General features: G+C 45.6%; 2 protein-coding genes across 2 annotated transcripts; both read right to left on the reverse strand.

Moving 5' to 3' along the window:
* On the reverse strand, window positions 31,784–35,526 carry LOC8078657 (WD repeat-containing protein 76). The gene is made up of 4 exons (XM_021455654.1): window positions 34,722–35,526; window positions 33,655–34,058; window positions 32,382–32,480; window positions 31,784–32,290 (listed from the first exon to the last, which is right to left on the reverse strand). Exons 1-4 carry the CDS (start codon window positions 35,385–35,387, stop codon window positions 32,059–32,061), a joined length of 1,401 nt encoding a protein of 466 aa, XP_021311329.1. The 5' UTR covers window positions 35,388–35,526; the 3' UTR covers window positions 31,784–32,058.
* LOC8082451 (protein QUIRKY) lies at window positions 51,112–55,218 on the reverse strand. Its single transcript, XM_002458016.2, has one exon. It carries the CDS (start codon window positions 54,567–54,569, stop codon window positions 51,324–51,326), a length of 3,246 nt encoding a protein of 1,081 aa, XP_002458061.1. The 5' UTR covers window positions 54,570–55,218; the 3' UTR covers window positions 51,112–51,323.

Below are 70,586 nucleotides of genomic sequence, written 5' to 3' on the forward strand. Positions count from 1 at the left end.
CGACGACGCAGAAAAACTCATCCGGGACGATGCGAGAGGACCCGACCAGCCTCCTCGGCGAGATGATAGTCGTGGTCGCTTCGACAACAGGAACCATCGTCGCCCCGACAACCGCGATCACAGGGAAGGTTGGGACAGGCGACGCGTCAACCGCGACGATTTCAGAGGAAAGCGCCCCCGCGACCACGACCACGAAGTGAATACAGTCAAGCGCCCTAATGGGCGGCGAGACTACAAAGAAGACTACAACAAGATGTTAAAGGGACCATGCCAACTGCATCCAAAGTCCAACCACACCATGGAAGAATGCCGCGTCCTCAAAAGCATCTACACGCGGCGGGCTGCTCAAGACGACCCCTCCAAGAAAAATGGGAAACAAGACGGGCGCGATCACAAGACGAGGACGAGGACCATGATAGGGACCCACGACACCAGTATGTCAGTCCCACTGGCATGGTCCACTCCATCTTCGGAGGCAAGGTTTCCATCGAGTCTAAACGAGAAAGAAAGCTCTTAAAGAGAGCCTGCCTCAACATAGACAGCACGGATGGTTTGATCGCCGATCCGAAATTTCCTCCCTGGTCACACAGGGAAATCTCCTTCAGCAGGAAGGATCAATGGGCCGCTATCCCGGAGCCAGGCCGTTTCCCTCTGATCTTGGACCCTTGCATCAACAGCATCAGATTCGAGCGCGTGCTCGTGGACGGAGGAAGTTCCATTGACATCCTCTTTCGAAACAGCCTGCCCGCCCTCAAGATATCTCCGGCACAGCTAAAACCCTACGACGCTCAATTCTGGGGAGTCCTGCCAGGTCAGAGTTCAGTGCCCCTTGGACAGATAACACTGCCTGTCCAGTTCGGAACATCCGACCACTTTCGAACAGAGTTCGTCAACTTCGTGGTCGCTGACTTTGACGGAACCTACCACGCAATATTGGGCCGACCATCGCTGACAAAATTCATGGCGGTCCCACACTACTCCTACTTGGTCCTTAAAATGCCCACGGAGAAGGGCGTTCTAACTGTTAGGGGCAATGTCTACACCGCATACACTTGCAAGGAGGAAAGCTTCAAGATCATCGAAGCAATTGATCTTTCAATTCGCTTGGCAGAAACGGCAAACCAAGCCACACAGCTCCCTCCCGACCAGCTCCGACTGCCCGAGCAGGCGGCTGCTAGGAAGAATTCGAAGTCCAAGGAGTACAAAGAGGTACAACTGGTCGATGGCAGCCCCGAGAAGACGGCCCTCATCGGGGCCAATCTGGACCCTAAATAGGAAGACGCGCTCGTCAGGTTTCTAAGGGACAACGTGAGCGTTTTCGCATGGAAACCCGCAGACATGCCCGGCGTCCCACGAAACCTGATCGAGCACTCCTTAAACGTCTCGAAGACTGCAAGACCCATCAAGCAAAAGCTGCGACGGTTTGCTCGTGACAAAAAGGAGGCAATTAGGATAGAAATAACACGGCTTCTAGTAGCCGGATTTATAAAAGAAGTGTATCATCCCGATTGGCTCGCCAATCCGGTTCTTGTACGCAAAAAGAATAATGAATGGAGAATGTGCGTTGATTACACTGATCTCAATAAACACTGTCCTAAAGATCCTTTCGGTCTCCCTCGCATCGACGAGGTGGTCGACTCAACAGCCGGATGCGAACTCCTCTCTTTTCTAGACTGCTACTCTAGTTATCACCAGATCTCGCTAAAGGAAGACGATCAGATCAAAACATCTTTCATTACTCCTTTTGGCACATACTGCTACACAACCATGTCCTTTGGACTCAAGAACGCCGGAGCCACCTATCAACGGGCCATCCAGCAATGCCTCCATGACGAGATTCGCGATGACCTCGTCGAGGCTTATGTAGATGACGTCGTCGTCAAAACAAGGGATGCAAGCACCCTAATCGACAACTTAGACCGAACCTTTAAGGCACTAAACAAGTATAAGTGGAAGCTTAACCCCAAAAAGTGCATCTTTGGGGTCCCTTCTGGTCTACTACTCGGCAATGTCGTCAGCCGCGATGGCATACAACTGAATCCTTCAAAAGTAAAAGCAGTACTCGACATGCGACCACCTAAGAATGTCAAGGATATTCAGAAGCTCACCGGATGTATGGCCGCTCTCAGCCGCTTCATCTCAAGGCTAGGAGAAAAAGGCCTCCCTTTCTTCAAACTCTTGATGGCGTCGGAAAAATTCTCCTAGACAGAGGAAGCTGACGCTGCGTTCACCCAGCTCAAGACTTTCCTCACCTCTCCGCCTGTCCTCACAGCGCCTCAGCCCAATGAAGATCTACTCCTTTACATTGCAGCAACCGACAGGGTGGTCTCCACGGCGATAGTGGTCGAGCGAGACGAGCCAGGACACGTCTACAAGGTCCAAAGACCCGTCTATTTCATAAGCGAAGTCTTAAACGAGTCCAAGGCCAGATACCCACAAATACAGAAGCTCATATACGCCATCCTAATAACATCGAGGAAGCTAAAGCACTACTTCGACGGCCATCGGGTCTTGGTAACCACCAGTTTTCCCCTTGGGGATATTCTGCGCAATAAAGACGCCATCGGCAGAATCGTAAAATGGGCAATGGAATTATGCCCATTCTTCCTGGATTTTCAGAGCCGTACCACGGTCAAGTCTCAGGCCCTGGTCGATTTCATCGCAGAGTGGACGGATCTCAACGAGCCTCCCGTTTCCGACCTCTTCGACCACTGGTCAATGTTCTTCGACGGGTCCTTGAACATCAACGGCACCGGCGCTGGGATACTTTTCGTGTCGCGAAACAAGGACAAACTGCGTTATGTCCTTAGGATCCTCTTTTCGGCATCAAACAACGTCGCCGAGTACGAAGCATGCCTGCACGGCATACGACTAGCCATTGAGTTGGGAGTCAAACGCCTCTATGTCTATGGCGACTCCGCTTTAGTTATCAACCAGCTCAACAAGGAATGGGACGCAACCCACGAGAAGATGGATCTCTACTGCAAAGAAATTCGCAAATGGGAAACCAACTTCTACGGCATAGAGTACATCCACGTGGTCCGGGATAAGAACCACGCAACGGATGCGTTGTCAAAGTTAGGGTCATCTCGGGCCCAGATCCCGCGAGGTGTTTTCGTCCAGGACCTCCATGAGCCAAGTGCGGGCACAGACCTGGTCGAAAAGCAGCCTACTGAGGCAATGCTCATAGACGATGCTACTCTGACAACCAGTAGCCGTGATTGGTGCACCCCGTTCATCAGATATATATCGGACGGGTCAGGCTTTCAGGATAAAACAGAGAACGAGCGCCTCATTCGACGATCAAAGAATTACATACTGGTGAACGGCAAACTTATGCGAAAAAATGCAAGTTCTGAAGTGCTGCTCAAATGCATATCCCAAGATGATGGCATCAAGCTCCTAGACGACATACATGCCGGATCCTGCGGCAACCATGCTGCCTCCAGAACGCTGGTCGGGAAGGCTTTCCAAGCAGGTTTTTACTGGCCAACCGCGGTCACCGACGCAGAAAAACTGGTCTGACATTGTGAGGGATGTCAGTTCTTCGCCAAAAGGACCCACGTACCTACTCATGAGATTCAAACTATCCCGTCATCCTGGCCTTTCGCCTGCTGGGGACTCGACATGATCGGGCCATTTAAACCGGCCCCGGGCAACTTCAAGTTCGTCTTCGTATTAATCGACAAGTTCTCAAAGTGGATCGAATACATGCCACTGGTCAAAGCAACCTCTGAGAAGGCTGTGGAGTTCCTTAATCAAATCATACACAGATTCGGGATCCCAAACAGTATAATCACCGACCTGGGTACTCAGTTCACTGGCACTACATTTTGGGACTTCTGCGATGACAGAGGCATAGTCATAAAATACGTGTCAGTAGCTCACCCACGAGCAAATGGTCAAGTTGAGCGTGCGAACGGAATGATCATTGACGCCCTAAAGAAAAGATTGTACACCGAGAACGACAGAGCACCTGGTCGATGGATGAAAGAGTTACCGGCTGTGGTCAGGGGTCTCCGAACACAGGCTAGTCGGAACACGGGGGTATCACCCTACTTCATGGTTTACGGCACCGAGGCAGTGCTGCCGTCTGATATAACCTTCGGGTCTCCCAGAATTGAAAACTTCGACCAGTCAACAGCCGACAACACCAGGGAGCTCGAAATCAACTGCATGGAGGAAAAGCGTCTAAATTCATGTCTTCGAACAGCAAAGTATCTTGCAGCAATCAGACGGTACCACAACAGGAACGTCAAGGACCGTTCTTTCATGGTCGGCGATCTGGTACTCAGGTGGAAAACAACCCAGGAAGGAATGCACAAGCTATCCACCCCCTGGGAAGGACCCTTTGTGGTCGCCGAAGTCACACGTCCCACATCCTACAGATTGGCGTATCCAGACGGAACACGCGTGCCTAACTCTTGGCACATAGACAAACTGTGCCATTTTTATCCATAAGTTCCAATAACTTTCGCTTGTAAGTTTCTTATAATTGGCAATAATAAAAGTTTTCCTTTTTCGCTATACTTTGTTTACACGCAGAGCTCTCGACGAGAACAACAATATCCTCTGCGACGGAGATTCTTAACGACTATCAATTAAACACAGTGATACATCACTCAGATAACTTTACAGCGCTCAAAATAATGGTCATGACAAAATCAAACTTTATTACAAACTTTACATACAAAGTTTACAATAAACACCCTAACGGGCGGTCACTAGTCTACTCCTACAGACTATCCTACTGGCCTACTGTTCGGGCTGATCACCCGCCTGGCCTTGCTGCCCGGACGAAGGGGTCGGGGCCACCGGCGCCTGGCTGGTCGAGACCGCAGGCGTCGACCGCCCATCTCCGGCAATGGACGCCCCCAACAATTCCCTGGCCGACCTGTCTGAACCCGGCTGGTCGGGGGGAGTGGCCGTCCCGCATAGGTTGATAGTCTAGCAGACCAGCCCGAAGGTCGTCCGCCTCCTGCGGGCCGACTTCCTTGGGGTACCCCCTCTGCAGCCTGGACAAGTCGACCAGGGGATAGTGGGCACGCACCATGCTGAGAACATGCATGCCGGCGAACTCCCCGGCGTCCTTCACGAACTGCTGGAGCCAATCCCACGCCCGTTGCGCCTTCTCGACTGGCGTCAGCTTCGGCGCGCGGGGCTGGTCTTCTGGAAGCTCGGGGCTGATCAAGTCCAGGACCGGGGCTACTCCTTTCCAAAGCCTAATGCAGTTAGTCTTCCAGGAGTCCCGATCCTTGATCAGCTCGTCTAAGTGCTTCTTGGTATTCACCTTCAGCACTACAAATCAAGCAAAAGGTCAGTTTAAGCACAATGAAAGGAACGTTGAGCAACCAAATAAAGGGGGCGGCACGGTTGTTACCAGACAACTCCCGGTTCCTCTGGCCTAGCTCCTCCCCTGTTCGGCGTCCGGCCTCCAGCGCCCCGGCAAGCTCTCGGTCGAGCTGCTCTTTCTCTTGTCGGAGGCACGCAACCTCTTCCTCCAATTCTACAAGAACACTTTCCTGGTCAGCAGATCTAATCACACGGCTATATGCAGCCGCTCGGTGAGTGCAACTGACCTGTCCTCTGCCGATACTGATCGGCTAAACGCCGAGTAAGCTCGAGACGGCGCTCTTCCTGAGCACTCATCTCGGCCACCTTCTCACCAACTTCTGACCGCAACCGGTCCACCTCTGTGGACAAGGCCTTGTTCTCGGCCACAATGCCCTCGATTTGGTCGAAGCACCGTTTCTGGTACTTCGCCGTTTTCATCGCGCCCTGCAAGGAAGAACATATGTCGAACACAGGAACACTGCACATAATTGTTGAGCAGCACACAGGACCACCTACCTTGACCTCGTCCACGAGACGCTTGGTTGCGCGTTCCACCCTCGCGGCCTCCTCCGTCTCCGCGAGCTCCTCGTGTCTAATAAAGTGGTACCCGCGTTGGCGCCACACGTAGATGTGCTGGCGGCCGTCACGGGGACGACCCTGGATCTCCTCCATGTCGTCGTCAGAGGCCACTTGGGGCTCCTCGTTTGCCACACTACCTCCGGCCGCGGTCGTGGGCATCACTGGCCCCTGGTCCAGGCCAGGGGAGCCTACGGGCGAAGAGGCCCCTGCTCGGGGCGGCGTTGGGACCCCCCCTTCTCCGGCTGGAGGAGTCGGGACTCTGCCTTCATCCTCCGCAACAGTACTCGGGGGAGGGGTCCTCGCTGCCTCTTCATCCCTCGGTGGAGTGCTCGCCGTGGTACTCGCCGGGGCAGATTGTTCCTCGGCGCCTGTAGCAGCGGCCGCCGCCGCAGGCTCTTCCGTGACCTATGGCGCGGCGTCTCCAACGGCGGCAATAGGCTCGGCCGTCCCCTGTTCAGCGACTTGGTCGGGGTTGACGTCCGACGCCGCGCTAAAAAATGAAAACGACAGTTAAACAATGTCAGAGAAAAAAAAATAAGGGAACGTTGCAGTACGAAAGCTAAACACTTACAGGTCAGATCGTCGATGTGTTGCGGTGAACCTCCTGGTCCTACCGGTTGGCGCCCGCGCTCCCGTCTCTGCGACGCGCGGTACAGGAGGGTCGCTGGCCACCCGATCAGTGGTGGCCGGCGCTACGTCCGGTCGACTGCGCGGTCTCCGGACCAGAGAAGGCGCAGCCTCCTCCTCCTCGTCGTCGTCATCGGCGATCCGGACGAGTCGACGGCGCTTCGGCGCCTGACTGCTCTCCGTCGGCAGCGCCTCTGCGGGGGAGGGGTCTGCCGCCATCGGCCTTTTCCCCGCCACCCTGTCCTCGGTGGTCGGGGCGGGGCGGGCCTGCTCCTCCTCACTACTGGTGTACCGAGCACACCGAGCAGCGTCGTCCTCTGGCGGATCTTCCACCGCAGGATTCTCCATCCCAGGTGCCAGTGACACGTACAGTGTGCACCGGTCAACGTCTTCGATCTGCAAAAGTAACAAAGACAAGTCAGCAGCTGGAAAGAACAAAAACTAAGGCGGCACAATCAGTAAGTAACGTTACCTTAGGAGCCGGTCGCCCCAGCTTGAAGGCCTGCACCCGATCACTACCACGGATGAAGCTCCCGTCTGCAAAGTTGAACAGCTCGTTCAACAGCTGCTGCACCTCCGCCTTCTCCAAGATTTCAGGCGTCATCCTGGTCGGGTCCTGGCTTCCGGCGTACTCGTACGCCGAGTGCACCCTCTTCTGGCAGGGCATCACCCGACGACAAACGAAGTTGCCGACCACTCCTAGCCCGTCCAAACGCTTCCAGTCGATCAGCTTCATCATGTCCGCCACTTGTCCGGTGAACTCTGGGCGGTCGGTCCAACTAACCCTCTTCTCGGGGATGTACCCCACGTCGCAGAACGTGGAGCTGCCCGGCTCTTCCCTGACATAGAACTGTAAGTGCAATCAAGCCTATTGTGGGTTTTGGTGTTGATGACCACCGAATTAGGGAACTAATGAGATTTGCTGAGATGACAAGCAGGGAATATAGCAAAGAGGTTGTTGAATACCATGGAGGATCCCCCATTTCTAAAGGATGGTTTTCCTAGCTCCAAAGGAGGTTTAATTCGTTTTCGGTTTGAATTTGAGTATAGGAAAAGCCGTACTATAAAGAGGGACTCCAAGGTTGTGGATCAAATTGTGAACCAAAGGCTCAAAAGCTCATCAACATCCTCAGACCCAAGCCTAGCCAGCATATCTTTCTCTCTACACTTTGGTGTTTTCAGGCTGGTTCAGGCAAGGGCGGCACTGCCGCCCTACCCTGTGACAGTTGAGGAGCTGGGTATAAATACCCTTTCAGACCGTCTCAAACGGTAACCTGCTCATCTTCCTCGCTCCCAACCGTTGCAAACAGACCAGAGCTCACTTCTCTCTCCCTCCATTGTTGCTCCTCAAGCCCCTAAGCCAATCCTTGTTTCCAACCATCAAAACCTGAGGGAAAAGGCAGCAAACTTTGTTTGGAGAGCAGATCCATTGATTCCCACTGTCAAAAAGAGCTTTTGGTTCACGTTTGGCCGGCAGCCTTGAGTTTGTTACTCTTGGAGCTTGCTCCTAGCCGGCTAGGCGTCGCCCTAGAGCTTGCCAACGTGTGTGGCAGCCAAGGGAAGGTTTGTAAGGTTACCCTTGCAGCTAATACATTCTTCACTCTTTGCAAGGGGTAAAATCCTTGCTTTGAGAACGAGGAGAAGGTAAGCCTGTGTGGCTAAGCCGGTCCTAGTGTGGGCGCCTCAACAACGTGGAGTAGGCCAAGCCTTGTTGTGGCAACAGCTGAACCACGGTAAAAATCGTGTGTCATGTGTGCTTTCACTTGTGTATAAGTTTGTGTTAGGATTTGAGGCCGATCTACTTGGTGGGGAGGCTCCAGCACATTCTAGCCACATACTTGTGCTCTAACATCTTGCAGGAAGCTTGGAAATTTAGTCGATCTAAATTTCCTTGGGTAAACTTTGAATCAATTCAGTTAAGCTTCTGCCTGTTTTTCTGTAGAGGCCGGCAGTGCCGCCCTGGGAGGGCCTCACTGCCGCCCTTGCCTGTGTGACTGATAAACTTTGCTGAAAAAGTTTGAACAGGCCTATTCACCCCCCTCTAGGCCACTTCCTATACGTTCAGAGATCCTACAAGTGGTATCGGAGCCAAGTTGCTTCGTATTCGCTTCACCGCGTGAAGTATGGAAGTTGCGGGAAGCTCGGGGGCGAAGGATAAGTCCATTCCAGCTGCACCAGCTGAGGATGTGCTGGTTGAGAGTGATAGCAGTGAGCTATCAGTCTCAACAGCCAGCAACTCCACCCTCAAGCCTGATGGTGGTATGACTACCGACCCCGAGAGAAGGCAAAGGAGGCAAGCAAGAAGAGAAGCTAAAGCAAAAAGAAAAGAAGATGAAAAGCTAGCTGCCAAGAAGAAGAGAAAAGAAGAAAGAAAAGCCAAAAGAGAATAGCGAGCCAAAAGAAGGGCAGCAAAGAAAGAAGAAGAGAAGAAGAAAGAAAAGGAGGTGTATGATGCATCATCTAGTGAGCTATCATCTAGTACGGATGATGGTGATGATGATGAATCATATAACCACTCCAAGAAGGACAAGAAGGGCAAATCAACAAAGGAGGACAACAGCAACAAAAATAAATACTCCGCTGTATCCTTTAACTATTCTTATTTGTCTAACCGAGACAAGAAGTGTCTTGTCAACGTGCCCGCTGGCAAGTTGCCTCATTTTGATGGGACCGACTTTGCTAAGTGGAAGCATTTGATGAGTCGCTATCTTGGAGCTCTTCACCCCGGTCTTTGGGATGTTGTTTGTGATGGATTTTAGGAACCTGTAGATCCAGAGAATCTAACAAATGAAGAAATGATTGCTGTCCACTTCAATAATCAAGCCACAAGCATTCTCCTTAGTGCTCTCAATGGAAATGAGTACAACCGGGTGATGAATGTGAATGTGGCCAAGCAAATTTGGGATACTTTGGTTTTAGCTCATGAAGGTGTTGACAAAGTGAGGAAGGCCAAAATTGATTTGATGATGGCCAAGCTCAATAGGTTTGTGATTGTTGGTGATGAAGGGCCACAAGAGATGTTTGATAGGTTGATGGTGCTAGTCGGAAAAATTAGAGGCTATGGTGGTGACCTTGATGATCATAAAGTTGTGAAAGTAATGTTGGAAGCATACTCACCAAGGAATGAGACCGTGGTCACTCTCATTAGAGACAAGAAGAATTTCGAGCACTTCACCCCAAGTGATGTGCTTGGAAGATTGTTGACATTTGACATGCAAAGAGAAGAGGCTAATGAGAGAAGAAAGCTTGGCGAGCTGCAAGCCAAGTTAGAAGGCATGAAGGTCAATGATATAGCACTCAAGGCAAAGCAATCAAACAAGCAAGGTGGCTGCAGCAAATCCAAGAGCAGCAAGCAAGTATCAACAAGTCAGCCCAAGAAAGCAAAGCAAGTTCAAGAATGTGATCCATCTTCATCCTCTAGTGATAGTGATGGTGATGATGGTGATTATGAGAAGATAGATGATATTGCCCTCTTCATAAGCAAGCATAGACGGGGGCTGAAGCAACATGGTTTCAAGTTCACTCCAAGGAAGTTCCAAAACAAGAAAAAGAGATTGTGCTTTAACTGTGGCAGCACCGAGCATCTTGTTGCAGAATGTCTAGAGACAAAGAAAAAGAAGGAACAAAGGCATGACAACAAGAGAAATTACAAGAGGGTTGGAGAAGCACACATCGGGCATGAATGGGACTCAACTCAAGAGACCTCAAGTGGAGATGAGAAGGTGGCTACCATGGCTGTCCTCAAATCAACATCTTCACCAAGGCTCTTCGACAACATGACCGATGATGAGCAAGATGGCAGCTCCCACATTTGTCTTATGGCAAAGGGTGGGAAGGTACAAACCAAATCCAAACCTTCTCCAACCCCAAAGAAATCTCTAGTAGTGAACTAAGTGACTCCTCTAGTGATGATGACTCTAGTGATGATGAATTTAATGAAATGACTAAAAAGTGTGATCATAAAACTAAAGTCTACATCTCTAGGCTAATGAAGGAAGTACTAGATCTCAATAATGAAATTGATTTAAGAAATGATGACATCAAGGAGCAAGCTAAGAAAAATCTGGCTCAAATTAAAGAAATTGACTCATTGGAGAGTGAGGTGGCTGCACTAAAGAAAAGTATAAAGAAAGAAAAAGAAAGTCACACTCTCACAAAGAAGGAAGTAGATGCACTCAAGCAAAAGTATTATGGCTTAGATGAAAAGCATAAAGGTCTTGAGCAGCAATACAATCTTCTTTGGGAGAGTACATCACAGTCCTCTAAGTCAAATGAGACTAGTACTCCCTCCACTAGTGAAAGTTGTGGAAAATGCAATAATCTTGACTTAAACACATATTCCACAAATCTTGCAAACATGGAGGCTATGAAAAAGGAGATCACGAGGCTCACACATCTGTTGGACACCAAGTGTGAGAACAAACCACAAGGTAAAGAAGTTCAGCAAAATAAGCCAAACTACAAGGATGGGAGAAATCCCAAAGTCAAGGATGGACTTGGCCACACAAAAGGAGGAAAGACCAATGGAAGAGACCTGGTGAATGGCATTGAGTGTGTTAAATTCACGAGCAAAGGTAAGGTTGGTGCAGAACAGCCTGCACAGAAGGGGGCACAAAAGCAGCCCCGAGCCCACTGGCCAGCCAAGGGCGGCAGTGAGGCCCTGAAGGGCGGCAGTGCCGCCCTCCCCAGACAAGGGAAGGCTACCAACCTCAAACCTGAGCTTGTGAAAGCACAAAAGAAGGTATGCCAGCCTCAGGGGGAGTCCCAGCAACCCAGAAAGCAGAATAGGGGGACTCCAAAGAAAAGTTTCTATCAACCAAAGGCAAAGACACAAAGCCCAATTGTGAATACTTCCTTTGTGTTGAAAACTAACAGCAAAGGGGAAGTGATTGCGAAATATGTTGGCAAGGGCAGAAATGTGTATCTTAACACTTCCATTTGGGTTCCTAAAATTTTTGTGACTAACATGCAAGGCCCCAAGAAAGATTGGGGACCTAAACCAAGGAACTAAACTTGTTTTGCAGGCATACTCCTCCGGTGGGTCAAGTTGGGTGCTTGACAGCGGCTGTACAAATTATATGACCGGAGAGAAGAGTATGTTCTCAACATATTCCCCAACTACAAATTCAAAAGAATCTATCATATTTGGTGATAACTCCAAGGGGGAAGTTGTCGGTCTTGGTAAGGTTGCTATCACAACAAATTCTTCCATTTCGAATGTCTTGCATGTGGATCCGTTGGGATACAACTTGTTATCAGTTTCACAATTGTGTGAGGCTGGTTACAATTGTCTCTTTACGGAGAAAGGTGTGGAAGTCTTTAAGAGGGAGGATTCCTCTATTGTCTTTACGGGTCGCTTGAAGGGCAAGCTTTACCTAGTTGATTTCAACAAAGGTAAGGCCAAGCCTGAGACCTGTTTAATGGCAAAATCTAGCATGGGCTGGTTATGGCATCGCCGTCTAGCACATGTTGGCATGAGGAACTTGGCCAAACTCCAAAAGGACAACCACATTATTGGACTAACAAATGTTGAATTTGAGAAAGACAGGATATGTGGTGCTTGCCAAGCCGGGAAACAAGTAGGTGTACCACACCCACCAAAGAGTATCATGACGACCACTCAACCATTGGAATTGATACATATGGACCTCTTTGGACCGGTCGCCTACCTAAGCATCGGGGGTAACAAATATGGATTAGTTATTGTTGATGATTATTCTCGCTTCACTTGGGTATTCTTTGTCTTTGAGAAATCTCAGGTACAAGAGAAAGTAAAGATCTTTGTGAGAAGAGCACAAAGAGAGTTTGGGCTGCCCATCAAGAAAATGAGAAGTGATAATGGCAGCGAGTTCAAAAACACCCAAGTTGAAGAATTTCTTGATGATGAAGGCATCAAGCATGAGTTTTCAACTCCATACACCCCGCAGCAAAATGGTGTAGTAGAGAGGAAGAATAGAACACTTATTGACATGGCAAGAACAATGCTTGATGAGTATAAAACTTCGGACCTATTTTGGTGTGAAGCAATCAACACCGCTTGCCATGCAATCAACCGCCTCTACCTACACAAGAAACTCAAGAAGACTTCATATGAGCTGCTAACCGGTAACAAACCAAAGGTGTCATACTTTAGAGTGTTTGGGTGCAAGTGTTTCATACTCAATAAAAGGCCCAAAACCTCTAAGTTTGCACCTAAAGTTGATGAAGGCATTCTTCTTGGTTATGGATCAAATGAGCATGCCTACCGCATCTACAACAAAACCTCTGGTAGAGTTGAAGTTGTGGTAGATGTCTCATTTGATGAGTCTAACGGCTCTCAAGTAGAGCATATTGATGAAAGTGTTGCAGGAAAGGAGGATCCACCATGTGAGGCAATCAAGCAATTGGCTCTTGGTGACATAAGGCCACAAGAAGAAAAAGCCACTGCTCAGGAAGATCCCCAAGATGCTGTTGACAAGTCTTCCGCTGATGCACTCGATGCAAATGTATCAGCCACACCCGCTGCTCAGCAACAGGGCGGCAGTGAGGCTATCCAGGGCAGCAGTGCCGCCCCTCCCTCAGCAGCAGCAACTTCCTCAACACCTCAAGAGCTGGATCTTGCACCAGTTTTTGAGCTTGAAGCTGATGAAGAGTTAGATGAAGAACAAGACGGTGTTGAGCATCCAAGACTACGCCAAACAATTCAAAGAGATCATCCTGCCGACAACATCCTTGGAAGTCTTCGAAAGGGAGTGTTGACACGTTCACATTTAGCAAGTTTCTGTCAACATTTCTCTTTTGTGTCTTCCATTGAACCAGATAAGGTAGAGAAGGCATTGGCGAATGAGGACTGGGTCTTGGCCATGCAAGAAGAGCTCAACAACTTCGAGAGAAACCAAGTGTGGACTCTCGTTGAAAGGCCCAATACCAATGTGATTGGCACCAAATGGGTCTTTCGCAACAAGCAAGATGAGAATGGCATGGTGACAAGGAACAAGGCAAGATTGGTGGCTCAAGGTTACACTCAAGTAGAGGGCTTGGACTTTGAGGAGACCTTTGCACCGGTGGCAAGGCTTGAAGCAATTCAAATGCTTTTAGCCTTTGCTGCCCATCACGACTTCAAGCTGTTCCAAATGGATGTCAAGAGTGCATTCCTCAACGGCCCTATACAAGAGTTGGTGTATGTTGAGCAGCCACCAGGTTTTGAAGATCCCAAGTTTCCAAACCATGTCTATAAACTCCAAAAGGCGCTCTATGGGCTTAAGCAAGCACCAAGAGCATGGTATGAATGCCTTAAGGATTTCTTGCTCAAGAAAGGCTTTGAAATAGGCAAAGCTGATTCTACTCTTTTCACTCATAAAATTGGCAATGATATATTTGTGTGCCAAATATATGTCGATGACATAATATTTGGTAGTACTAATCAAGTGTTTTGCGAGGAATTTAGTAGGATCATGACAAAGAGATTTGAGATGTCCATGATGGGTGAGCTGAAGTATTTCCTCGGATTTCAAATCAAGCAATTGAAGGAAGGGACTTTCATAAGTCAAACCAAGTACACCCTTGATATGCTGAAGAAGTTTGACATGGAGAATGCGAAGCCTATCAATACTCCCATGCCAACTAATGGACATCTTGATCTTGATGATAAAGGGAAGGCCGTGGACATTAAGGTATACCGCTCCGTGATCGGCTCTTTACTTTATCTGTGTGCATCTAGGCCCGATATTATGCTTAGTGTGTGCATGTGTGCTAGATTTCAAGCTAATCCGAAAGAATGCCACTTAGTGGCTGTTAAGAGAATCTTGAGATATTTAGTACACACTCCTAACCTTGGCTTGTGGTATCCTAAGGGCTCCAAGTTCAATCTACTTGGCTATTCAGATTCTGATTATGCCGGTTGCAAAGTAGATAGAAAAAGCACTTCGGGGACATGTCAATTCCTTGGACGGTCCTTAGTGTCTTGGAGTTCTAAAAAGCAAAATTGTGTAGCCCTTTCCACAGCTGAGGCCGAGTATATTGCAGCCGGTGCATGCTGTGCTCAATTACTTTGGATGAGGCAAACCCTTCGTGATTTCGGATGTCACTTCACCAAAATCCCACTTTTGTGTGACAATGAAAGTGCCATAAAACTTGCAAACAACCCTGTAAGTCACTCAAGAACCAAGCACATAGACGTCCGACATCACTTCTTGAGAGACCACGAAGCCAAAGGAGATATCGAAATTCGCCATGTGAGCACCGAAAAGCAACTAGCCGATATCTTCACTAAGCCTCTAGACGAGGCAAGGTTTTGTGCTTTGCGTAGTGAACTGAATATCTTGGATTCTCGTAACGTGGTTTGAACTCCTGCACACATCTTGTTTGATAAACTAGCATGCATAGGAGAAAATTCTTGAAAAAGATTTAATTATGTCTTTCAAAACTTCTTAAAAATTTGTCTCAAATATCATGACTATAGTTTGATTGTTTCCTTGTGTCTAGTCATGGTGTTTGGGTTGTGTATGTTCATATCTAAAGCAATAGAGAAAAGTTAATTTCTCTTAAATCCCTCTACTGTCAAGGAGGGCGGCAGTGCCGCCCTAAGCGGTTCAAGCTAAAATGCCTTGGACTGGATCTCTCGGGCCCACTTCTCTTTTCCTTCTCTGGTCGTGCCCGTGATCATCCTCTCTCTTCCTCATTGCGCCGCACCTCTCCCTCTCGGTCTCTCTCTCTCCCTCACGCAAGGCTCCAGGGAACCTCTTCCCTTCGGCCACCTCTCTGCCGTGAGGAAGAAGGAGAAAGGAGGAGGCCTCCTTGGTCATCTCCAGTGGTGCATTGGGGTGGGCTACTCCCTCTCCAAGCAGGGACATTCTTCTCTCATCCCCTCAATCCAAGGAAGCAAAGCAAGGTGAAACCCTAACCTATCCCGATCTATGCAATGTCTCTTTTTGGGCAAAAGTTTCAGTTTCTAGGGGATGGATGATGAATTAGGAGGAGGTTTAGTGGATGGATTTGAATGGATTTGATTTCTCTCGACGTTTTGAAAGATGCCCTCCGGCAGTGCCGGAGCTTAACGTCGGCAGTGCCGGCCTTGGCAACTGCTTCTCTGCAGTTTCAATACATTGAAGGGAAAGTGAATCGATTAAAGTTCATAGATTAAATCTATCCTAGTTCGTTTGTTCATCCTCTTTAAGCTCATGCTCATCTAGACTTAGTCTGCTTATGAACTGTCTTAGAGATTGTATGATGGACAGTAGTGCACATGTGTATAAGTTGAATGAGTGATGAAGTGTGAAGTAGGGACTGCAGAAACTCTGCAGGGCGGCAGTGCCGCCCTCACCTGACCTGTTTGGTTAGGGGGAGTTCCCACAGTCCATATTCTACACATCTCACTTGATCAATTGACTCTACATATGCTCTACTATATGCCAGATGTACAGTTTCTGATTTGGCTCAATTTTGGCATAGATGGACCAAGGAAAGAGGAAAATAACCACCAAGCAACAAGTTCGCAGAGGCAGGGGTAGAGGGAGCAGCTCTGGAGTATTCTTTGGAGATGATAGAGCAGCAAGGCAGCAGTATATTCAGCAAGAAGAAATGTTGCAGCAGGCTGGTTTCACGATCTCTCCCATAGGCTGTCCTAGCACTCCCTTGCACATTATAGAGTTTGATGACAGCTACATGAGAGACAGCACTGATGAGTTTGAACTCAAGGCACCAAATGACACAGTGGATCATCCCTTAATCAATTATGCAGCAAGCTAGAAAGCTGTGGAGGAAGCTAGAGAGATGGATCCCTATGCTCACAGCAAGATAAGTGGTGTTGATTATCGTTTCTAGAATGTTTTTCATTCAAATTTCTATGCCACTGCTATCCTACCAGCTAGAAAGGGAAATATTTGTGAGATGCATTTCATTGATTTTGATGCTATGCAAGCAAAAGAGGAGCCTGATTTTGATGCTGCAATTAAAGTATGTGATAAGTTTGAGCTGTCCACTCTCATGTCCTTTAAATATGACTGGAATAGAGAGATACTTGCCCAGTTTCATGCTACCTACTTCTGGAACAGAGACAATGATGAGGTTCATTGGATGACAGATGGCACACATTATAGGATTGATTTCCTTACTTTCTGCAGGATATTGGGTTTTGGAAATGACCATAGAGCCTACTCTCGAATTCACAATGAGAGAAGGTTTGAGCCACATGAGGTGAGTTTTATGTGGGAAGATCCAACCCAAGTGAACAACAGGAGGACTGGGTTGAAGAGTTTCTATTATGTGATGAACAACCTTATCAAAATGACACTCAACCCAAAAGACAATGCCACGGATCTAAATGGACATATTACTAATGTGCTGTCCAGATTTCCAGAAGGGGATAAATTTAATATCCCAAGGTTCATATGGGTAGAGCTGGCATATGCTATGGATGATGGGAGGAGGTCACTTCCTTATGCTCCTTATCTGCTGTTTATGATTGAGAGAGTGACTGGAGTCAGATATCCTAAGGATTGTAGCCACACTGTGTATAACATCAAGAAAACCAAAGGTGGTAAAACAGCCCCACCTCCTACAGTAGAGAGCTCACACCATAGTGAGGGAGGCCACAGTGTGCCACAGAGGAGAGATGGAAGGAAGAAGAAGCGCTTTCAGAAGTTGGCAGAATGGGTGAAGGCTATTTTTGGCACTTGCTCTTACATGGCACAAAATCAGTATGATGACAGGATGGAGAGCAGGCATGCAATAAATGCAGCTAGAGAGGTTCAGGGTCTGCCTCCTCTTCCACCTGTTGCTCCACCTCCTCAGTTTCCAGATCTTCCTCACCTATCTGACACGGAGTCTGATGAAGATCATGGCAGCTATGATGAGCATCAGGGATATGATGATGATCCAGATCTTCAGGAGACACTAGGCAGTGTCTATCGGCAGTTCAGGGATGATGCTAGACAGCGGCGGGCTAGCACTTCAGCGGCTGCCCCTCGACGTTCCACGCGTGCCTCTCGCTTCACAGCTACTACTCATAGGGCTGGTCGTGCTGTGGTTTCCATTAACGATGATGAGTGAGTTGCTCTCTCTTCTTTCTCTCTTCTTTTCTCTTTTTGGTACTTGATGCCAAAGGGGGAGAAAATTAGAGAAATTAGAGGGGTCAATTCTTTTCGACTGGACTTCGTTACTGCAGCTGCAGATCCTCATGTTCAGATCCAATGAGAGTGTTAGTTGTTAGTTTGTGAGCTAGTTTGTGAGCATGAGTGCTTCTTCAAAAACTATTTTTAAGTTGTAATAATGCTACTTCTTTGTCTCTATTTGCTTCGGATGTGAACATGTACTTGTGAACTGCTTGTCAGGCTTAATTATTAGTTTAAATTCTGTTGGTTAACCTGTTTGTGTGGTGTAATGCTTTTTGAAATTTCTGTCAGCTTGCTGGTGTAGCAAGGGCGGCAGTGCCGCCCTACCAAGGCGGCAGTGAGGCCCTCCACTACAGCAGCATGCTGTCCTGCTTGTATAAACTGTCATATGCATACACGGTTATCTTGTGACACAGTTTGTTGTACCCCACAGAGGTCATGGACATAGGGGGATATCCTCCATCACTTGCTAAATGTATGAAGCTTGAATTTCATGTCAAGTTTGAGTATTCAAAACTCCAATCATACATTTAGGGGGAGCTCCTATGCCCATGACCATTTAAATCTCAGTTTTGATTACTATCTTTTGTAAGCTCTAATTTGGTTGTCATCAATCACCAAAAAGGGGGAGATTGTAAGTGCGATCAAGCCTATTGTGGGTTTTGGTGTTGATGACCACCGAATTAGGGAACTAATGAGATTTGCTGAGATGACAAGCAGGGAATATAGCAAAGAGGTTGTTGAATACCATGGAGGATCCCCCATTTCTAAAGGATGGTTTTCCTAGCTCCAAAGGAGGTTTAATTCGTTTTCGGTTTGAATTTGAGTATAGGAAAAGCCGTACTATAAAGAGGGACTCCAAGGTTGTGGATCAAATTGTGAACCAAAGGCTCAAAAGCTCATCAACATCCTCAGACCCAAGCCGAGCCAGCATATCTTTCTCTCTACACTTTGGTGTTTTCAGGCTGGTTCAGGCAAGGGCGGCACTGCCGCCCTACCCTGTGACAGTTGAGGAGCTGGGTATAAATACCCTTTCAGACCGTCTCAAACGGTAACCTGCTCATCTTCCTCGCTCCCAACCATTGCAAACAGACCAGAGCTCACTTCTCTCTCCCTCCATTGTTGCTCCTGAAGCCCCTAAGCCAATCCTTGTTTCCAACCATCAAAACTTGAGGGAAAAGGCAGCAAACTTCGTTTGGAGAGCAGATCCATTGATTCCCACTGTCAAAAAGAGCTTTTGGTTCACGTTTGGCTGGCAGCCTTGAGTTTGTTACTCTTGGAGTTTGCTCCTAGCCGGCTAGGCGTCGCCCTAGAGCTTGCCAACGTGTGTGGCAGCCAAGGGAAGGTTTGTAAGGTTACCCTTGCAGCTAATACATTCTTCACTCTTTGCAAGGGGTAAAATCCTTGCTTTGAGAACGAGGAGAAGGTAAGCCTGTGTGGCTAAGCCGGTCCTAGTGTGGGCGCCTCAACAACATGGAGTAGGCCAAGCCTTGTTGTGGCAACAGCTGAACCACGGTAAAAATCGTGTGTCTTGTGTGCTTTCACTTGTGTATAAGTTTGTGTTAGGATTTGAGGCCGATCTACTTGGTGGGGAGGCTCCAGCACATTCTAGCCACATACTTGTGCTCTAACATCTTGCAGGAAGCTTGGAAATTTAGTCGATCTAAATTTCCCTGGGTAAACTTTGAATCAATTCAGTTAAGCTTCTGCCTGTTTTTCTGTAGAGGCCGGCAGTGCCGCCCTGGGAGGGCCTCACTGCCGCCCTTGCCTGTGTGACTGATAAACTTTGCTGAAAAAGTTTGAACAAGCCTATTCACCCCCCCTCTAGGCCACTTCCTGTACGTTCAGAGATCCTACAAGAACCACTTCCTGTACCATTCGTTGAGGGAAGTGTTCCATGGGCAGCTTAGATACCGGTTCTTCATCCCGTCACGAAGATTGAGGTATACCCCACCTGCAATCTTGGAGCCTCCAACCGCTCCCTTCTTCCTTAAACAGAAAAGATAACGGAAAAGATCGAAGTGCGGCTCTATGCCAACATAGGCCTCGCACAGATGAATGAAAGTAGAGATGAGAAGGATTGAGTTCGGGTGCAGATTGCAGATCCCGATCTCATAGTACAAGAGAAGCCCCTGAAGAAAAGGATGGACAGGAACCCCAAAACCCCTCTTGAGAAAATCTTCGAACACTACAATCTCACCGGCGCGGGGGTCGGGGTAGCTCTCCCCCTCTGGCGCCCTCCAGCCACCGAGCTCTGGGCTGTGCAGTAGCCCCATGTCGACGAAGTCACTGAGGGACTTCACAGTGCTTCGGGACATCTTCCATTCCTTGGCCATCAGCTCGGCCCTCTTCTTGGAGTCGCTCTTCGCCATTGGCGATGCAGGAGCGAACTGCGAGCTAGGAGGAAGCAGGTGGTTGTAGAGGGCAAGAGCGGAAAGCTTGAAGGCAATGGCAGAGTTAGCAATGCGGGGGTATGGTCAGGATTTTATAAACCACAACTCCACCCCTACCACTTCCCGCATTCTTGGGAAGTGGGCGGGCCCAACGGCGGACGCGGCGCTTCGGTTTTCAATAATTATCGTCAGTTAATGTGGCGGCCTTTTCGTATAATTGATGGTTTCCTTTTCTCAAACCGCGCAAAGGGCGGCTGCACAGTTACCAGGCGCAACTTTTCACGCAACCATCTGACATTACGTCAGGAGGTCTCGTCACGTCAATCATTTACGTGGTAAGATTTTTTCAAAATAAACAGACAAAAATTGGTGGAGGGACAACATTCATGTGGACTGCACCGACCACCGAGCACTCTATGCTCGGGGACTGGTCACCCAGTCTGCTAGTTCGGTAATCCAGGGACTGCACCGACCACCGAGCACTCTATGCTCGGGGACTGGTCGCCCAGTCTGCTAGTTCGGTAATCCAGGGACTACACCGACCACCGAGCACCATATGCTCGGGGACTGGTCGCCCAGTCTGCTAGCTCAGTAATCTGCAGACTGCACTGATCACTGAGTATTGTATGCTCGGGGACTGATCGCCCAGTCCGTTAGCTCGGGAATCTGGGGGCTGTACCAATCACCGAGCATTGAACGCTCGGGGACTGGTTGACCAGCCCGCCAAATTGATAAGTCTATCCGATAGTAAGCGAGTATGAGATGCTCGGGGACTGGATAATTTTAATTTTTTAGACCTTGCTACAAGGTTCATACTTCGCCTTCCAGCAAGCTCGGGGACTACATCGGTACGATGCATCTGGCGATGCATCTCCGTTTCAAAATCTCTTTGAGGACTTTTCTTTTGACCCTGGCACCACGTGCCTACGTCACCTACTGCCAGGCTCGAGGACTAAGTGGGCACACTTCACCTTGCGGTGAATTTGCTTGTTTTATGGCACACTTTGCTATACAGAAAAGTAAAGTGGGCACACTTCATCGGAAAAGAAATATTTTTTTCTCAAGAGCACCATGCATTCTTCGAACAACTGGCTTCTTCGATGATGATGTTGATCAAATGCCTTGGTCAAAATACCGTTGCAACTATTTGGGCAACTTTCATGCTAATTGAAGACGTCAAGTTTCACTGGTCGAAGAAGTTCAAGACGGCGTGTTACTTCACAATACATGGTGCTCGGGGACTAGCTGTGGGGGTATAAACCCCTATACCCTTACGGCTAGACTTGGGCCAGGAGGCTTGGCCCATTACGAGACAAGTTCGAGGCTTGATTCGACAGCTTGGAGTTTCGTGCAAGGAAACAAGGCGTGGAGATCAAGCAGGATTCTAGTCGGTTAGAATAGAAATTGATATCGAACTATCTATGGCAATTGTAACCGACTAGGATTAGTTTCCAGATCTGTAACCCTGCCCTCCGGACTATATAAGGAGAGGCAAGGGACCCCCCTAGGACATCATTATTCTCTCAACACAAATCAATACAATAAGACGCAGGACGTAGGTATTACGCCAACTCGGCGGCCGAACCTGGATAAAAAGCTTGCCCGTGTCTTGCGTCACCATCGAGTTCGTGGTTTGCGCACCGTCTACCGATAAACTACTACCGTGGGTATACCCCAAGGTAGACTGCCGACCAGCTTTCGTCGACACTATATCATGCATTGTAGCCAATGCAGCCCAACAAAAATGCTTGCCACACTGAAGGAGAGGACACTATACAGACTATACTGAACCAGGATGGATCCACTGAAAATGACATGGACCCTGCAGGTGTGTCTTTGTGATCCTAGAACAATGTAAATCTTCCCATACCCAACATAAAACATTATTGTACTGAAGGAAATCATTTGTAGATGATCTATTTGATGAGAAGGAGTGGATTAGGGGACCTAATATTGGGAGAAAGCTAGATAAGATGACTCGCTCGAGGAAAGGCAAACTTCCTTTGGTTATTGAACCAGGGAAGAAAAGGCCAAGTTCGGTGATGACTGTTGCTAAGTTTGCAACTGAATGTAACATTGCAGTGAGAAATGGTGTGCCCATATTTCTGCACTGGAAGGAATATAAGAAAATAAGTTCAAGACCTACCATCATGGATTACATAAACAATGTTTGTGTGAGTATTTAAACTTGCCTCTTTACACTGTTTATACCTTCAACGATATTTGACTCACTGCCAACTGGTTCTTGCCAAACATTGTCATGTACTTAAGTGTTCAATTCATTGTTGGAAATGTGTAGTGCTGTGCCTCAACGACTAATTAGTGTATTAACATAAAACAGATTAAAAGATTATGAAAAATAGTGATATACAATTACCATCAAATTTTCTTAACAACATCATGTATATATGCGAAGGTTGATATTGTATAGGGAGAGCAAATGATTTTATCCAAATATGTTACACATTTGACCATTTGGAACGGAGAGAGTAGGAATCAAGTGGAGACCAGCCAGTCAACTTTTTGACCAATTTATAGTTGATTTACGATATTGTGACTTGTCTAGTTATCTGAGCTGGAAGTTTATATATTTACAGATGTCTATGTATAGCAAGTTAACGAAAGTACGGAAGTGTTGAATAAAAGAAGCTTACAGATTATGGAGGATCTGCTATTCACCACTGGACTAAAACACCACAAAACCAACCATTACGCTGCTTTCTGGACATCTATTCTATTTCTTTCTTTATGTTGTGTTGCACAACCATTAGCATTTTGACCCCCTTGTTACCGAGAAGAGGATGCCTACTAACTCCTTGTTACTGTTTTTTTAGGATTAGAGATTTTCAACCATTAAATTGTCTATTGAATATTAACTATTGATAATGTTGTTAAATGTAGTCCAAGTTTGACACGGAGAAAAATTCAATTCATGTGCAAAAGCATGTGTGGCTATGCTGAAGAAAGTTGTTCATCGGCGGCGCTATAAGCTAAAAAGACATATTTTGATGCTTTTCCACTACATCAGGTGCCCAAGAAATCTCCTATATCATTTATGAGTGATGACCAATGGGATGCACTTGTCGAATACTGGAAAAATGAGAAAAAAATGGTAAGTTCATGCCACTGAGCAAAATCTGATGTTGATCTCATATATGCCTAACTTTACAACTTTGTTGGTGCAGCTGACTTGTGAGAAAAACAAAGACAATAGAAGAAAAGTGCAGTTTCACCAGACAACTGGTTCTCGCAGCTATGAAATGGAGCTTATCAAATTGGTGAGTACAATTAACTGGAACTTGGCTAAGTCTTACTACTTGATTGGTCTGTACAACAGACTTGATTGGTTGTAAACAAACTGCTTAAAATTTGTCTAGCTGTTGCATTCCATGTCAATTAGTTTACTTTTCTACTTGTTACCTATGTTACAAATGGAATGATCTTGCTGTTGCATCCCATGTAATTAACTGGAACTTGACTAAGTCTTACTACTTGATTGGTCTGTACAGCAGACTTGATTGCTTGTAAACAAGCTGCTTAAATCTTGTTGTTTTCAATTCATTGTCAGGCAAACAAGTATCAAAATGAACCACCAAATGCACAGGATATATTTAAATACTTGCACTACAGCAAAAAGAAAGGGTTCACTCCTGCAGTTCAATTTGCCATTGTAAGTAAAGTCAAAATTAGTGCACAATGAAATGATACATTAGGTCCATATATGTTGTGATCATTTATCTATGTATTCCATCCATTGCTAGGTTGAAATAGAGGACAAGATAAATGCTTCGGTAGATGATGGGGAACCAAAGGATGTGGATGATGTTGTCTCAGAGGTTCTCGTTTAGAAGACTAAGAAGAATATTTTTTTGGTAAATGTGGGGCTGAAAACATCATCTGCTAGTGAGGATAATGCAAGTAAGTGTGAGTTACAAGCTGAACTAGTGGTGGAGAAACAAACCTCAAATGATCTTAGGGAGATTGTGAAGACCCAGCAACTGCAGATGGATGACATGATGAAGAAGTTTCAGGATGCTGAAACAGCAAGGGCTAAACAGGAGGAGGAGTTTAAGAAAAAGCAAGCTGAGACAGACATACTGATCAAGGGTCTGTTGTCTATGATTCCACCAAGGTAAACTTGTGTGTGGCGTACCGGCTACAGCACTCTCACTTGAGTTTGAATGTATGGGTTGGTCTGTTATGCAAGGCCCGGCTTGTGTGGTGCCTGAGCTTTTGTGAACTGGTATGAACTTGTGCAATGTTGGCCTCTGTAGTGATTGATTTTGTAGCAAGTAGTGTTGTAGCTACTTGAGTTTTAATGCTTTTGTTTGAACTTATGCCATTTGGTGTGGCTATCTTTAAATGTAAGTGATGTGTGATGATCTGAGATGTATATTTCTTTGTATCTGTGAGCTGGGACGTCTCTCTCTATATATAATATATATGTGTGTCGTGCTACATTTCAATATATGTGTGATGTTATTTGTGACCATTCGTTCGGTCACTCTGTGACCATCAATGACTATCTGTGATGATTTGTTTGGGTTAATTTAAATTTGAATTTGAATATTTTTTTGCAAAAATTTAAATTTAAATTTGAATTTAATGTTTATGGCAAAAATTTGAATTTAAATAATGGGCCAATATGTTGCAAGTGGTTAGCCCAATAGTATGGGCCTATTAGAAAAAATCAGCCAACATGGGCCTAATGGACAAACATTATGAAGAACAACTGGGCCTTCTCCATATTGGGCTGGTTGTATGCCTGGTGCTAGCATGGGCCTTCTTCATATTGGGCTGGTTGTATGCTTAGTGCTGACGTGGCGATGTAGCTGCCATGTCAGATCCATCATCATCGAATGATGTGGCAAATGCTGACGTGGAACAAATTCATGACGTTTGAGTTCATCACTATTGGCTTTGGCTATTGTTGATAACCTTGTATTCAATGACGATATAAAATGGCAATCGGTGACGGATTTTAGTAGGTCCAGCAAATGTATGACGTGAGATACGTGATGGATTTTTTGATCATCATGGTAAGTTAATCATGACGTGTTTTTGACTATTTATGACCAAAACGATCGTAATGTAAAGCACCATTTCTTGTAGTGTATGTGGGCAAGTTGGACTTGCAGTGGTGGCAACAGCAATAGAGGATCCTGAGTGTGTTGTGGTAGCTTAGGCGTGCTTTTGGAGGCTAGGCATATGTGTCTGTCATGTGCCATGGTAGAGGCAATAGATCCAATTTGTAGGTCTCCTTTGTTGTCTTTTCCTATTTGCTTCACTATTTTGGATCTTGCTTGAACATGAGGTATACAAGAAACATTGCAGCACTTCAGATCCGGTTAGGCCAATAATATGATGATGAAAAGAACTAGGAGGTGGCATTGGTTGGTTTTCTGCCAGCATGTGTCACTTGTAGATCTATTTAGGCAAACAAACAGACCCTTCATAGATCTATGATGAAGCCATTCGTTACAGATGGAATCGTGTTTGTCATAGATATGTAATTAGTTCAATGACAAAGCCCAATTCATCATAGATTTAAAGGAGTTCATCACAAGTGAGTCATGCCTATGATCTGTGATGAAATCCTACACTCTTCTATGATGGTTTTTGTGATGATGCTTATTTTCATCATGGAATTGGAGGGTTGTAGGTTCATCATGGCTTATCTATGACAAAATAGAAGTTTTCATCATATAAAGTTGTCATTAGCAAATTCATCATAGAAGTAAAAATTTCTACTAATATGAACATTAGGGAAGTAAGAAAGGAGCCTCAAACTGGGATCACAAAGATTCTCTAGAACTTGTCATCACAAGGAGCAACCCAAGGTCAAAATGGAAAAGGACACCTGGACGGACCCTTCGCAATCACCATCTAGAGGACTTAGCCACTTCAGCACCCAAGACAGAGACCACCAAATGACCCATCATTACATTCAGATCATCTAATGAACCTATAGCAATAATAGAATTGAGGGCTGAGATATTTTGCTACCAAATGGGTAGGACCCATATGTCAGCTTGGAGTGAGAGAAGATATTTCCTAGCGGAGTCTTCTCTCCCTCATCCATTCATTTGCAACTCTCTCTCTCTACAGCCAAGAGCAAGAGAAACCCTAGAGCTAGGAGGAGGAGGGATTAGATGGGAGATTGGAGAAGAATGGAAGGATCACATGCAACCAATGGTTCTACTAAGTGTGAGTAAGTTTAGCAATCTCTTGTGTAGCTTAAGAATCTCTAAGATTGATCCTTATTTCATTTTTGATGCATGGCAAACCACCACCCATGCTATGGAAGCTCTTATCTCTCAAAGCTAAGGATCTTCATCTCAATCACAAGGTTTATCCCCTATCTTTGAGCCTTGATTCGATTCTAACACCCATATCCATACTTAGTGAAACTAGTTTAGCTTCCAGCCATAGTGAGCCTAGTAAGCCACCCAAGCCACCCTAGGAACATTGGAAACATGCAAGAGACATAGCTCCACAAATCTAAGCTTGAACCTTGAGATCACCTAAGAGCATAGGTTTTGTCACCTAAATGATGGAGTGTGTGTCTCCTCAATGGAGTGTCCATTAGGACCCTGAGAACCACTAAGCCTAAAATAGAGTCGACTAAGATTTTCAGAGAGTCCATGTCATCATGCCAAGAGTTCGATGACCCACACAAAACCCCACGGACATAGCCAAAAGCACTTTATCGCACCACAAAGCACCCACCACCCATGACGGAACATTGTTGAATTATGGAGAGCAGCCATATAGCAATCTAAGAGCACCCAGTTACTATCAGAGTATCCATTAGTGGACTAGACCATCTGATGGGAGCAAGGAGCCTTGAGAGTACCCAGATCCTAGAACCCACAAGAGTCTCTGTTGTCATTACGAAGCATCTGCAAACCAGCATAGAGCCAGAGCGGCATCAACCCAACCCAGTATCTGGTATAGTGTAGTATTCTCATCAATATGATGGAATGTCCAACAATGTACATAGAGGGAGTAGGATCACCCAACCAGCTACCTAGGAGGCCAACCTAAGTACTAGCACCCTTCCATGTTACCTCGAGCGTCCTCAAAAACTTTTAGGCTTGGACGTCTTGTCTCATAAGGACCATGTTTGAGTTGTTGGTAGCGTGAAGTTGTCGGCAGGCAGGCACCCCACTATGTATGAACTCTCTTTTGGATACACATATGTTCGTTATGAGTGTTTGAATTGCATATATTTTGGTTAGTAAGCACCAAAGTTACACATATTAGAATAGCATGAACCTCAATAGAAGCCTCTCACCTAGTTAACAGGAAAAAATAGGGTGCTTAAGCTATTGCTTAGTGTAGGATAACGGTAGAAGTGTGAGGAGGGAACTCATACTTGAGAGAGTAGGATGTTGCACTTGGATAATTAACCACTAAAACCTATGAGGGTTCAACTTGATTATTCATCTAATCTGATGAAGGACATAGAACCCTGCATGACACTTATGATAACTTGGAAAACTTGCTCAGCGAGGGGTATGTCATTGTGAGATGGGATCTCAGGTGATGTAGCTCATGGAGCATTAAGGACCATGTATTGGGATACATGAGATCATATAGCCACCCATACATACCACGTGTCACAGATGGGGCGACAAGCCAAGTAACTAGTCAAGGTTGGTTTATCTATGAAACTAGCAAGGGGGTTGGCGTTGGTCAGGAAGTGTCGAGGACACTATTCGAGCAACTATTCAAACTTTTCATTGAATACCTATATTAGGGAACATTTGGAAGGTGTGAGGCAACCCTTACTCTAGCACAAGGGTATGGCGGCTCATCCCATCCTTCGGTGTGGATACAATGGTACACCTCTGTAGAGTTTTGAAAGCTTGGAGTCCTTTGGGACAGGACCCTTTGGTTATCTTTCTTTCTATACCCATGGTAGGTAAATGTGGAATGGTTAACATGATGATTACATAATACTTATCTTTACTATACATAGAGCATGACATTTCATACGTAACTGTATTTCACTATTTTTTTGCACTCTCACAAATACCTATTAATTCCTATATGCATCCATGAATTATACTATGTTGGGATTAAGTCCTATGAGTACAAAATGTACTCACAATGTGGCCGTTAAGTTGTTTTAAAAACTAACTCCATCGATGAGTACCGAAACAATTTTAGCATAAGAATTAGCATCTCACAAAGATTTTTCTAGGGTTTTCTCATATATCTCACCGCGTCACTAAGCGCAATGCATATGCAAGTGAGATTCATACTTAGTGGCACTAGATAACCATTGCACTTAAAGATTTCCCCTCTTTATAGTATTTTTATCTATAATAAATTTACTCACACCCTATATGGTGTCTTGAGTGGCAAAATAAAATGATCCTTTCAAATATACCTTTGACTTGAGCATATTTTGTTTTTCTCTTTCTTCTTTTCTAGGTTGTAGCATTTGATTTTAATCTTTTGGTGACCTCCATCACCATGACCATCATCTACCTCCATCACTTGGTGTGTACCAACCTATCTTTGCATTTCACTTATGACAAAGTTTAGTACACTTCCAAAACGAAACTAGGGCTTTCACTTCCAAAGGGTCCACGAGCCTAGAATGATAATTGAGTTCAACCCTCTCTTCTTCTCTTTAGGAATTCTATTGATTGCTTTCCGCCACCAAGTTACCAATGACCTCACCCTTCTTGTGGGAGTTCAGTCGTGCAGTCCCAAAGGCATGAGGATCCATGACCAGAATTCCCAAGCAAGAACACACGTAGTAAGCAAGTGTTGGATAGTCTCATCTTCCTGATCACACAAGGGGCAGCAACTCGGGTGAGGCAAACCACTCTTAGCTAATCTATCTACTGTCCAGCACCTATTCCAGATTGCTAACCATAGGAACAGCTTGCACTTTGGTGGCGCCTAACGTCGCCATGGCTCGAAGGAGATGGATCCACTGAAGAATGCTCGATAAGAAGATTTTGAAGAAAATTGGCGTGACCCATATAGTCTCCAAACATGGACATTGGCCTCCTGAGAGAGAATCACCTCATGTAGAATATTCCATAAATGAAAGATTTCAAAGACGACCACCATTGAGAGCCCCCCTCTGATATCGGCTGGCCAAACATGCTCCTGCAGGGCGTCAGCCCCTGTGCGTGGAGCTAAATCTTCTAAATAGCAGCCCATAAGCCACTTATTCTTCTAGAATAAAGTATTTCTACCATTCTTGACCTGAGATTCCAAAGCAATGTTGAAGAGAGCCACTGCATTTGGATGAATGTGCAAGCCATCAAGGCTAACCCATGATAGGTCGGGGTTTGTCTTCTTGAGCCATAACCAGCGGATTTGTATAGCCTAGCTCATAAACTCGAGGTTAAGTATCCCAAGACCTCCCAGGTCAAGGGGTCGCTGGACCTTTTCCCAAGCCACCAGACAAGCACCACCATTCACTTGCTCTCTTCCCTTCTAAACAAAAGCTCTTGTGTTATCTTATCAAGGGCACACAGAAACCATTTTGGCACCTTGATAGCTATCAAGACATAAACCAGGATAGCCAATAGAACAAATCTTACCCAGGTAATGCTTCCTGCCATGGTCATGAGTGCGGCTCGCCAACAATGGAGTTTATCGCTGATCTTTTCTATCCATCTAAGCAACTTTGCCTTTCCTATTTTTCTAGTTGAGACTGGAAGTCTCAAGTAAGTGCAAGGAAAGTCTGCTGTAGAGCATAGCAGTGTAGCGGTTACCATCTCCAATTATGCCGGCTCACATCGAATAGGTACAACACAACTTTTCTACAAATTTGTTTGTAGGCCTGATGCTTCATCAAACCTATCCAAGATGCTCATAGTGAGGTTCATTCAACTTCCTGTGGCTGATGAAGAGGACAACATCATTAGTATAAAGAGATATGCACTGATCCGGATTGCCTCGTGTTAGCAGTTTTAGCAACTCTAAATCTCTAGCCTTAGTGAATAAACTATTGAGCAACATTGGGGAGAGGAGGTCCCCTTGTCAGAGACCACACTGGTGTCTAATTTTCAAACCTGGTTCACCATTAAGAATTATCTAGGTGGAAGCTATACACAACAAGCTAGCAATTAGGTTACACCATACATGACTAAAACCCAAATGTGTGAGGACTTCCAATAGAAAGGCCCAAGACACTGAGTCAAATGCTTTAGAGATATCCAGCTTCTGAAAAAGGCTCGGGACTTGTCGGTGGTGAAGGAGGATTGTTTGTTAGACCAAAATGTAGTTATCATGAATACAATGTCCACGCACGAAGGCGCTTTGACTAGCAGACACCAAGCTACTAAAAGATGGTAATGCCAACACTGCTCTTTTTCATGAGAGGACAATTGCTCGCCTTTGGTCACCCATCCGTTTCCTGAAAGATGGTAATGCCAACACTGCTCTTTTTCATGGGCAGGCTGGATTCCGCAAGAGGAAAAATTTTGTGCCAAAGCTCATGCATGGTGATCAGGTTGTCACTAATCAAGAGGACAAGCAGGATATTATGTTTGAATATTTTGACGTTGCCCCGCACAAGCACTCTCGACCTCAATTTCTTCCACAGGGAAGGAACCGATGTATCGGCTTTGGATTTGCGAATTTGCAAGGAGGAAGTGTGGGATACAATAGGATCCTTGCTGGCATATAGAGCACCTGGCCCGGATGGATATACCGGTCGATTCTATAAACCATGCTGGCAGCTAATAAAGACACTTCATGGGTGCCATCACTGTGCCACAACAAGGGAATTCAAGGAATGCTCAACTCAGCATACCTCACTCTTATTCCAAAGAAGGCTGAGGCGCTGCATCGCAAGGATTTTCTCCCAAAGCCTCATTCATAGTTTTGCAAAACTAATAACAAAAATCTTGGCAAACTGTTTGGCTCCTCTACTGATAACAAAGTGGAAGGGACGCTTGCTGCAAATTCCATCTTTTATACCAAGTACCAAGGGGCAGTGATCCGAGATTTCAGAAGCTTGGCTTTGCAAGATACACACCAGAAAGAGAGCTTCCCAATCCACAGTCTGTAGGGACACTCCTAGCAATCAGCCATGCAGAGCTCTTCCTCTGGAGGGACCTGCTTGCCAAGGAGTTTAGCAAGTGCCCCCACATGGCCTCTAATCAGCGGCTTTCTGAAGAATTCTTCATACTTCTTTATCGCCTCCTCAGAAGGACGTTGATCATTGTCGGAGAAGCCAAGACTGCAGCACATCTGCGGCGCGGCGGCCTCGCGATCAAATTCAGGAGGAAGCTTGGCAATGCAGCGACTTCGGCGTGGAGTGTGGGTAGATACTGCAGCACGACGGCAATGACGCCTCCGAGGCTTGGGCGTGGGGAGGATCATCTGGAGATTCTTTGAAATGCCATCTAGGAACGCTCTTGTCGGAGCGTCGGGTTCTGGAGGTTGAGCATCCTGAATATCCTGAATCCTAGGGCGCCAAGAATACACTTTTCCAAAACGCCCATGAGCATTGCGTGCCAACGTCATAACACCATTATAACGCCCATGTCATCTAGTGGAACTGTGGAAGCCACGTTCTTGCACGACATTCCTAGTTTTAAATTTTTATCAGATCAAGTTGGTGGATTTGAATGCCAACTTGATTAGATGATTGATACGGTAACTTGCTAGTACCAAGCATATATCCAATGAAAATCGCCTGGTTGCTCAGAGACAATGTACTAAACTCGTTTTCGCTCAAGCTATCCAAACAACGTAATATGTAACCTCAAACCTAGCAAATTAACAACCTAAATAACACATATTTTTTCATAACAGTCCTGATCAAACATTGTTTTAGGAAAACCAATTTACAATTCTACTGATCCGAACAACCTCATGCATCACTACATCTTATGGTTCTGCAATGCAAACTATTATACATTTTGATAGCAAGATAATGCTAACAATCATTAGTACACAACTGCGAGATGAGGATCTCCACGGTGAGGAACTTGGGTAGGACACGGCCAGCAACAGGGCCGAGGACAGCCCAGTCAGTCGATGATCTTGCTGCTTCAGGCTCTCGTCCAGAGGAACACCTTACCACTAGAGCTTGCACCAGCCAGATGGCCAACTTTGCACGGGTGCAGCGTAAACCGGCATGGGATGGCTGTCATGTGTTCACTCTCAAGAAATGCCATGTATGAAGCCGAGAGGCTCTTCTGACTGCGATCAACTGAGATAACATCTATTGCTCTTTTCATGTTCCCAACAAATATATTACTATCATTCCAGCTCCAGATTGCCCTGCAAGAGTGGATTTAAGTTTCATCACTGAAAATAATGATGGGTTACTCACTAAAATAAAGAATGCGACAAGGTGTGGAAGTCATCATACTTGAATGTGGATAGCCATCTGCCTGTCCTGTTATCATGCTTAAGAATACATGAGTCATCAAAGTTATCCGTGTTGAAAATTCGGACAGTGTCATCAAGGCTGCAAATAGTAATAATAAGGTCATTCAATGTAACAATAAAAACTTGTGATTTGTGTCAATATAAATCTGCGAAAATTGCATGACAAGTTGAGGTGCTAACAGCACAGAAACTATGCTGGACCAGATTAACAGACAGGCATAAGAAAACATATGTGGCCCCTCGGTCTTTAGCAACTTCAACCACACTAATAGTTAATTGATGAGTGTTGCTTTTATGCATTCCAAAAGGTTAATAAAAGGCATAAACCTTAATAAAGCACGTTAAAGTTCTGATGTGGAACCACATATAATACCAATATCAATAGCATCTATAATCTATAATAATTTAAAAATGCTTGCTTGGCTGGGCCCCTACTTGTTAATGCTATAATATGAATTCTTGGACGTTTGGTTGCATTCCCCTTTCTATCAATGAAATATGTGCAATGCATGTTCTTGTTAATTTTGAGAAGAGCATTGATGTACTACTACTTTTATTTCAACTGATCGTAGAAGGGAAATATTTTACTAGCATCACTATGAGGGGGTCCTTCGAATAAACTGGAGAAGGGTTCTTGAGAGGAATAAAACAGAGGTTCGGCAAACAAAAAAAAGTTGTTCCTATTATTTAGTTCAAAGCAATAGATGTGCCATGTGCAGTCATTGAAGATACTAGGAATATACCTATAGTAGCTTAGCAAATGCACAGTGTCTATTGTCTATAACTGAAACGTACTACTCTTGCCGAGTACTCCTGCACCCAAGCTAGAGATCCCAGGATACATTATAGGATAAAAATCACAAAAAGAAGCTTAAAGCTCACAAATGTTAAGAAGATAAGGTCAGTGAGCTAAAAAACAAGCAGTGTATCAGCACCTGTGTTACACGGTCATGGAATGGGAGGAATGCGATATGGACTTGAGTGTTCAAGTCGAAAATTATGATTGGACATGGGAAATGCCACACAAATCTGACATGGATGACAGTCTAACTCATGCAGGTGTTTGACATGGCAAATCAGACTACATGTGTCGATAATATGTAGAATATGCATTTAGCAATGGTATACTGGCTCAATTAAGATATTGTTCATTGTTAAACCAAACATGTTGATCCTTTTTACAAAGGGACAGGAATGAATCATACTGTTGACAGCCAAAGTAGCACATATAAATGGTTAGAAAAAATGAGCACCTGGTTGTTGCAAGCATATTGCCACTGGGTGAGAAATAAGCTGACTGAACGGCTTTGTTGTATTCCAAAACTTTCAAGCTCTCAGGACCCTTCTTTTTCATCCTTCTCATGTCCCATATGCAAACTGTTCGATCTGTCGAGCTTGTGGCAAATATATATGGATTCTCTGGACGAAAATCTATTGAGTTGATTCTATGATCATGTAAACTCCATGTAGTTGGTACCTTACCCGTCCTTTCATCAAAAAGTTTTAATTCATTTCCCTCGGCAAAGTACAGAGAGCTGGGACTATTTGGTGCTTGACAAAGCGAGAAAATGGGATAGGCACACAAGTGGATCGTATTAAAGTTCTCTTTCTCAACATCCATGAAACAAATTTCACCATGATAACTAGAGCTGTAAATCTGCAAGCGCAATTTATCATAGATGGCAGAATCAGAAACCCCTAAAATAATAAAAATTACTATATAGCAAAACTGTAGTGTCCTATAAACATGTCAGCATCATTTGCCTAACCTATCATCTGTCTTGTGAGAAGCTACATATGGTGGCCAACACTCAAAATTAAACAAGCCACATATGGATTTTAGCACCAGCTTTACATCCATGTTGGACATTTTTTTGGAAAAAGGAGTTTTTACTTTAGATTACTTAATAATCCCTCTGTCAATGGTTATTAAATTTTCATGAGGCATATATCACTGGTACAATCTAAAAGGACATTCTTTCTTGCTTAACCCCCTTTCCTAGCTTTTCCTTGCCTTTCTCCCTCAGTCCACAAAGTAGAACATTGCTAGAGTGTATAGCCCCAGCATGCCCCCCTCCTCGTCAAAACTTGACGTGCCTTATTATATGATAAAACACCACTTATCCATCAGCTTAGCTATCTCAGGCAATCTAAGTTGCTGCACAATTTACTTACTCCCACAAGTACAAACTTGTATAGCCAAAGTACCAATTGTTCAAACAAATGCAGCAACGTTGGATCCACATAAACAGAAATAGAAATAACAAAATAGATAGTAATTTTAACATTATCCACAAGTGCCAAAAGAAGAAACAATCACCTTCTGCGGCGTGGCAGGGTGCATCACAATGCCCCCTACAGGCCCCCTGTGGGGAAAATACTCGAACACCCCGTCTACACCATCGCCATCCTCATCCTCCTCCACGAGACGATCTACATCCCAGAACCCAACATGCCCGTGCACGTTCCCGGCGACCACCACAGTCCGGTCGGACAGCGGCAGGATCCGCACCGACAATATCCGGCCCGGCACCACCTTCCTCACGTCCACGGGCCGGAGCACCAGCTCCCTACTGGCGTCGAACCCGTCAGCTGCGCAGATCCCGCTCTCGAGCGATGGCGAGGGCTCTGCAGCGGTGGCGTCTCGCAGGGCGGAGGCGAGGGAGGATGAGAACCGTGTGGTGCGGGGCTTCGTCGGGGACGGTGGCGTGGCCCGGGAGGTGTCAGCGCCGGCACAAGCGGAGGACTCGGCGGGGGGGATGCCGCGGGTGCGCAAGGAGCGGCGGAGGACGACGGGGCTGGCCGTTCTCGCGCGGGGCTGCTCCTTCTTGGGGCGCTTGGAGGATGAAGCGGTGGCGCTGAAGGAGGCAGAGAGCTCGGTGGCCTTGCGGCGGAGGGTGGCGAGGATGGCTTCGTTGCGGCGGATGTTCTCCTCGCGGCGGCGCTCATAGTCAGTAAGACCGGCCCCCGGCGGCAGCGACGCCATTTTGGTGGATGGAATATTCTGGAAGCGTTGGAGGCGGCGGTTGGGTCGTGGGGAGGGTTGAGGAATGCGGATTGAGGGCCGGGAGGTGGTTGGGTAAAAAAAGTTGTTTTGATGCGAGGCAGCGGACTGCGAGGGATGGCGGGAAGTTTTGCGACGGGGAGAGGTGAGTGGCGGGAAAGGGGCGCGCCCTAGGGCCCGAAAAAAGAGGAGCAGTTAGTTTAAAAAAAAACAAAGAGTTTTCAGAATCTTGCGGCACATACATGAAATATTAAATATAGACGAAAATAAAAACTAATTATACAGTTTGTCGGTAAATTACGAGAAAAATCTTTTGACCCTAGTTAATCTATGATTGGATAATATTTACCACAAATAAACGAAAATGCTACAGTGGCGGAAAACTTTTCATTTCGGAGACTAAACAAGGCCTGAAACCTCCAAACCAGAGCTCTACTTTAAATTTGAATGCTCCTTATTTTTATTGGTTCATTTTTTTTCTTTTACTTTAACAGCAGCAGCTCCGCATGCAAGGTTGAGGCGGAGGTGGGTGGCCGCGCTCGCCAGAGCTCAGTGGAGGTGGGCTGCTGCGCTCATCGGAGGGGATGTGGAGACAGAGGCGTGATGGAGGCGCTCGCCAGAGGGAGAGGTACAGTGGAGGCAGATGCGATGCGGCCGGCCGTGCTCATCCTCGCGGGAAGGCGGGTGGAGGCAGCTGCACTTGTCGGACGAGAGGTGGATGGCTACGCGTTGAAGAGGAGGGGAGGCGCTATGAGGGGAGAATCGTGGTGGTTTCGTAAGGACGAGCAAGATAGAGGGTGGGGCTGAGCCAACAGAAATAAGCCCTACAGGGTGGATTTAGGTACCCACACAAATTTCAAGGCCCTAGTAGAGGCTTTACTAGAGCTTCGTTTTTGTGTGAGCCCCACGACCCCAAGTTTAGCTAGGGGGCTCAAATAGGGGCCCTGCTAGAGTTGTTCTAAGGGCACTCGTAGTAGTGGATTGACTCCTCCAAGAGAGAAGACAATGTAGGCAAAAAACTAAATCTTCAAGAAGTCGACTCATACTTCTCCAATGGTGCATGATTGACATCTAACTCATCTCTTTCTTATTGAGATTTGTATAGTCAATGCACATACGCCACTCAGTCATATTCTTTTTCTGTGTTAGGACTGGATTAGCCAACCAACTCGGATGGAGAAGTTCCCTAATGAACCCGGCTGCCATCAGCTTTGCAATTTCCTCTTTATTGTTGCCTTCTTGTTTTGTGAAAAATGTCATAATCATGGATTCACAGGTTTAGAGCCTTCATTGACATCAATTCTGGTCGGCTACCAAGCGAAGATATCTTTGTTGTCCCAAAGAAAGTTGGTGAGCGTGAGGTCCTATTTTTCATAGAGGTAGGCACTAATGGTCGTCGTTTTTGAAGGATCACTAGTACCTAGGTCAATCTGTTTAACATCAACTTCTTTAGGTGGTGCTAGGATGTTGGGCCCTCCAAATCTTCTAGGTTCATTTTTGCAGCGACGATAGTGATTTCACCTTTTCCACTGGCCGCCTGAATTTTGGGCCTTGTTTAGTTCCAAAAAAAATTGCAAAATAGGAATAGTAGCACTTTTGTTTGTATTTGACAAATATTGTCCAATCATAAACTAACTAGGCTCAAAAGATTCGTCTCGTCAATGCTGATCAAACTGTGCAATTAGTTTTTATTTTCGTCTATATTTAATACTCCATGCATGCGTCTAAAGATTGATGTGACGGGGAATCTGAAAAATTTTGCAAAATTTTTTGGGAACTAAACAAGGCCTTGGCTACAATTTGGACGGCTTGTACATCACAGTCTCAGGCTCTTCTTAGGTCACCTCAGAGAGAAAGAACACCATGAGGCCCTGAGATCTTGATCAAGAGACATGGGTAGCGAGGTATCACCATGAACTTGACTATTGTAGGTCATCCATGGATAGCATGGTATGATGACTCAAAATCTACTACTTGAAACTTGATGAACTCGGTGCGGTAGTTCGTATGTCTTAGTGGCATAGCTGCTTCATCGGGTACTATTCCATAGGAAGGAACGCTTGTTGGTGTGATCATCTTTGAGAACTCGAGTCCCATCTTCCTCACTATATCGAAAAATATGATGCTGAGTCTAGCCCCTCCATCGATTAAGACTTTGGTGATAGTCATGCCAGCAATAGTTGGGTCTAGGATGAGTGGATAGAGCCTAGCATTTTCTACACTTGGCCACTGGTCTTCTCTTGAAAATTGAATTAGGTATTACGACCAATTGAGGTACCTGATAGTAGTGAAAGGTCCTTGTTTGGTTTTGGTAATTGAGTGACAACTTAGGTGGACTAATAGTGTTTATGTGAGATACACAGGAGATTAGTCCACAGGTGATGATGTGATGATGGAGGAGCTCATTGCACATGAGACATGACATGGAGTCATGTGACCAAGGTGGAGAAGATCAAGATGAGGCTTGGCTTGATGGACCGGTTGCAAGAGTGAAGGGCAAGTCAGAGGCTTTGAAGCGAGGGACCGCGTGTGACGGTGAAGCATGAGCAAGACTTGGCGCCGATGGACCGAGGCAACGGTGAAGAGCAAGTGAGGTCAAGATCGATGAACCAATACGGTCACGTGATGATATGAAGTGGATCATATCATTTGGTGATTGGTTGGTGCATGTGTTGCATCAACATTGGAGGAGATGGAATGGAATGCGCAAGGCAAAGGTATAACCTAGGGTATTTCCATTTCACCGGTCATAGGTGTGTAGAGAAGTTTATGACCGGATTTAGGATAGATGGCCGTACTATCAAGAGGGGCAAACTTGTTTGCATATCGGTCATCTAGTGCCACTTAAGCGATCTAACTTTGCATACGTGTTAGGATCGAGTGGCGTGGCAAGTTTGAGAGGCTAACTCCTTTGGGAAAATGTTTGTGAAAATGCTAACACTCGTGCACTTGTTGGTACACACTTTGTGGTGTTGGCACACCTTAAGGAGGTAGAAAGTTTCCTTTGTGCCGGTGGAAAGTTTCTTGTGCACTAGTGGAAAGTTTCCTGTATGCCGGTGGAAAGTTTCTTGTTTACCGGTGGAAAATTTCTTGTGCGCTAGTAGAAAGTTTCTTGTACACCGGTGGAAAGTTTTTTGTTTGCCAGTGGAAAGTTTTCTGTGAGACAGTAGAAAGTTTCTGACTGAAAACTCACACCGGACGTTCTGTCCTGAGGCACCGGACGCTGCCTCGGAGCGTCCGGTGCGCTCTCGGTTGCTAGCTTAGGTGAGGGCTGTGCACCGGACGATCAGCACCGGACGCTGGCTGAACGCTGTTCGTGTGTCCGGTGTCCGTGAGCTTTTACGGTGTTCTCTAGGTAAGAGTCCGGTGCCGACCTGGTGCGTCCGGTGGTAGCGTCTGGTGATCCTGCGTTTTGACAAACTCTCTGCGTATGCGTCCGGTGCGCACAGGACGCGTCCGGTGTGAAGCAGCAGAGCGTCCGGTGGTACTGTTCCACACGCGCGTGCGTGTGCTAGCCGTTGGCAGCAACGGTCGAGTTCAAATGGCTAGTGACACGTGACTGTTTCTGGAGCACCGGACGCACTGTTCAAGCGTCCGGTGGCTCCTGCAGTGAGTCCGGTGCCCCCGGTTTTTGCCCAGTGAAGGGGCAACGACTAGTTTAGCCCTTGGTGCTATAAATAGAAGTGGTGCCCGGCCTTGGCTGGGGCTGAGCACTCTTGGAACTTAGTGTCCATGCTTGGGGAGTGCTAGGAAGGCCTCTAACTCACTTGTGCTTGCAAGAGTGCGAATCAATAGCGAGTGAGTGATTCTAGTGCGTTGCATTGAGAGATTGCATCGAGTGGCACTAGGTGTTCGTGTTGCAAGCCGGTGGTGCTTGTTACTCTTGGAGGTTGCCACCTCCTAGACGGCTTGGTGGCTTGTGACTCCGTCGAAGCACGCAAGGAGATTGTGCGGTGCTCCGGAGAAGAGATTGTGAGGGGTACGGTGCTCACCCCGCGGGGATCGCGAAGAGCAACTCTAGTTGAGCGAGACGTGAAGAGCGACAAGTGGTCCAGCCGGGTCAAGTGCTAGAGCTTGTGGTAAGCACTCTACGTGGGAGAGTGTGACTTGCGGGTCAGCACTAGCAAGAGGACCGGCGGCAACCTTGGAGCTTGTCTCAACGGGGACGTAGCTTGGTGGCAACCAAGTGAACCTCGGGAGAAAATCATCGTGTCAACATTGTTCTTCCCGTTGGTTTGCAAGTCCCTAACACAAGCTTGTTCTTACATTCATACTTGTGCTTGTGTAGTTGCTCTTGTAATTAGTTAGCTTGTGTAGCTTGCTAGTTACCTTCTTGCTTGTGTAGCTAGAAGTAGTTCCCCTTGCGTGGCTAATTTGGTTTGTGTAACCTTGTTAGTCACATTACTTAGTTTGTGTAGCTAAGTAAGTTGCACTCTCTAATTTGGCATTAGTTGCCTTGTTTTTGAGCTTGCTAGTGAGCTTAGGCTTTGTGCGCTTTGCCTCACTAGTTTGTCTAGGAGCTCCCTCCGTTTGCAAAGTACTAGTTGCATAGGTTTGTGTGACCTTGCTCCTAGAATTGTTTAGGTGAGCTCTTGCTAAGGTAGCACCTTGCTTGCTTGTTTAGGATCTTTTCAAGGTGCTAGAGAAATTAGATAGAGGGGTGTAGTCTTGGCTAGACCGATAGTTTTAATTCCGCATTTGTTTCGGTTAGCCGACGCAATAAGTTTTAGAAAGGACTATTCACCTCCCCTCTAGTCCGCCATCTCAACCCTTCAAAGTGGTCCGACCGGGTCAAGTGCTAGAGCTTGTGGTAAGCACTCCACGTGGGAGAGTGTGACTTGCGGGTCACCACTAGCAAGAGGACCGGCGGCAACCTTGGAGCTTGTCTCAACAGAGACGTAGCTTGGTGGCAACCAAGTGAACCTCGGGAGAAAATCATCGTGTCAACTTTGTTCTTCCCGTTAGTTCTCAAGTCCCTAACACAAGCTTGTATTTACATTCATATATTTGTGCTTGTGTAGTTGCTCTTGTAATTAGTTAGCTTGTGTAGCTTGCTAGTTACCTTCTTGCTTGTGTAGCTAGAAGTAGTTCCCTTGCGTGACTAATTTGGTTTGTGTAACCTTGTTAGTCACATTGCTTAGTTTGTGTAGCTAAGTAATTTGCGCTCTCTAATTTGGCATTAGTTGCCTTGTTATTGAGCTTGCTAGTGAGCTTAGGCTTTGTGCGCTTTGCCTCACTAGTTGTGTTGGAGCTCCCCCGGTTTGCAAAGTACTAGTTGCATAGGTTTGTGTGACCTTGCTCCTAGAATTGATTAGGTGAGCTCTTGCTAAGGTAGCACCTTGTTTGCTTGTTTAGGATCTTTTACAAGGTGCTAGAGAACTTAGATAGAGGGTGTAGTCCTGGCTAGACCGATAGTTTTAATTCCACATTTGTTTCGGTTAGCCGACGCAATAATTTTTAGAAAGGACTATTCACCCCCCCTCTAGTCCGCCATCTCGACCCTTCAAGTGGTATCGGAGCTAGGTCTCTCATTTGTGGTCTTCACCGACCTGAGAGGATGGCGTCTTGTGGGATAGATGATTGTGAGACACATATTTTTGATGGTACAAACTTTGGACTTTGGAAAAATCACATGCTTGATCATTTTCGTGCAAAGGGACCTAAATTTTGGTGGATTGTCACTAATGGTCTCACACACAACTTGGACCATAAGAATCTCACCAAAGCTCAAAAGGTTCTCTTTGAACTTGATTGTGAAGCTTATTGTTATCTAATGAAATCTTTGAGCTTTGAGTTGTTTGATAGGATAAACTCCAAAGGAACCATATATGAAATGTGGGAGTCTATCAAACACACCTTTGGTGATTCCTCCACATGGGATGATGGCAAGTTCAAAAAGGAGGAACCAAAGGTGGAGATACATGAGGATGTTGAGCATGACCACAACAAGGTGGTTGTGGAGGATTGCTCCACCTCATGGTCAAGTGAAGATGAAGATGATGGCTATGAGAGTGATGCTTCTACAAGCTCATCCACTTCATCACATTCCTCCATGTCTCACGGCGACGGCAAGGTATCTATTGGAGGTGTGATTGTTGATTGTGATGATCCAAATTTTGAGCTTGTATGTAGACTCACCAAAGCTTTAAGAAATGAGATGGCTAAAACAAGTAAATTGAAAAATGAAAACTCATTTCTAAAGACCACATGTGAACAACAAAAGCATCTACTTTATGTTACTACTTGTTCACATGAGGAGCTAAAATTGGTTCATGAGGAACTTTGTGTTACTCATGATAACTTGGTAAAAGATCATGCTTTTCTCACTAAGAAGATTTCTAATGAAGAAATTAAAACTAGTGAGAGCTCATCACTTTGGTCAAATGATCAATCACATATTGCTACTAACCCTTGTGATGTAGGCAAGAAGCATGTATCCACCTCTTGTGATGATTTATTATCTATGCCATGTTCTTCACATTTAGATGCTTGTTCTACTTCTATGTCTTGTGAGACTAACCTTTTGAAGGAGAACAATAAGCTCAATGAACAAGTGAAGAGTTTGAGCAACAAGTTAGAGAGGTGCTACTACTCAAAAGTCACCTTTGAGCATATATTGAAGACTCAAAGAAATTATGGTGACAAATGTGGCCTTGGCTTCAAGAAGAAAATGACAAAGGGCAAAAGAAAGCAAGAAAAGAGGAAGCTTTCTCATTTCATGTGCTATCAGTGCCATGAAGTGGGACATCTTGCAAGTGGTTGCCCAAACATTGAGAAGCTCAAGAAGATGAAGGAAGAAGAGAGGCTAGAGCATGTCAAGTGCTTCAAGTGCCGCACTTGGGGTCATCTCACCTCAATGTGCCCAACCAAGCAATTGGTGAAGCAACAAGAAGAGCCTCAACCTAAGCCACAAGTTGAGCAAGCAAAGAAGCCCCAAGCTCAAGTCAAGTTCAACCATCACGGTGACTTGATGATGAAGAAGAAGAAAACAAGAAGGGTGGAAGATCAAGGCATCCAATGCAAATCCAAGATGCCAAGATGATGAGCAAGAATCATGACAAGAAGAAAGCTTATGCTCACATCAAGTGTTTTGAGTGCAAGAATGATGGACACTTTGCCTCAAAGTGTCCTACCAAGCTTGAGAAGAAGGCTCAAGCAACTCTCAAGAGGCAAGGCAATGAGAAGCAACACATGACAAGGAAGAAAAGGCTCAATCCAAAAGAAGTTGCTACTTATGCCGGGAAAGGGGACACATGGCTTATTCATGTCCCCTAGGTAATAGTTCTAAGCCTATTTCAATTGATGATATTACTATGCTTAGAAAGGATGGTAATGGTACCTCTATGGCTGCTATTGCAAAACATCCCGCTATTCATACTAAGGCATCGCCTAAGTATGTTGCTCCTAACTTGAGAGGACCCAAACTAGTTTGGGTACCATCAAAAAGTGGAAGATTGTTTGTAGGTACCATCGGCATTGGAGACTTGATTCAATTGAGTCTATATTGTTCATCATATGATTGAGTCAAGTATTGAAGCTTAGTGCACATCCAAATCCAATGCCATGACAAGTTAGTGAAGTCCAAGTGCTACAACATACAAGTGCAAATATTCAAGTTGTGGTGATTTATTGAATTATTTGATGGCTTGAAAATTAGATGATCATGAGCTAACCAAGGTATATCTTTGTTGATCACATTTATTTGGGTGCATATGAGTTGATTGAATTGGATATATATGCAATGTTGCTTGCTATAAGGTGTTTGAATGGATAAATGCTTAGTAATCAAGTTTGGATTGATTTTAGTTGAATAAGTTTATAAGATGACACTTAGTAAGTGGATTGAATGGATTTATGTCTTGTGAAAGTATTCAATTAAGTTGATTTCAAGTTTGATTCAAATTAAACAAGTATAGCTCAATTGCTTGAAATCTGTCCTACATTGAAAATCTGAGCTAGCAGTGATCAAGTCTGAGTTTGAGTGATCAAATCTATTTGGAATGGCTTGAAATTTGGCATGCATGCTGTACACTTATCATAGAAGATGCTGTAGAAATTTCATGAGAATTGGATAAGGGATACTTCGGTTTTGGAGTGGATCTTATCAGCTATAGTGCAGCAGATTTCAGCATGTAGCAATGGTGGAAGAATTGAAATCTGGTAGCAGTCTAGACGTCAAATGAAGCTCAAATTTTTACAGCTTCTAGATGACTTAGTGAATCACATCTCCACCAAATGTCGTGGTATTTGGATCTGTACATTGTGAGATATGGATATTTCTTTAAAGGGTACAGAATCTGCCAGAAAAGTGACAATTATTGGATTGATCTAGAGTCACTTCAATTGAAAGGTCCTCAAGTTGGAAACATGATTATAAGTATTTGAGGCACCTAAGTTTGGTTTTGAATTGATCTAGAAGCATGACAATTAATGAGTACAAGGTCATTTGATTGTGGAATGTACTTGGTGTACACATTTAGTACTCAAATTGAAGATCAAGATCAAACTCAAGATGAAAATGAAGTTTAAGTTCTAGTGACTACTGGAGATCATTTAGTTGAAAGAAAAGGACTTAAACAAGTAGAAAGAAAAGGACTTAAAGAATGATTCATGGTTATTCATCATATTAAGTTCATCACTTGAATCAATCAATCAAAGGCAATTCAAATAAGTGTCAAAAATGGTTCTTTGGAGAGAGGTCACTTCTCCCTATGTGAGGGGCGTGCCGCCCGAGGAGTGGGTAAACCAAGTGTGGTGCTTGGAAGGCTAACATGGAAGTGGTGATCTAAAGGACATTTGAGATGCTTAGTTGAAGCAATCAAAAGGATTGATCAAGAGAGCAAGCAACACCCAAAAGAGAGCTAGTCATGATGTTCAAGTGGTATTATTATTAGTTCTCTCATGCAAGCAATGGTAAAAAAAAAGAAGCAAGCCAACCACAACATGAAAGTGCACTTGATCATAAGTGGTTCTAAATTCATATGGGTGAAGATTTGATCTATCAATTGGCATTTATAATTGGTCTTCACCAAGCTTATAGTTGGACTTCACATTGCTATTGGAGAAATGAATTGGAATCTATGTGACTATCCTCTTCTCCAACATAGCAAAGGTATCATTGTAATGTGCATGATCATTTCATCCCTTACTAGTATGCGGTTAGTGCATATAGTACATGCTTAATAGGATCATGCATGACAAATGAAAAGTTTTCAATTCATAGCCTACCACTATTGCTTGAATGATTAGTTGATCTAGTGTATGTATATGAGTTTGTTCATGAGCTAGTGAACCCAAATACTTGATCTATTTTGGATTGCTAACAAGTTACAAGTACAACATTGGCAAGATAACCCTTAATGAGAGGTGTGAAGAAGCTTGTCATTGGTTCAAACCGGACTTGGAAGCTTAGGCAAATCAACTTAGTTCAAGTCAACAATTAGAAACTCATGAAGATTAGAGTACAAGAGCAAGACAACTATGCAAATAGATATCTAGACCTAAATGGTTCTTCAATTGGTATCCTACAATTGGTACTCTTGATAGCAAATGTTCAAGAAAGTAAACAAGTGGTAGAAGACCTTAACTTGTAGAAGATCTCCATATGGTATCTATCATACAAGAAGATGGTACCACAAGTGATCCTCAACTTTAAGTGATCATCAAGCAAAGAAAGTTCCCTCACCAACAAGATTGACAAGTGAATGACCCATGCTATGACATAGGGGGAGTGCCCCACCAAATGGTATCAAGGTCAAAGATCCTATGTGGTATCTCAAGAGCAATTCAAGTAATGTCATTCCAACACTTGGTGATGTCCATCAAAAATGCAAGATTCAAGCCTCAACCATCTATCCCAATGTAATCCTTTGTCACAATGTGATTCACACTTATTTGGTATGAAGTGCTTTAATTGGTATCACATACCTTTTATGGAAATTGATGACAAAGGGGGAGAAGTTGGAACAAAGATATGATCATAGGATAAGTTGGACAACAAAAGATATGTTTCAAAGGGGAAAGATCAAAGATGGACATGGACAAGGGAGCAACATTAAGGAAAAGAGTTGGATCAAAATTCTTGGACAAAAGAGAAGCACACAAGTAGGGGGAGCAAGCTCATGAACATTGATTGTTTGCATTTGATATGTGCATATTCATGTGCTTGCTTGCATTGCATAAGTTTTTAAATTCAATATGCATGCTTGTGTGCTGTATGCTAGTTATAGAACTTGATTGATGATATGATAACTAGCATGCATAGGTTGGTAGCTAGGCTAATGCTTTTCAAGTAAAAACTAGACCCTTGCTCTTAATGTTGATCTCACGGGGTTTCTAGTGTTTTTGTTGTCTAGCTACTCATGGTGCTAAGGATGGTGTACATTGAATGCTTCAAATGCTATCGAATTTGGTATCGAACTACAAAGGTTTATTCTATACACCTTAGCACTTAGTAGGGTTTTATGGTGCTTATCCAATTCTTGACACAGAGCTTAAATGTTGGGTAAGTAGCATAAAATCCAAAACAAGTTAGCAATTTACACTCGTGTGAAGTGCTAGCTTGAAAAAGCTTAATTTCCATATCTTTGTAGAATTGTCATCAATTACCAAAAAGGGGGAGATTGAAAGGTCCTTGTTTGGTTTTGGTAATTGAGTGACAACTTAGGTGGACTAATAGTGTTTATGTGAGATACACAGGAGATTAGTCCACAGGTGATGATGTGATGATGGAGGAGCTCATTGCACATGAGACATGACATGGAGTCATGTGACCAAGGTGGAGAAGATCAAGATGAGGCTTGGCTTGATGGACCGGTTGCAAGAGTGAAGGGCAAGTCGGAGGCTTTGAAGCGAGGGACCGCGTGTGACGGTGAAGCATGAGCAAGACTTGGCGCGTGCGTGTGCTAGCCGTTGGCAGCAACGGTCGAGTTCAAACGGCTAGTAACACGTGACTGTTTCTGGAGCACCGGACGCACTGTTCAAGCGTCTGGTGGCTCCTGCAGTGAGTCCAGTGCCCCCGGTTTTTGCCCAGTGAAGGGGCAACGGCTAGTTTAGCCCTTGGTGCTATAAATAGAAGTGGTGCCCGGCCTTGGCTGGGGCTGAGCACCCTTGGGACTTAGTGTCCATGCTTGGGGAGTGCTAGGAAGGCCTCTAACTCACTTGTGCTTGCAAGAGTGTGAATCAATAGCGAGTGAGTGATTCTAGTGCGTTGCATTGAGAGATTGCATCGAGTGGCACTAGGTGTTCGTGTTGCAAGCCGGTGGTGCTTGTTACTCTTGGAGGTTGCCACCTCCTAGACGGCTTGGTGGCTTGTGACTCCATCGAAGCACGCAAGGAGATTGTGCGGTGCTCCGGAAAAGAGATTGTGAGGGGTACGGTGCTCACCCCGCGGGGATCGCGAAGAGCAACTCTAGTTGAGCGAGACGTGAAGAGCGACAAGTGGTCCGGCCGGGTCAAGTGCTAGAGCTTGTGGTAAGCACTCTACGTGGGAGAGTGTGACTTGCGGGTCAGCACTAGCAAGAGGACCGGCGGCAACCTTGGAGCTTGTCTCAACGGGGACGTAGCTTGGTGGCAACCAAGTGAACCTCGGGAGAAAATAATCGTGTCAACTTTGTTCTTCCCGTTAGTTTGCAAGTCCCTAACACAAGCTTGTATTTACATTCATATATTTGTGCTTGTGTAGTTGCTCTTGTAATTAGTTAGCTTGTGTAGCTTGCTAGTTACCTTCTTGCTTGTGTAGCTAGAAGTAGTTCCCTTGCGTGACTAATTTGGTTTGTGTAACCTTGTTAGTCACATTGCTTAGTTTGTGTAGCTAAGTAATTTGCGCGCTCTAATTTGGCATTAGTTGCCTTGTTATTGAGCTTGCTAGTGAGCTTAGGCTTTGTGCGCTTTGCCTCACTAGTTGTGTAGGAGCTCCCCCGGTTTGCAAAGTACTAGTTGCATAGGTTTGTGTGACCTTGCTCCTAGAATTGATTAGGTGAGCTCTTGCTAAGGTAGCACCTTGTTTGCTTGTTTAGGATCTTTTACAAGGTGCTAGAGAACTTAGATAGAGGGGTGTAGTCCTAGCTAGACCGATAGTTTTAATTCCACATTTGTTTCGGTTAGCCGACGCAATAATTTTTAGAAAGGACTATTCACCCCCCCCCTCTAGTCCGCCATCTCAACCCTTCAAGTAGCTGGTTCTGCCGCCATAATGGACCAAAGAGCTAGCTTATCTTGATGCTTGCTCCTAGATCCCGGAACACTAGTGAAGATTACTGCTACTATGCCTTTTGATTTTTGGAATACCTTATCTCCTTGATCTTTTTCTTCTTTCTTCTGGTCGACTTCTTTGTTGTCTTCCTTCTTTCTTGTATATCTATTAATGAAGATGCGACGATCTCTAGTTGTGTGATTCCCATGTGGATGCCATATGTAGTTCATATTCTCAATGTCATCAAACTTCTTGGGTTTACAAAATGGCTTCTTTGCTTTATCTGTTATAGCTATGGTGTTATCAGGTCCATGCTTCTTGCCCTGTTGTCCAATGCTATGGTGGTTTTGTCTGTCAGAGTTGTCCCAATTGTTTCAATGAGAGAACCTTTCATGGGTTTTTCCTCTACAGTGCCACTTAGGTAGGATTCCATAGGAGAAAGCCTCGGTGACCTCTCGCTCAGTGTTGTCATGTACTTAGGCACATAATTCACCAAACTATCAGTAGAATTCTCTGAGACTTTCACCACTTCTTTGCTTGAGTCCTTTTAATTTCGCCTAAGTGATGGGGTGTGTGATGATGCCTATGAAATTTTCACAATAAGCTGTCTACAAGGATCACTAGTACCTAGGTCAATTTGTTTGACATTAGCTTCTTTAGGTGGTGCCAGGATGTTGGGCTCTCCAAATCTTCTGGGTTCAATTTTGCAGCGACGACAGTGATTTCTCCTTTTACACTGGTTGCCTGATTTTTTGCTACAATTTGGATGGATTGTACATCACAGTCAAAGGCTCTTCTTAGGTCACCTCAAAGAGAAAGAACACCGTGAGGCCCTAGCATCTTGAGCAAGAGACACAAGTAGTGAGGTATCACCATGAACTTAACTATTGTAGGTCATCCATTGAAAGCTCAAGTTTGGTTTTGGTAATTAATGACACCAAGTTGCTAATGCCATTATGTTTAAGTGAGTTGAGTTAGGCATAACAACACATGTGATGAAGGAGCTAGTGGCATGGAGTGGTGGCCACATGATCACAAAGAGATGGAGCATGGACATGAAAATGAAGATGATGGTGATCGAGCACTTGGTGATGGACGAGGAGTAAAGTAGTCATGGCAATGGTATAACCATAGGATTTTGCTTTTAGTTCATATGTCTTAGAGGCATGGCTGCTTTGTGGGGTACTATTCCATAGAAAGGAACACTTGTTGGTGTGATCATCTTTCAGAACTCAAGTCTCATCTTCCTCACTGTATCGGAAAATATGATGTTGAGTCCAGCCCCTCCATCGATTAAGACTTTGGCGATAGTATGCCTGTAATAGTTGGGTCTAAGATGAGTGGATAGAGCCTACTATTTTCTTTGCCTGTCCACTAATCTTCTCTTGAAGATTGAGTTGGGTATTACGACCAATTAAGGTACCTAGAAGTAGCCGGTTCTGCCGCCATGATGGACAGAAGAGCTAGTTTATCTTGATGCTTGCTCCTAGATCCTGGAACACTAGCGAAGATTACTGCTATTGTGCCTTTTGATTTTTGGAATCCCTTGTCTCCTTGATCTTCTTCTTTCTTCTGGTTGACTTCTTTGTTGTCTCCCTTATTTCTTGTATATCTATCAATGAAGATGCAATAATCTCCAATTGATCACCATGTGGATGCCATATGTAATGCATATTCTAAGTGTCATCAAACTTCTTGGGTTTGGAAAATGACTTCTTTGCTTTGTCTATTATAGCTATGGTATTATTAGGTCCATGCTTCTTGCCCCGTTGTCTATTGCTATGGTGGTTTTGTCTATGAGAGTTGTCTCGATTATTTCAATCTAGGAACCTTTCATGGGGTTTTTCCTCTGTAGTAATCATCCTTTCCACCATGTACTTGATATCTTAATTACTCCGTAGGTTATCTTTGCAGAATCATGGATTTGCCACTTAGCTAGGATTCCATAGGAGAAAGCCTCAGTGACCTCTCCTTAATGATGTCGTGTACTTGGGCATGTAATTCACCAAACTATCGGTACAATTCTCTAAGACTTTCACCACTTCTCTGCTTGAGTCATTTTAATTCTACCTAAGTGATGGGGTGCGTGATGATGCCTACAAATTTTTCACAGAAAGCTCTCTGCAAGTCTTACCAACCTCTAATTGATCCAGGCCTCAGGCATTCTTGATCCTTGTTGGCATGAGAGATAGCTTCGAGTTCTTTCATGAGTTCACAAATTTTGGTGTAGGGAGAGTTGTTGATTCTTCCACCCATGCACCTGTTTTCAACTTCCTGCTTCATCTTCTTTCTATTGCACTTGTCTAGGTCATAGTCAAACTTAGTCCACACTTTCCTTACGTTGCCTTGCCTGGTGTTGACGTCACTGCTTCAATTTAGGCCTTGTTTAGTTCGCAAAAATTTTCAAGATTCCCCGTCACATCGAATCTTTGGTCGCATGCATGGAGCATTAAATATAGACAAAAATAAAAAATAATTGCACAGTTTACCTGTAATTTGTGAGATGAATCTTTTGAGCCTAGTTACTCCATGATTGGACAATATTTGTCAAATAAAAACGAAAGTGCTACAGTAGCCAAAACCCAAAAATTTTGCAAACTAAACAAGGCCTTATTTAAGAATCTAGCTAGTCTGGCCTATTCTACTCGGAGTCGGAGCCATGCTTTGTCACGCTTCTTTGTGGAGTTATGGACCATGCCGAGGCCCACCTTCCTGTATCCTGCCAATGAGAAACCCTATAGGTCCCATATCGACAGAACCGTATTAAAAGAATACATTTTTTATGCTTTCTTAGAAGCTGCTGCAATTCAGGGTGCAGTACACTTGTGAAGTGAGCTAAGCATCTCCAATAGTGTCTCCATATTCCTCCTCCATCTATGTTTTTTTTAAAAAAAAGAGAAAAAACATCTCCAATAGTTCTCATATCTCTTCCCCATCCTTTTGCACTTGACAAACCATCGTTACCTACTTGCAAATATACATGTGACCTCGAAGCACGTATCTGGAGAAGTAGAAGGAGGTGGAAAAGAAAAAGAAGGAAAGATAGAGTTTCAGGTGAGAAAAGTGCAAGAAAAAGATCTAGTGAAAGAGCTTAAATACATATAGAAATAAATTTAGAATTTCTAATGTAAACACATGATATCAGGTCGTGGAAAAAAGTACCAAGAATAAAACTTTTAGTATATAAATATAGAAAACTCTTGGAGATGATTTCTTTTTTCTCTCTCCATACTAATTTAAGTGTTGACAAACACTATATTTTGAGAAATATAATATAGGAATCTTGGAGATGCTACTTTGTCCGTCACAAATAAATTAACTTTTATAGTTGTCTTCGTTCAATTTTTTTTAATTTAATATAATTGGTAGACAAAGAGGCAGCAAGACAGTTGATGCCTGACAATGGATAGCCGTATGAAATCAGCTTTGCCTAAGCTCAACGGATTTCTAATGAGATTGAGATGTACACTGAACGATGCTGAACGTATGTACCAGATTGCCATGACAGCTAAATTACTATCTCTATATGTCCCTTTTGGGATGTACCACTATCTATATATTTGCTTATGAATACACCAATCTGAAAATTTTTGTTTCTAACCTTTTCGATCCGATACACTGGTTTGCACAGGTCGTTATTGTTACAACGAATAGGAGAATATAATCGTGGTGTGGAAGAGAGAGAAAGAGAGAAATAATAAAAAACTCGGAAAGTCTCTCAGATTTCAGAGCAACCTGTCGGACAGGCTCGGCAGGCGGCGGAAGAAGTTGACCGCCGGCGGGGGCATAGGGTCCCGGAACATCGGGTGGCGCAGGTAGTAGAACCCGCTGGCCACGGCCACCATCTTGGGCGGCATGGCGTACAGCGCGACGGCCACGGCGAAGCTGACGCCCACGAAGATCCGGCTGGCGCGCGGGTCCCGCCAGCTCACCAGCGCCTGCAGCCGCTCGCCCTGCGCCGCCACGTCGCCCATGACGCGCTGCACCCGCCCCGCCAGCGTGCGCAGCCGCTCGTACCGCAGCCGGAGGACCTCCGGCGGCGGCACCGGGTCGAACTCCTCCTCCAGCTCGTCGCCGTCCACCGTGTCTGCCTGCGACAGCCGCGCGTCCATGCCGGCGGGGCCCCGCGGCCGGAACCGGTAGTACCACACGCCGATCATGAACACGTACAGCGACGCCGTGGGCACCACCAGCTCCGGGTACCACACCAGGACGAGGTAGAGCGCGTGGACCAGCACGGTCGTCGACGGGTTGCGCCACCGCTGCACGCCGTCCAGCCACCGCGCCAGCCCCACGGCCCAGGCGAGCACCCCCATGATGCGGAACCAGTTGGCCTTGGCGCGGCGCACGCTCCACGTGTGCGCGTCCGCGTCGAGCATGTACTTGACCACCTCCGGCCCCAGCGGCGGCTCCGAGCGCGCCAGCCACGTGGCCACGGTGCGCACGGCGGCGCCCCGGAGCGCCTCCTGCTGCGCGACGCCGATCGGCCGCAGGTAGTGCATGCGCGGCAGCAGCGGCGTCGTGTACGTGGCCCACGTGTCCGGGAGCTGCGCCGGAGATGAGAACCGCACGGCGAGCTGCACCTCGCCCATCTTCTTCAGCCCCGACCGCAGCAGCACCAGCAGCGGGTACGACGCCGTGTACGCCCGGTTGCTCTCCAGCGTCGACACGCGCACCCGCACCTTCCCGATGCGGTAGTCCTGCCGCTCGTCGCCGGCGCCGGGGCCGGCGAACATGCGCCAGTTGTCGAACACGGCGACCGTGAGCACGGTGCACGGGTCGTACACCTGCCACGTGTACTGCTCGTTCCACCGTGGGTTCAGGCTGTCGGTGATGGTCCGCGTGCGCACCCACTTCTTGCCGTACTTGGCCACGCAGTAGGCGTCCGTCGACCCCTTGGCGCCTCCCTTGGTCTTCATCGGCAGCAGGCCGCACGCTCCGATGATGCCGAGCTCCAGCACGCCCACCGGCGGCTTCCACAGCTGCTTCGCCGTCGGCCGGTAGTCGCTGCACACGTGCGCCGCCTCGTCGAGCACGTGGTACCCGCCTTCCAGGCAGAGCCGAAGGTGCAGCCGCCCGGAGTAGAAAGCCGGCGGGCCGCCGGCGTTGCCGGGCGGCATCATGCCGATGCCTGACGTCCCGCCTTCGAGGGTGAACCATCTCGACGCGACGATCTGCCGCTCGTCGAGGCGCTGCTCTATGGTGGTCACCGGGATGGTGGCGTGCCCCAGGAGCGCGGGCTCCTTGATCATGGACCGATCCTCCACTAGTACGATGAGGCTGTCGTCGAGCGGCTCCGACGCGACGAACATGAGGTCTTCGGACCACGCGAACGCGGAGCCGCTGCTGCTTGCCACCGACCGGCGCGTCCGCGCCGACTGGAAGCCGAGCTGTATCTTGACGCGCACGTCGAACGGCAGCCCCGGCGGCGGCGCCGGGACGCGCAGGTCCTGCGCCTCGATGACCGACGCCCGGAGGTACCAGAGCTTGGGCGACTGGTACACCTTGGAGCGCGTGTACGCGGCGTACGGCGCGTCGGTGTTCCACGCCTCCGGGAACGCGTCGTCCGCCTGCGTGCCGATCCACACCGCCACCATGATGTCCCCCGTCACCATGCCCGGCTCGCCGCCCTCGAGCCTGTACCACTGCGGCGCCAGCGGGCCATCGGGCTGGTCGCGGACGGGCACGTCGGAGAGGTCGAAGCACACGCCGCCGAGGAAGGCTTCGGCAGGGGAGGGCGCGCCTCCGTCCCACACGGAGATCTCCAGCGTGGGCTCCGGCCTGGCGTGGCTGATGGCGAACACCTGGTTCCATTCGGGGTTGCCGGTGCCGGAGACGTCGCGGCCGGGCCGCGACCGGAGCGAGTGCGGGCCGGCCTGGACCTTGACGTAGGGGCCCTCGCAGGCGCGTATGCCGCGCACCCGCACGACGCGCACGAAGAGGTAGCGCATCGGCTCCACCAGGTCGTACGACGACGACTGCACGGGCTCCACGGACTCGCCGGTGGACACGAACCGGCCGGGGATGACGCGGGGAGACGGCGCGTAGTAATCCGGGCCCAAGCCGCCGCTCGGGTGGCGCACGACGCGGACGCGCTCCGTGGCCATCCGCGTCTTGCGCACCTCGGGAGGGTACTGGTCGCCGGATTCCGGTTCCGGCGCGGACTCTGGCTCCGGCTGCGGCGGCGGCGTCATTGGCCCGTGTGCCCCGTGTACCGGCGGCGGCATCATGGGACCGTGGGGGCCGTGCATCGGTGGCGGCATCATGGGACCGTGGGGCCCGTGCATCGGCGGCGGCATCATCATTGGTGGGTGCATGGGCGCTTCCTCCACGATAATGATCGGAGGTTGCGCCGCCGGCTGCTGCACTTCGACGGCGGCCTCAGTCGGCGCGGGCATATCCGGGAGCTCTCTCGGCGCTTCCGGTGGGACCTCCGGCGGCGGCGCGTTGTCGGCCTGCTCCGGCGGCTTCTCTTCCGGAGGCGGCGGCATTACTGCAGGCTCGTCGTAGTAGTAAATCTTGAGTCCAATCTCGCCGCGGATCCAGCTGATGAGGCTACGCTTCTCGAGCGGGAAGTAGACGATGCCCTCCTCGCCGCGTCGCGAGAACTGGGAGCCGTAGATGTGGACGCGGCCGAGGAAGTGGTTCTTGCGGCTGCCCCCGCCGCCGCCGCCGGAGGGGTTGAAGCGGCGGTCGTGGTAGAGCGAGATGTCGAGCGCCTCGGCGTGCATGTTGGGCGGGTCATGCACGACGAACTCGAGGCGCTCGTGCCACTGCGGGCTGAGGTCCCGCGGCACGGTGCGCGTGCGCTTCCGCTGACCGTCGAAGTCGACGACCGCGAAGGCGCTGGACGTGCCGAGGCCGTCCTTGGGCACGAGGTCGCGCGCGTCCACCACCTCGACGGCCAGCCTCCGGACCATCGGCGGCGGCCCCGGGGGCGGAGGGCCGCCACCGCCACCGCCGGCCGCCATGGGCGGAAGCAAGCAGGGGAGGGTGGTGACTGGTGAGCTAGGCGACGGTGTGGAAAAGAAAGCGAGAAGGCGACGGCGAAGGGAATACGGTTCCCTTATGATCGGTCGGCGTGGGGTGGTGGAGCGATCAAGTGGTAGCTCCCCTTTTGCTTTTCGGGGAGAGCTAGTACGTAGTAGTGTGCTTTGGAGAGGGAGGGAGGGAGAATCTGTGCTAGAGTGAGAGACGCGCAGAGGAAGAGAAGAAGTTGGTGTCTTTCTTGACGTGGAAGCTCTCAGCTTTGTGCGGGAAGAATCTGATCTGCTCTTGCCGCTTTTGAATGTGCACTGATGTGGTTCGTTGCCGGTGGTGGCAACGCCGCTGCGCTCGTTGGCGCCTTCTTCCTCCTGCCCTTTTCTCGCGTTCCCAAACACAGGCCGACAGTTTTTTTAACAGAGCCTTCCGTGCTCTGTTCTGTGCACCGCTGCACCCAGCACCAGCGGTACTGGTTAGGCTATATATCACTTGGCTGATTTTTTTTCCATCATTAAATCTGGATCTAACCTCTTTCAATAGACACATCTCCTAGTTGTCATCTATGTTTTTCAGGTCGTCTTCTCGACCGGACTGACCAAGACGATAATAAGGTGGATGTAGTCGCATTCACATCAATCCACATATGCTGAGGTGGATTGGTGTGGTACTTGAACTAAATTCCACCCCAACCCACATCAACACATATGGATTGAAGTGAATCCAACAACATCCAAACAAGGCCTTAATTGGATGACTTTTACATGTTGACAATACCCCTAATTATTTACCTCGAACCAATCTGAACGATTAATCACGATCAATCGGACGACTTAAAAACATTGGTTGTCATAAAAAAACACGAGCTAAAGAGTCTGTTCACGAAAAAAAGTGACCAGAAAAATGTAAATTTGATTTTACATTTCCTTGAGCTACAGTGGCGTCACAAATGCTTTCCTACTTCGCTTCTCTTGTCCCTTGCTCGCCACCTAAAATAGATATCACTGTTTGGTCGTGGTCTTATGTATGTATCTACGGTGGGTATTGTCGTTGTTGCACGCCGTCTTCTCATTCACCTTTCATGGCAACTACCATCATCATTACATGCCGCTCTTCACCAACTAACCATAGAGTGTTAAAGCAACTCCAACAGTTCTTTCTAAATCTTGGTTTTTGGCAACTTCCTAAATGTTTTGGCAAAGAAAAAAAAAGTCAATCTCCAATAGTATCATATAATTGACTTGCCAAATGAAAAGTTAGGTCCACGATCTTGTTGTTTGCTACGGGAAGAACCGTTGCCATCGCGAAATAGCGTGATATCGTGGTCGCGCGGAAGTCCAAGCCGGCAACCAGGACCTAGCCGCCGGGGCGGCGCCGACGACTGTGCCCACGACACCCGTCCGCGCGAGCTCCGGGTGCTAGTGGATCTGGCGCCGCACGCCGAGATGCAACTCCTCAAACTACGGCGCGCCAGCCATCCACGTCGTCCTTGGCCGATCCACTGTCGCACGCACGCCGCGAACTCTAGGAGATCTTGCGCCAGCGCTGCCGCAGCAGGATCTCCTAGACAACGTTGAGAAGCTCGTAGGTGGCCATCCATGTCACCCTTGGCAATCATCTTCTGAGACGGCCTCCACGAGCTCGCCGGCACATCTCCACTTGTATTGTGTTCATCAAGGTCAAAAGATTAGCCTCTCGTTCATTCAACAACAAAGAGATAGTCACGATACTAAACTTGTGGTGGCACGGGAAGTCTAGCGGCGGCACACCCGGTGCTAGATACGGAGTCACGATGTGCGCGCATATATGCGCCGTGGAGGAGAATTTTTGCAAACTTGGCAAAGATAGGGAGGAAGGATAAGAAACAATTGGACAGTGTGTTTCTTAAATTTGCAAAAAAAAAAGGATGGGGAGGAGCCGAGGAGGGATGGCGGTTAGAGTTGCTCTTGGACCCTACGATAGCGTTCACCTCCGATCCCAATTGTCAATCTGAGTTTTGAAGGGAAATGGTAAATACAGGCCTTGTTTATTAGATGGCTGTTTGTGGAATGAATGAGCAATTCAGAACTAAAAATTCTCAAAATGGTCCCGAAATTTTGTGCAGGGTGCTACGATCTCGAAATGACAAAAATTTACACAACACGTCATGAATGGTCCCGTCCCTAAAGAAATACGTTGATTGATAAGGGAAGTGCAACTGTAGTTCATGTGCACAACGGACCGGGTATATATGGTTGTTGTGCATAGGACCATAGGTCCAGGCAGATCTTGATGCATGATGCTTATAGATTATCCCGCTGTATGATAGCAACGGCTGCTGGTGAAAAGGGAGGGCGGAATCGATTCTGCTGTGTCACCCCCTCGAGCGTAGAATTTGCTGTGTTTTTTTTTTTTGCAAACATAATTGCTATGGGGTTAATATGAGATCTCGTTTCTTCCATCCTTCATGTGCGCTTCATATATACGCGTTCATTGGAATGGTGCTGGGAAGATCGACCATCAAGAAAAGCGCCATCTATCTGTCTCCTGTTGCTGACGTGTGCAAATCTGCCCTAACTAGCATTGTGTGGTGCGAACCTTATTTGTTTTTTTAGAAAGGATGGCAAAAGGTTTGTTGGTATTTTTATTAGACAAGGAAAAAACAAAAAGAAAGGAAAACCGAACTACAAGAATAATCCCCTTATTACCGCCCCTATCTGGATCACACCAAACCAACCTATATACAACTAAGAGGGGAGGGCATAAACTGGAGACTACAAACAAGAGACCAACCATAGCAAGCTAAAGATCTCTAAAAAAACTGATCTAGATGCCAACTGAAACTGTTGTATGTCCTCCTTTTTTCGTGATCATGCCAAAGCATGTTTTTCATTAGGGCAATGCTATGGTACTCTCTTTACTTAATAGGAGGTAATATCTCAAATAAATCCGAGCCATTGATTTTTGAGAATTGTTTAATTAATTTATTGATTAAGTGACCTCAAAAATGGAATATATTCTCAAATCCCTCTCATCATGGCATGCATAAGCACAGGCGTGCATGTCCTGCTTCTTTATTCATGCTCACAACAATATCCTTCCTTTTATATGTTTACAATCCATTATGGGTAATGACAATATCCTTATTTTTTATGAGTTTTTATTTTATCTATGTGTGTGTTATATATTTATATTTTAAATCCCTATATGTGCATAATTATTTTTTCCTAATAGCACATTAATATATGCAACTCGGTTATCACTTTTTTATGAAAAAGAAGAAATTATGTTCATAAAGATATGTTACATTAATTAATTAAAAAATAAATTAGACCTACCTTGTCTCATTTAAAATGTAACACGTAGTATAAAGACAAAGATTTTTGTATTAGTTCTAATTACAACTACACTTATAATTTATAAAACATGTCTGCGTGTGTGCAGGACGCATATGTACCATTGTGTAAGTTATATAAAAACTCTAGATCTCATCATGTATAACATATAGGAAAGTTAGATTATGCATGCATATTAGATCTAATAGGAAGAAATTTTCTATATGTGTCCTATTACTTCATAGGAGGTAATATGTGATAATTAATATCTAGATCAACTGTCTACAGTTATTTTAGTGTACCATAGCAAAGCTCTTTTCATTAAGCAGAAAGAGTTTTGTTACAAGGGTAGTGTCGACAATAATTCGAGGTTACCGAGCACCACTGAAAGGTCCTTGTTTGGTTTTGGTAATTGAGTGACAACTTAGGTGGACTAATAGAGTTTATGTGAGATACACAGGAGATTAGTCCACAGGTGATGATGTGATGATGGAGGAGCTCATTGCATATGAGACATGACATGGAGTCATGTGACCAAGGTGGAGAAGATCAAGATGAGGCTTGGCTTGATGGACTGGTTGCAAGAGTGAAGGGCAAGTCAGAGGCTTTGAAGCGAGGGACCGTGTGTGACGGTGAAGCTTGAGCAAGACTTGGCGCCAATGGACCGAGGCAATGGTGAAGAGCAAGTGAGGTCAAGATCGATGAACCAATACAGTCACGTGATGATATGAAGTGGATCATATCATTTGGTGATTGGTTGGTGCATGTGTTGCATCAACATTGGAGGAGATGGAATGGAAAGCGCAAGGCAAAGGTATAACCTAGGGCATTTCCATTTCACCGGTCATAGGTGTGTAGAGAAGTTTATGACCGGATTTAGGATAGATGGTCGTACTATCAAGAGGGCAAACTTGTTTGCATATCGGTCATCTAGTGCCACTTGAGCGATCTAACTTTGCATACGTGTTAGGATCGAGTGGCGTGGCAAGTTGAGAGGCTAACTCCTTTGGGAAAATATTTGTGAAAATACTAACACACTTGCACATGGTGGTGTACATTTGGTGGTGTTGTCACATTTGCAAAGGAGAAGGTGTTGGAGTTGATTTTGTTCAACTTAGAGAAGAGAGAGAAGTCTTTCGGTGTTCTCCGGACATTAGGATGGCTTTTAGATTAGAATACTGCTTTGATCCATTTTGATTTGGATTGAGTATTCATATAGATTGGATAGCACTCTAAGTAAGCTTTCAATATCCAAGATCATCGAATTCGGAGTTCGGAGCTAGAAGTTAGCAACCTAACAAGTTGTACTGCAAGCACATGACGCTGAGAGTCCGGTGCGCACAGGACGAGTCCGGTGGCACAAGACGCTGAGAGTCCGGTGCGCACAGAACGAGTCCGGTGGCACAGGACGCTGAGAGTCCGGTGCTGCTGTAAGTTTGTGTTGCTCTCTGCGTATGCGTCCGGTGCGCACAGGACGAGTCCGGTGGCACAAGACGCTGAGAGTCCGGTGTTGCTGCAAGTTTGCGTTGCTCTCTGCGTATGCGTCCGGTGCGCACAGGACGCGTCCGGTGTGAAGCAGCAGAGCGTTCGGTGCTACTGTTCCAGACGCACGTGCGTGTGCTAGCCGTTGGCGGCAACGGTCGAGTTCAAACGGCTAGTGACACGTGGCTGTTTCTAGAGCACCGGACGCACTGTTCCAGCGTCCGGTGGCTCCCTGTGAGCGTCCGGTGCTCACGACTTTTGCCCAGTGAAGGGGCAACGGCTAGTTTAGCCCTTGAGGCTATAAATAGAAGTGGTGACCGGCCTTGGCTGGTGCTGAGCACCCTTGGGACTTAGTGTCCATGCTTGGGGAGTGCTAGTAAAGCCTCTAACTCACATATACTTGATAGTGATCATCCGATTGTGTGAGTGAGCGATTCTAGTGCGTTGCATTGAGAGATTGCATCAAGTGGCACTAGGTGTTCGTGTTACAAGCCGGTGGTGCTTGTTACTCTTAGAGGTTGTCACCTCCTAGACGGCTTGGTGGCTTGTGACTCCGTCGAAGCACGCAAGGAGATTGTGCGGTGCTCCGGAGAAGAGATTGTGAGGGGTACGGTGCTCACCCTGCGGGGATCGCGAAGAGCAACTCTAGTTGAGCGAGACATGAAGAGCGACAAGTGGTCCGGCCGGGTCAAGTGCTAGAGCTTGTGGTAAGCACTCCACGTGGGAGAGTGTGACTTGCGGGTCACCACTAGCAAGAGAACCGGCGACAACCTTGGAGCTTGTCTCAACGGGGACGTAGCTTGGTGGCAACCAAGTGAATCTCGGGAGAAAATCATCGTGTCAACATTGTTCTTACCGTTGGTTTGCATGTCCCTAACACAAGCTTGTATTTACTTCCATATACTTGTGCTTGTGTAGTTGCTCTTGTAATTAGTTAGCTTGTGTAGCTTACTAGTTACCTTCTTGCTTGTGTAGCTAGAAGTAGTTCCCCTTGCGTGACTAATTTGGTTTGTGTAACCTTGTTAGTCACATTGCTTAGTTTGTGTAGCTAAGTAAGTTGCGCTCTCTAATTTGGCATTAGTTGCCTTGTTATTGAGCTTGCTAGTGAGCTTAGGCTTTGTGCGCTTTGCCTCACTAGTTTGTGTAGGAGCTCCCCCGGTTTGCAAAGTACTAGTTGCATAGGTTTGTGTGACCTTGCTTCTAGATTTGGTTAGGTGAGCTCTTGCTAAGGTAGCACCTTGCTTGCTTGCTTAGGATCTTTTCAAGGTGCTAGAGAACTTAGATAGAGGGGTGTAGTCTTAGCTAGACCGATAGTTTTAATTGTGCATATGTTTCGGTTAGCCGGCGTGATAAGTTTTAGAAAGGACTATTCACCCTCCTCTAGTCCGCCATCTCGACCCTTCAAGTGGTATCGGAGCTAGGTCTCTCATTTGTGGTCTTCACCGACCCGAGAGAATGGCGGCTTATGGGCTAGATGTTGAGTGTCCACACATTTTTGATGGCACACACTTTGCACAGTGGAGAAATTGGATGACATGTAATTTTAAGTTTATTTCTCCTCAAATGTGGTGGATGGTAGATGTAGGCTTTTCTCATGTGTTGGATGAAGAGAATCTAACTCAAGCACAAGAGAAATGTCTACAACTCGACTACCAAGCTACTAACATCTTCTATTCATCCATGAAAGATAACATATTTGGTGAGATCATGGATATGAAGTCCGCTCATGAGATTTGGAGTTATCTCAATGAGAAATATGGGGCGATCACCAAAGAAGATGATGTGCCAAAGGTGGATGCACGTGAGGATGTTGAGCATGACCACAACATGGCGGTTGTGGAGGATTGCTCCACCTCATGGTCAAGTGAAGATGAAGATGATGGCTATGAGAGTGATGCTTCTACAAGCTCATCCACTTCATCACATTCCTCCATGTCTCACGGTGACGGCAAGGTATCTATTGGAGGTGTGATTGTTGATTGTGATGATCCAAATTTTGAGCTTGTATGTAGACTCACCAAAGCTTTAAGAAATGAGATGGCTAAAACAAGTAAATTGAAAAATGAAAACTCATTTCTAAAGACCACATGTGAACAACAAAAGCATCTACTTTATGTTACTACTTGTTCACATGAGGAGCTAAAATTGGTTCATGAGGAACTTTGTGTTACTCATGATAACTTGGTAAAAGATCATGCTTTTCTCACTAAGAAGATTTCTAATGAAGAAACTAAAACTAGTGAGAGCTCATCATTTGGGTCAAATGATCAATCACATATTGTTACTAACCCTTGTGATGTAGGCAAGAAGCATGTATCCACCTCTTATGATGATTTATTATCTATGCCATGTTCTTCACATATAGATGCTTGTTCTACTTCTATGTCTTGTGAGACTAACCTTTTGAAGGAGAACAATGAGCTCAAAAATGAAGTGAAGAATTTGAGCAACAAGTTAGAGAGGTGCTACTACTCAAAAGTCACCTTTGAGCATATATTGAAGACTCAAAGAAACTATGGTGACAAGTGTGGCCTTGGCTTCAAGAAGAAGATGACAAAGGGTAAAAGAAAGCAAGAGAGAGAAAAGCTCTCTCATTTCATGTGCTATCGGTGCCATGAAGTGGGTCATCTTGCTAATGGTTGCCCAAACAAAGAGAAGCTCAAGAAGATAAAAGAAAAAGAGAGGCTAAAGCATGTCAAGTGCTTCAAGTGCCGCACTTGGGGTCATCTCGCCTCAATGTGCCCAACCAAGCAATTGGTGAAGCAACAAGTAAAGCCTCAACCTAAGCCACAAGATGAGCAAGAAAAGAAGCCCCAAGTTCAAGTCAAGATCAACCATCATGGTGATGACTTGATTATGAAGAATAAGAAGACAAGAAGGGGTGGAAGAGCAAGGCATCCAATGCAAATCCAAGATGCCAAGATGATGAGCAAGAATGAAGACAAGAAGAAAGCTTATACTCATATCAAATGCTTTGAGTGCAAGAATGATGGACACTTTGCCTCGAAGTGTCCTACCAAGTTTGAGAAGAAGGCTCAAGCAACTTCCAAGAGGCAAGGCAACGAGAAGCAACACATGAGCAAGGAAGAAAAGACTCAATCAAAAAGAAGTTGCTACTTATGCCGGGAAAGGGGACACATGGATCATTCATGTCCCCTAGGTAATGGTTCTAAGCCTATTTCAATTGATAACCATAATATGCTTAGAAAGGATGGTAATGGTACCTCTATGGTTGCTATTGCAAAACATCCCGCTACTCATACTAAGGCTATGCCTAAGTATGTTGCACCTAACTTGAGAGGACCCAAACTAGTTTGGGTACCATCAAAAAGTGGATGAATATGTGTAGGTACCATCGGCATTGGAGGCTTGATTCAATTGATCCAATAATTGTGCATCATATTATTGAGTTAAGTATTGAAGCCTAGTGCACATCAAAACCCAATGCCATGACAAGATAATGAAGTCCAAATGTGCTACAACATACAAGTGTCACATTCAAGTTGTGGTAATTTATTGAATTGGTTGATGGCTTGCAAATACATGAGTTGAAGCTTGCAAATGGGATAATCATGACCTAACCAAGGTATATCTTTGTTGATTTCATTCTTTTAGGTGCATATGAGTTGATTGAATTGGATATATATGCAATGTTGCTTGCTATAAGATGATTGAATGGATGTGGATTGATTTGAGTTGGATAAGTTCATAAGATAACATTTATTGAGTGGATTAAATGGATATATGTCTTGTGAAAGTATTCAATCAAGTTGATTTCAAGTTTGATTCAAATTGAACAAGTATAGCTCAATTGCTTAAAATCTGTCCATTTTTGAAAAACTGAGCTAGCAGTGATCAAGTCTGAGTTTGAGTGACCAAATCTATTTGGAATGGCTTGAAATTTGGTATGCATGCTGTACATTTATCATAGAAGATGCTGTAAAAATCTCATAAAAATTGGATAAGGGATACTTCGGTTTTGGAGTGGATCTTATCAGCTATAGTGCAGCAGATTTCAGCATGTAGCAATAGTGGAAGAATTGAAATCTGGTAGCAATCTAGAAGTCAAATGAAGCTCAAATTTTTACAGCTCCTAGATGACTTAGTGAATCACATCTCCACCAAATTTCGTGGTATTTGGATCTGTACATTGTGAGATATGGATATTTCTTTAAAGGGTACAGAATCTGCTAGAAAAGTGACAATTATTGGATTGATCTAGAGTCACTTCAATTGAAAGATCCTCAAGTTGGAAACATGTTTATAAGTATTTGAGGCACCTGAGTCTGATTTTGAATTGATCTAGAAGCATGACAAGTAATGAGTACAAGGTCATTTGATTGTGAAATGTACTTGGTGTACACATTTATTACTCAAATTGACGATCAAGATCAAACTCAAGATGAAGATGAAGTTTAAGTTCTAGTAACTACTGGAAATTTTTTTGTAGAAAGAAAAGGACTTAAACAAGTAGAAAGAAAAGGACTTAAAGAAGGATTCATGGTTACTCATCATATTAAGTCCATCACTTGAATAAATCAATCAAAGCAATTCAAGTGAGTATCAAGAATGGTTCTTTGGAGAGAGGTCACTTCTCCTTATGTGAGGGGCTTGCCGCCCGAGGAGTGGGTAAACCAAGTGTGGTGCTTGGAAGGCTAACATGGAAGTGGTGATCTAAAGGACATTTGAGATGCTTAGTTGAAGCAATCAAAAGGATTGATCAAGAAAGCAAGCAACAACCCAAAAGAGAGCTAGTCATGCTATTTCAAGTGATATTCTTAGTAGTTCTCTCATGCAAGCAATGATCAAAAGAAGAAGCAAGTCAACCACAACAAGATAGTGCACTTGATCATAAAGTGGTTTTCAATTCATATGGGTGAAGATTTGATCTATCAATTGGTATTTATGATTGGTCTTCACCAAGCTTATCAATTGGACTTCACATTGCTTTTGGAGAAATGAATTGGAATCTATGTGACTATCCTGTTCTCCAACATAGCAAAGGTATCATTGTAATGTGCATGATCATTTCATCCCTTACTAGTATGCGGTTAGTGCATATAGTACATGCTTAATAGGATCATGCATGACAAATGAAAAGTTTTAAATTCATAACCTACCACTATTGCTTGAATGATTAATTGTTCTAGTGGCATGTACATGAGTTTGTTTGTGAGCTAGTGAACCCAAGTACTTGATCTATTATGGATTGCTAACAAGTGACAAGTACAACATTGGCAAGATAACCCTTAATGTGAGGTGTGAAAAAGCTTGTCATTGGTTCAAACCGGACTTGGAAGCTTAGGCAAATCAACATAGTTCAAGTCAACAATTAGAAGCTCATGATGATAAGAGTACAAGAACAAGACAACAATGCAAATGGATATCTAAACTCAAATGTTTCTTCTATTGGTATCCTACAATCGGTACTCAAGATAGCAAATGTTCAAGATTGCAAACAAGTGGTTCCATACTAGAAGATCTTTAATTGGTAGAAGATTTCCATATGATATCGCACAAGATATTCCAAATATCACATTTATACATATGGTATCTATCATACAAAATGGTGGTTCCACAAGTGATCCTCAACTTTAAGTGATCATCAAGCAAAGAAAGTTCCCTCACCAACAAGATTGACAAGTGAATGACCCATGCTATGACATAGGGGGAGTGCCCCACCAAATGGTATCAAGGTCCAAGATCCTATGTGGTATCTCAAGAGCAATTCAAGTAATGTCATTCCAACACATGGTGATGTCCATCAAAATTTCAAGATTCAAGCCTCAACCATCTATCCCAATGCAATCCTTTGTCACAATGAGATTCACATTTTTTACAATTGGTATCAAGTGATTTAATTGGTATCACATACCTTTTATGGAAATTGATGACAAAGGGGGAGAAGTTGGAACAAAGATATGATCATGGGATAAGTTGGACAACAAAATATATATTTCAAGGGGGAGAGATCAAAGATGGACATGGACAAGGGAGCAACATTAAGGAAAAGAGTTGGATCAAAAGTCTTGGACAAGGGAAGCACACAAGTAGGGGGAGCAAGCTCATGAACATTGATTGTTTGCATTTGATATGCGCATATTCATGTGCTTGTTTGCATTGCATAAGTTTTTAAATTCAATATGCATGCTTGTGTGGTGTATGCTAGTTATAGAACTTGATTGATGATATGATAACTAGCATGCATAGGTTGGTAGCTAGGCTAATGCTTTTCAAGTAAAAACTAGACCCTTGCTTTTAATGTTGATCTCACGGGGTTTCTAGTGTTTTTGTTGTCTAGCTACACAAGGTGCTAAGGATGGTGTACAATTGAATGCTTCAAATGCTATCGAATTTGGTATCGAGATACAAAGGTTTATTCTATACACCTTAGCAGTTAGTAGGGTTTTGTGGTGCTTATCCAAATCTTGACATAGAGCTTAAATGTTGGATAAGTAGCATAAAATCCAAAACAAGATTAGCAATTTACACTTGTGTGAAGTGCTAGCTTGAAAAAGCTTAATTTCCATATCTTTGTAGAGTTGTCATCAATTACCAAAAAGGGGGAGATTGAAAGGTTCTTGTTTGGTTTTGGTAATTGAGTGACAACTTAGGTGGACTAATAGTGTTTATGTGAGATACACAGGAGATTAGTCCACAGGTGATGATGTGATGATGGAGGAGCTCATTGCATATGAGACATGACATGGAGTCATGTGACCAAGGTGGAGAAGATCAAGATGAGGCTTGGCTTGATGGACCGGTTGCAAGAGTGAAGGGCAAGTCAGAGGCTTTGAAGCGAGGGACAGTGTGTGACGGTGAAGCTTGAGCAAGACTTGGCACCGATGGACCGAGGCAATGGTGAATAGCAAGTGAGGTCAAGATCGATGAACCAATACGGTCATGTGATGATATGAAGTGGATCATATCATTTGGTGATTGGTTGGTGCATGTGTTGCATCAACATTGGAGGAGATGGAATGGAAAGCACAAGGCAAAGGTATAACCTAGGGCATTTCCATTTCACCGGTCATAGGTGTGTAGATAAGTTTATGACCGGATTTAGGATAGATGGCCGTACTATCAAGAGGGGCAAACTTGTTTGCATATCGGTCATCTAGTGCCACTTGAGCCATCTAACTTTGCATACGTGTTAGGATCGAGTGGCGTGGCAAGTTGAGAGGCTAACTCCTTTGGGAAAATATTTGTGAAAATGCTAACACACTTGCACATGGTGGTGTACACTTGGTGGTGTTGGCACATTTGCAAAGGAGAAGGTGTTGGAGTTGATTTTGTTCAACTTGGAGAAGAGAGAGAAGTCTTTCGGTGTTCTCCGGACATTAGGATGGCTTTTAGATTGGAGTACTGCTTTGATCCATTTTGATTTGGATTGAGTATTCATATAGATTGGATAGCACTCTAAGTAAGCTTTCCAAAATGTCCAAGATCATCGAATTCGGAGTTCGGAGCTAGAAGTTAGCAACCTAACAAGTTGAACTGCACGCACTGGATGCTGAGAGTTCGGTGCGCACAAGACGCTGAGAGTCCGGTGCGCACAGGACGAGTCCGGTGGCACAGGACGCTGAGAGTCCAGTGCTGCTGTAAGTTTGCGTTGCTCTCTGCGTATGCGTCCGGTGCGCACAGGACGAGTCCGGTGGCACAGGACGCTGAGAGTCCGGTGCTGCTGCAAGTTTGCGTTGCTCTCTGCGTATGCGTCCGGTGCGCACAGGACGCGTCCGGTGTGAAGCAGCAGAGCGTCCGGTGCTACTGTTCCAGACGCGCATGCGTGTGCTAGCCATTGGCGGCAACGGTCGAGTTCAAACGGCTAGTGAGACGTGGCTGTTTCTAGAGCACCAGACGCACTGTTCCAGTGTCCGGTGGCTCCCTGTGAGCGTCCGGTGCTCACGACTTTTGCCCAGTGAAGGGGTAACGACTAGTTTAGCCTTTGGGACTATAAATAGAAGTGGTGGCCGGCCTTGGCTGGTGCTGAGCACCCTTGGGACTTAGTGTCCATGCTTGGGGGGTGCTAGTAAAGCCTCTAACTCACACATGCTTGATAGTGATCATCCGATTGTGTGAGTGAGCGATTCTAGTGCGTTGCATTGAGAGATTGCATCAAGTGGCACTAGGTATTCGTGTTGCAAGCCGGTGGTGCTTGTTACTCTTGGAGGTTGCCACCTTCTAGACGGCTTGGTGGCTTGTGACTCTGTCGAAGCACGCAAGGAGATTGTGCGGTGCTCCGGAGAAGAGATTGTGAGGGGTACGGTGCTCACCCCACGGGGATCGCGAAGAGCAACTCTAGTTGAGCGAGACATGAAGAGCGACAAGTGGTCCGGCCGGATCAAGTGCTAGAGCTTGTGGTAAGCACTCCACGTGGGAGAGTGTGACTTGCGGGTCACCACTAGCAAAAGGACCGGCGACAACCTTGGAGCTTGTCTCAACGGGGACGTAGCTTGGTGGCAACCAAGTGAACCTCAGGAGAAAATCATCGTGTCAACATTGTTCTTACCGTTGGTTTGCAAGTCCCTAACACAAGCTTGTATTTACTTTCATATACTTGTGCTTGTGTAGTTGCTCTTGTAATTAGTTAGCTTGTGTAGCTTACTAGTTACCTTCTTGCTTGTGTAGCTAGATGTAGTTCCCCTTGTGTGACTAATTTGGTTTGTGTAACCTTGTTAGTCACATTGCTTAGTTTGTGTAGCTAAGTAAGTTGCACTCTCTAATTTGGCATTAGTTGCCTTGTTATTGAGCTTACTAGTGAGCTTAGGCTTTGTGCGCTTTGCCTCACTAGTTTGTGTAGGAGCTCCCCCGGTTTGCAAAGTACTAGTTGCATAGGTTTGTGTGACCTTGCTTCTAGATTTGGTTAGGTGAGCTCTTGCTAAGGTAGCATCTTGCTTGCTTGCTTAGGATCTTTTCAAGGTGCTAGAGAACTTAGATAGAGGGGTGTAGTCTTAGCTAGACCGATAGTTTTAATTGTGCATTTGTTTCGGTTAGTGTTGACGGTCCTTAATGCTCACATTTAACCATCAACTAATCATAGAAAAGGATCCAAATGCAAGCAACACCTAGACTTAGGGTTTTATCTGACAGAATTCCACGAGTTTTGGTGTTTGTCTATTTCTGCAGGGGGTTATTAGGAAATACGGAAGAAAGGCCCACACGTCGGATTTACATAGAGATATTAACGTGCCGCACAATTTTCTATCATCTAGAAGACTCCAGAAGCCACGGGAACGAACGGGAAGCAAATCGGGCTCGGAGGCAGGGCGCCCGCCCAACTCTTCTGGGCGCCCGCCCAGCTACAGTGCCCAATCAGGACACGTTTCGCGGATCATGCTCCACCGACCTAATACTTCAAGGAAAACCACACGATCAATGTCGGTTTGATCCGATGGCCCAGATTCATCTGAAAAGACTATATAAGCAAGGCCCCCTGACCCCTGGAGATCATACCTCTTCTACAGAATCAAAGCTAGGGTTTCAATTCTTCATCCAAGTAGAGAGGATCCCTTTAGTTCTTCTAGTTCTACCTCTAGTTCATCTAGATCTAGTTCTAGTTCATCTAGTTCTAGTTCTAGTTCTTCTAGTTCTAGTTCTAGTTAGTTCTAGTTGTAATCTAGAAAATAGGGAGAGAGAAGAGGAGAGCGGAGGAGAAGCCGGATCTGTCGGATCTTCCTCAACATTGTACTTTTGCAGCATCTGGTTCGTTCTTCATCGTTCTCCAGGTTCTTCAACTCATAACTCCTGAGTTCTCTAAATACTTTTATTTACATTCAAGTTATTTATTGGATTCCCGCTTGCATCAAGTGCTCTAATCTTTGAAACATTAGAGTAGTAATTAATAGATTAGACGTGGTGTTTAGTCTTGCAATTACCTAGAATTGCACCCAATCCTGCGGATTGTTGTGGTAGCCTTAGGGTAGTGACAGCCCTAACGGTCGACGTATTCCACCTCGTTCGGATCGGTGTTTGTAGGACCGTAGTCGGACCTTCCTAGCCCCCTTCTCATCTCTTTCTGTGGTTAGTGCTCTGATGTCCCGATATAGATAATCTTGAAGTAAATCTTGATTCTTAGATCAACTAGAGAACTCTCAGGAAACTTCCTCTCTTCCCACCAAAAATAATTATATAGTTATCCTTGGGCGATCTTGAATCTTAATTAGTACACTCACGTTCCCTGTGGAAAATCGATACTCTAGAATACTCCCGGGTGAAGGCTACATCGGTATCCGTGCGCTTGCGGATTTTTCTATTTGCGTTTAAAATACCCAACAAGCTTTCTAGCGCCGTTGCCGGGGAACGGTAGCTGTGCTAGTTTCGAACCAAGTCGTCCGTGTATCCTTTTTCTTTTTCTTTTTTACCACACTCACCTTATCACTTTCGCCATACCACATGGATTTCACTCTAAGCATTAATGAGCATGGAATTTATTTCATAGCCACTTCATTTACTCCATGCTCATATGCAACATCTTCACAATCCATTGGTCTCTCCAACATCACCACATTCGAGATCTCCAACCCCCTCTTCCTTTCTATTTATAAAAACTTTAAAAGGGCGGTTGTCGATGCATATGTCTATATTAAATATTGCAGATCTCGTTGAGTTGATCTTGATATAGGTCAGCGTTGGAGGGGAAACCACTTCGCCGACATAAATTGATGGTTTCCCAAGGACAAGCTTAGTGTCCTAAAACAAGCACTGATCAGATCGTAACATAAGCTTTTAATTATTTGCAACACTACCTTGTGTATTGAGCATATAAGGATAATTGTAAAAAAATTCCTTCGGTTATTCTTGTCACTAACCTTTCTAGGATTGGAGCAAGAAGATCAGATGAATGACAAGCACAAGGTATGTACAACGAATCATCATACAACATTGAATTAAATTCATCCAAACTTGAATTTTGTAAAATTCAAGCTTGGGGGAGTACTTTATATAAAAACATCATTTGCCATGTTGCTATGTTGGTTGTCCCTACCTTTGAGACATGCTCAATTTGTTAAATAGTAATCACACTACTTCATCTCCACTTGAGTAGATCTCTATAAAAGCCATCACGCTACCTTTGTTTATCCTAGTAAGTGTTAGTTTGGAAGTACTGTACATACTTCTATTGGTTTTTAAATTAAGCATGGTGCTTAGGTTAAACAGCCTTCCTTAATCTAATTAGACATGGAGTCTAGTTTGGTTATTGAACTAAAAACT

The sequence above is a fragment of the Sorghum bicolor genome, chromosome 3 (assembly GCF_000003195.3).
Source record: "Sorghum bicolor cultivar BTx623 chromosome 3, Sorghum_bicolor_NCBIv3, whole genome shotgun sequence".
Classification (NCBI taxonomy): Eukaryota; Viridiplantae; Streptophyta; class Magnoliopsida; order Poales; family Poaceae; genus Sorghum; species Sorghum bicolor.

Coding starts and splice junctions, on each gene's coding strand:
- LOC8078657 (XM_021455654.1), bottom strand. CDS start 35,387: ATGGCGTCGCTGCCGCCGGGGGCCGGTCTTACTGACTATGAGCGCCGC. Junction 34,059..34,721: donor ACCCTGCCACGCCGCAGAAG/GTGATTGTTTCT, acceptor TTGCGCTTGCAG/ATTTACAGCTCTAGTTATCA. Junction 32,481..33,654: donor AATATGCTTGCAACAACCAG/GTGCTCATTTTT, acceptor TACTATTTGCAG/CCTTGATGACACTGTCCGAA.
- LOC8082451 (XM_002458016.2), bottom strand. CDS start 54,569: ATGGCGGCCGGCGGTGGCGGTGGCGGCCCTCCGCCCCCGGGGCCGCCG.